At 38.5% G+C, this 69,260-nt stretch overlaps 10 protein-coding genes across 10 annotated transcripts; 7 read left to right on the top strand and 3 right to left on the bottom strand.

The window, feature by feature from the left end:
- Window positions 1–12,936: 12,936 nt before the first annotated feature.
- On the bottom strand, window positions 12,937–13,899 carry LOC112171437 (protein FAR1-RELATED SEQUENCE 5-like). Its single transcript, XM_024308621.1, has one exon. The coding sequence runs from the start codon at window positions 13,897–13,899 to the stop codon at window positions 12,937–12,939; it is 963 nt and encodes a 320-aa protein (XP_024164389.1).
- Window positions 13,900–19,951: 6,052 nt separating this feature from the next.
- LOC112172081 (probable glucan endo-1,3-beta-glucosidase A6) lies at window positions 19,952–22,641 on the top strand. Its single transcript, XM_024309256.2, has 3 exons — window positions 19,952–20,310; window positions 20,401–21,699; window positions 22,164–22,641. The coding sequence occupies exons 1-3, from the start codon at window positions 20,250–20,252 to the stop codon at window positions 22,199–22,201; spliced, it is 1,398 nt and encodes a 465-aa protein (XP_024165024.1). The 5' UTR covers window positions 19,952–20,249; the 3' UTR covers window positions 22,202–22,641.
- An 8,960-nt stretch (window positions 22,642–31,601) lies between these two features.
- On the top strand, window positions 31,602–34,407 carry LOC112173186 (probable glucan endo-1,3-beta-glucosidase A6). Its single transcript, XM_024310767.2, has 3 exons — window positions 31,602–31,859; window positions 31,983–33,281; window positions 33,854–34,407. The coding sequence occupies exons 1-3, from the start codon at window positions 31,799–31,801 to the stop codon at window positions 33,889–33,891; spliced, it is 1,398 nt and encodes a 465-aa protein (XP_024166535.1). The 5' UTR covers window positions 31,602–31,798; the 3' UTR covers window positions 33,892–34,407.
- Window positions 34,408–36,032: 1,625 nt separating this feature from the next.
- LOC112171436 lies at window positions 36,033–36,980 on the top strand. Its single transcript, XM_024308620.1, has one exon. It carries the CDS (start codon window positions 36,033–36,035, stop codon window positions 36,978–36,980), a length of 948 nt encoding a protein of 315 aa, XP_024164388.1.
- LOC112171435 lies at window positions 36,981–38,462 on the top strand. The gene is made up of 2 exons (XM_024308619.1): window positions 36,981–37,775; window positions 37,938–38,462. The coding sequence occupies exons 1-2, from the start codon at window positions 36,981–36,983 to the stop codon at window positions 38,460–38,462; spliced, it is 1,320 nt and encodes a 439-aa protein (XP_024164387.1).
- Window positions 38,463–45,277: 6,815 nt separating this feature from the next.
- LOC112172226 (peptidyl-prolyl cis-trans isomerase FKBP15-1) lies at window positions 45,278–48,403 on the top strand. Its single transcript, XM_024309489.2, has 6 exons — window positions 45,278–45,420; window positions 45,525–45,574; window positions 46,450–46,512; window positions 47,151–47,241; window positions 47,866–47,970; window positions 48,115–48,403. Exons 1-6 carry the CDS (start codon window positions 45,366–45,368, stop codon window positions 48,189–48,191), a joined length of 441 nt encoding a protein of 146 aa, XP_024165257.1. The 5' UTR covers window positions 45,278–45,365; the 3' UTR covers window positions 48,192–48,403.
- A 596-nt stretch (window positions 48,404–48,999) lies between these two features.
- On the top strand, window positions 49,000–52,800 carry LOC112172225 (peptidyl-prolyl cis-trans isomerase FKBP62). Its single transcript, XM_024309488.2, has 13 exons — window positions 49,000–49,289; window positions 49,386–49,472; window positions 50,324–50,584; window positions 50,671–50,745; window positions 50,824–50,904; window positions 50,999–51,193; window positions 51,277–51,369; window positions 51,466–51,641; window positions 51,742–51,864; window positions 51,945–52,091; window positions 52,180–52,307; window positions 52,399–52,507; window positions 52,589–52,800. The coding sequence occupies exons 1-13, from the start codon at window positions 49,106–49,108 to the stop codon at window positions 52,619–52,621; spliced, it is 1,692 nt and encodes a 563-aa protein (XP_024165256.1). The 5' UTR covers window positions 49,000–49,105; the 3' UTR covers window positions 52,622–52,800.
- Window positions 52,801–54,054: 1,254 nt separating this feature from the next.
- LOC112169728 (40S ribosomal protein S8) lies at window positions 54,055–55,731 on the top strand. Its single transcript, XM_024306783.2, has 5 exons — window positions 54,055–54,141; window positions 54,235–54,307; window positions 54,706–55,048; window positions 55,254–55,423; window positions 55,510–55,731. Exons 1-5 carry the CDS (start codon window positions 54,138–54,140, stop codon window positions 55,592–55,594), a joined length of 675 nt encoding a protein of 224 aa, XP_024162551.1. The 5' UTR covers window positions 54,055–54,137; the 3' UTR covers window positions 55,595–55,731.
- Window positions 55,732–55,884: 153 nt separating this feature from the next.
- On the bottom strand, window positions 55,885–59,676 carry LOC112169725 (probable xyloglucan glycosyltransferase 6). The gene is made up of 5 exons (XM_024306780.2): window positions 58,843–59,676; window positions 58,416–58,724; window positions 57,295–57,585; window positions 57,101–57,214; window positions 55,885–56,914 (listed from the first exon to the last, which is right to left on the bottom strand). The coding sequence occupies exons 1-5, from the start codon at window positions 59,545–59,547 to the stop codon at window positions 56,276–56,278; spliced, it is 2,058 nt and encodes a 685-aa protein (XP_024162548.1). The 5' UTR covers window positions 59,548–59,676; the 3' UTR covers window positions 55,885–56,275.
- A 4,902-nt stretch (window positions 59,677–64,578) lies between these two features.
- LOC112169727 (transcription factor bHLH62) lies at window positions 64,579–67,401 on the bottom strand. The gene is made up of 7 exons (XM_024306782.2): window positions 66,237–67,401; window positions 65,910–66,143; window positions 65,677–65,811; window positions 65,511–65,585; window positions 65,203–65,388; window positions 65,023–65,107; window positions 64,579–64,932 (listed from the first exon to the last, which is right to left on the bottom strand). Exons 1-7 carry the CDS (start codon window positions 67,131–67,133, stop codon window positions 64,895–64,897), a joined length of 1,650 nt encoding a protein of 549 aa, XP_024162550.1. The 5' UTR covers window positions 67,134–67,401; the 3' UTR covers window positions 64,579–64,894.
- Between the last annotated feature and the right edge of the window lie 1,859 nt (window positions 67,402–69,260).

The raw sequence follows: 69,260 nt of genomic DNA, 5'->3' as shown, positions 1-69,260 counted from the left end.
ATTAATATGCCTGCTTTTGACAGTTACTTTGGATAGATGTTTCATCTGACAGCCCTTAGCACGTGTCTGCCATGCATTGGGCTGGCATGTAGGCGCACGTCTTCTCAGCACGCCCGTCACTTCGCCATTATTGTGAGTAAATATCGTGTTGGTAACCGACGCGACGCTTGGTTAATCTGGATAGTGGGTGCAATCGTAGGGCACTTGTACGGCTGTGGTGTGATGTCGTTTTTTGGTTGACGACCCGGATTGGCTTAATGTTGACATAAAATAGGGGGAAACCAAGGGGTTTGACACTTTCTACACTTCAAACCTAAATCATTGTCTTCAAGCTTTGCTCTCTGAGAGTTGAGGAGTAAGTTCTGCAAGTCGAGTGAGGGTGTTGACCTTGGAAGAAAGAGGGTCCTCAAAGTGAAGACAGACATCTTCAAGCGCACAAAGTTCCCATATTTTAAGTTGGTGATCTGAGTCTAGTGTTTATTTGATTGTTTGTTGTTTCTGTCACTTGATACTTCTGCCCTTCGAAGTAACTGTTGCCATTCTACGGTGTGTCTGAGGGTCTAGAAGGGTTTGGGGATTGGTTTGGGTGTTTGTGGCAGAAGGTTGATGGTTATGGATTTGCTAGATGGTCGAATCTGGGTTTTGGGTGTATATATGTTGTTTGATTGTTTTGGTTTTTTCTGGGTTTTTTGGGTATGGTTGTTCTTGGTGTTCTTGGATGAAATCTGTCAATAGGGATAGTTTAGATCCTTTTGGAACTAACTGACTTGGGTTTTAGGGTGTTTGCGCTGGCTAGCGTCATAGAGATCTCGAGCAGTGAGGATTCCAGGTCTGAAGTGTCGCTCAGCGGTTCAGATAGGATTTTTATTGATTTGTTGCATCCGTCTGCCCCTGCAGGAACCTCACTGATGAAACCGCTAGACATCGAACCGTTACAAACCATACTGTGGGAAGTAGCTATGGTTCATGGTGGGCGTCCCGAAATTTCGACGGCGAGGGAGGAAATCGCCGCCCTTAAGCAGCGTGAGGAGAGGCTAGCTAGCAATAGTGCTACTAGCGGTTCTGCTAATGGGGAAGATGCTGGCAGGGAAGAAATAGAATCGGCCTAGGTTCTTCGCGACAGTACTCCGGTTGATGAGGCAGGGGGTCCGATGACCATATCGGCTATCAACAGGCTGAAACGGGTGTTCCGCCTACCTGGGGTGATGAAGTTGCGTCCGCAGACGAAGGATGAGAAGGCGTCATTTCTGCCGGCGGGTTACGCCACTGTTCATGAGGCCGTGGTCCGTCAGGGAGTCACATTTTCGCTGCTACCTAACCTTCAGATCTTGATTTGCGAGTTTGACCTCGCGTTTGGGCAAATTTGCCCTAACATGTGGAGATTGCTGATGGCGCTGAACTCTCTCTGGCGGCTGTCTGGTTGCGAAGGTCTGACCGTGGCGGAGGTTCTTCACTTCTACGAACTTGTATATGTGAAGCACCAGGGTTGCAGTGGAAAAGTCAACCTTACCCGTCATATGGGGGCTCCTAAGCTGATTGAGAATCTGCAGGATTCAATGTCCCCCTGGCGGTCGACCTTCTATGTTGCAACCAAGGGATAGGAGTATGACGCGGGGGTGAACGAGCAGGTGCCGACATTTAGGATTAAGTCGGAATTCCAACCTATCCGAGGTTGCCACTAGCCCTGCTGACTAACGCGCTATGACTTCTCAATTTCTTCTGTTTTTTTTTTTTAACATCACTTCTGTTTTTGTGCAGCAGGCCTGCGTTTTACGTTGACGCGCAAGGAGTAGTGCCGCATAGCAAGGATAAAAGGGTGTTGGCGGAACCGCAACCTACTTGATCTACATTTGCTGACCGGCTAGGAGCTGTTGGCCGACTTGAAGCTGACCCGTACTCCTGGTAAGTGTCGTATACGGACCTGTACTTTGACTAGATTTCCTGACGCTAACTTGGCTTCTTAGTTTGCTTATGCAGATCCCCTTCCCAACAACAAGGCAAGCCTCGAGGCGTTTGAATGCGCGGCTGTTGAGAATTCATTCTGACAACACCGCAGCTATTTTCTTCTCCAAAAATAATAGGTATTCTCAAGGTGTTAAACAAATTGATCTAGAATACCTTGCCATGAAGGAGGATGTTCAGAAACAAAGAGTCTCTATTGTTAACATAGGTACAAAACTCATGATTGCAGACCCACTTACAAAAGGGTTAGGACCAAAGGCATTCATTGAGCATGCTGAAAGAATGGGTCTTTGTCATAACCCATGACTGTTTCAAAATTTTGTCTGTAAAATGATTGTTCTATTTTTGCTACACTCTGAGCTCTATAATGAATATATTTCTGATTAATAATTTTCCTGTTTTCCATTTAATGTACATGTATGAGTCTGGATGAATGACAACAGGAACGTCTCTATAAGTTAGAGATATGATGGTTGGACCATTAAGAGACCTCTGACTTATTGTCTACTGTTTGTAGTTTACTAATGATATAGTACATGGAATGGATTACTTCAATTTGATGCATGACCGCCATGACTTACTTTAGTAGGGTGCTTGCAATGGTATGTATGATGATCACATGAAAGTAAGGATTCAATCGATTGTATTGCGCGCTTAATGTTCGTCTATTAAACCACTAATTTTCTAACGATCCAAATGGGAGAATGTAAGAATTTACTCCTTTAATTGTGGATCATATGAAGTAATTGGTGTTTATGGCGTATATTCCATATATGATTTGATAGACTAATTGATCAATAAGAGGGAATTTCCTATATCTATTTCCATGATGGATGGAAATCACTTAAGTCATTGATGGAAATTGGTCCTCTCTCACCCCATATAACCAGTGCACAATTCCATCTTATGTACACACAAAAAGTACTCAAAACATGTATGAGAGTTTGAGGTGCAAGGGCTGAGAGAAAAACCATTTCTTTTGGATTGACGACTTTGCCGAACCGCTTCGTCTTGGTATACTACATATTGCTCCAATGGAACAAGGTATGTAGTTTATGTTTTTCGCCTTACGGTCAATGTTGTGAGATCATGTGAGTTCTAGATCTTGACTTTATGTATTTAATCTCTTACACCTTGAACATCACTCAGAAGCCCTCGATCGATGTTCTGGTATTTTAACTTCTTATTATGCCTTTGTGAAGAGGTTTGAGCGAGCTTGTGCAGCAGTAGTGACATGAGTATTAGAAGTAGGACCCTAGCCTGTTCGGCATAGGCCAAAGTCTGACATCTTAGTTTAACTGCAAACCAATTTTCATCAGTTTAACTGCAAACCAATTTTCATCTACAGTTATGTTAAGAAGACTAACATTTTCTTAGATGAAAGGTGTTAGATCCTGGCTTGTGAAGAACAGGCCCTCTTTTAATCAACACTCATGTCACCACTGCTGTTAAAGGTACCTTTGGGTTCATGGATTCAGAGTCTTCAATCAGACCTAGCCTTGGACCGTAACTGAGATCATTCCCAAATGCTTCAGCAACTTTGCCAAGACAGCATTGAATTAATGCTTGTCAGACGGTCAGACCAGAGAACTATAAGAATCAGTGCCAAACTACACAAGAAGATTTAATTGCAATTTTGTATCTGCACAGTTCTGCACAATACGAGTACCTGAGAGTCATCTACAAAAAGATCTTTTCTTTCGGTCCAGCCAATCACAAATTTAAGGCCTGAGCTCCAATTTCATAAGGGTCCCTGCATTCTTTTCTACAATTTTCATGACCATAAACATCATTTCTCCATATGATTAGCTAGTATAAGCAACTTCATTTGGCAACTTAATTTGCTTATAGCTCCAGAAGCAGAAAAAGAATGATCATATATAACATTCACAGTAGACTATGAATACTAATGATATTGCATGAGTTTATGACCCACAGAAGCTCTTTCTCACTTCCAAGTATTGCAAACCGCAGATAGGTGAATGATTATTGAACTTTCAAATGTTGGAAGAAACATATAACTTTCTCTCATCTTTTATATAGTTGAACTACAATGCCCTTCACTGACCTGTATCTCGAAATCTCAAGCCGAGAAAGTAAAAAAAAAAAATTTGCTCATAAGCTTAATTTGAGCATCATGAGAAGACCAACGTCTTAACCAGTCAGTCAGATAATTAATTGGTTCCAGAAAATCTGTAACAGCACACCTTTCCCTGATGGTAAATTAACTGATGTAGTGATGATATCCATTCCATTCTTCACAATCATTCACAGGAGATACCTGAAAATCACCAATTAGCTAGACAAATATGGTCATTCCAACTTTCATAAATTCAAAAGTGCTCAACAGGAATGCAACATTACACACTAATGCAAGCTAGTTTGCAAAAACTTTACACTGTTAGCCTGTTAAGTAGGTGTTTATGTAAGTCAACTTTAAAATCAACGATCAAAATCAAATGAAAGAACAATGGAAAGACTTCCGTTGAAACTTTAAAAGGAACATACCAAATATGAGCTTCCAAAATAGTCAATCTTTATCTGTACATGGAAGCTCTGCCATCATTAATTTAGTCTGTCATTTAGCTTCCCAGCTTAATTACAGCGATATTTTTTCAGTATTAAAGGCCAACCGTTCTTTTGTTCTATTTCCTGTAGAGTTATGCTTCAAGTTTAGGACATTTGTGAAATCCAAGTCGAGATATATAATCATTTATAAGAAACATTATCAACTGATATCTTTCACTGGTTAATTTTTGTTGCTGTTTTCTTGAGCTCCTCAACAGACTTGAAGAGAGGAGTAAGGCTTATCTCCTAATCTGGGATCTCGCCTTCTAAGTCCTTCATCGGGGAATAAATTGATCCATATCATTCAGTTTGACTTTATGTTAAATTTCAAAAAAGCATGCAGTGGTTGATTGAAGATAGTGTTTCCTTACCTTTAGCTCCAAGGCGTATAATGTCACTGTAAGGCAAAAATTCTGCATCTGCTAACCAGAACTATCAAAACCCCATAAACTAGCCACTAGCCACTATTTTCAATACTAATGAAATCAATATAGACACAAACATATGTATGATGACTTGTATACTAGGCTATTATTGTTTGTGTCCTTGTTTGATTATGATTAGGAGATAGGATTGATAAACCATATCAACTCAAAACCTGCTGAGAACTGGAGTCCTTCTTGGACCAGGAGAACAATTTCCTAGCTTTGCTATCTTAGTCAGAATATAAAGGCCTTCTCGATCCAACAAACTGAAAACATATTAGAGTCAGAATGTCATTCAAAAGAGAAAAGTTAGACTTGGAAGTCTTCTCAAGAAATCATTCCCGAAATCCTTCTGTGGTTGCCTAGCAAATCTTTATTCAGATTTACAGTAGTGTGCAGGTCATGGAGATATATAATCCAATCCTATACCTTCATAAAAACCCATATCAGCCGCGCAATCCGCTCCAACAATCGAAAAGACGATGACCACCGACTCCTGATACATGCTGAACCTAACGGAGAATGTAGGAATGGTAGTGGCCTTCTCTCGTTGCACTGGGATTACCCTCCATTTTGTGAGCACACCAAGCTTATAACTCCATTTGAAGCTTCCGAACGAATACCTTTTAACGAGCGTGTCAATGTAATCGGAACTTGTAACGGGCTCGTATATATGTCTTGTTGCTGATGATTATCATAGAGAAAGCATAGTAATTTGGAACCCTTGCATTCAAAGGTTTGTGTATGTGCCTAGGCCTAGCGAAGGTGATATGGAAATGGCAAGGACAGAGAAAAGCTATGCCTTTGCATTCAAAGGTTTGTGTATGTGCCTAGGCCTAGCGAAGGTGATATGGAAATGGCAAGGACAGAGAAAAGCTATGCCTTTGGCTATGATGAAAGTACAAATGACTACAAGGTTTTGAGACTTCTTTCATCAACCCGCTCGTGTGAAACTCAGATTTGGTCCTTGTTTAAAGACATTTGGAGGAGTCTAGAGTGCTGAAGTTATACCTGCTGACTTTCGGCCTGGATTTGCTGAAACACAAACTCTTGTGAATGGTGCTTTGCATTGGATTCAATCAGGTGAAGAGTGTTTTATTCGGTCGTTTGATATCTGTAAAGAATTGTTTGGCGAGATAAAGATACCCGAAGCTTTGAGAAAAGAAGAGATTTGCCAGATTTCAACATATATGAACTCGCTTGCTCTTTTTGAGCGCTATGAAGATGATCGGCAACAATTTGACATGTGGGGGATGAAGGAATATGGCGTGATGCAATCGTGGGCTAAACTACTTTAGGAATATGAAGGATCTATTAATCCGTTAATAGTTCAGATTCGTTAATCCGTTAATTCGTTTATTTAACATATCAAACACCGATTTAGGTTGATCCAGCCGTTTTTATAATAATTAAATATTAAATTTTAACAAATTATATATAAGTTATTGACAAAAGATTACTTAACAAATACATCTGAATTAAACATATAAGGACTAAATTTTACAAATAAGGACAATTTGCTCTTCATTTGCCACATGTCATGAGTTAATTCTAATCTCTTTATAAGTATTAAATCTTACAAATAAGGACAATCTGCTCTCCGCTTGCGACATGTCATGAGTTAATTTACTTTTTTACTTTTAATTACTTCTTTTGACTTCTAATTCCTTTATATTACTTTTTTTTTTTCTGATAATAATATCTTTATATTACTTTGTTGTCAACTTGTCATGTGTCAATAAGACATTTACAATTCTAACCTTCATGCATAGATATCTAAATCTTAATTATTTTCTTTAATCCAAACTCTTTTTCGATCAAATCATGTTGCTTGCTACTACACTTGTACTCGTGTTATGCCACTGCACTCGTCATCGCCTAATCCTGCTACTGCACTAGTTCAATCCTGCTACTGCACTCGCTACACTCATACTCATCTAGTTCTGCTACTGCACTCGTCATCGCCTAATCCTGCTACTGCATTCATACTCGTCCAGTTCTGCTACTACACTCGTCATCACCTAATCCTGCTACTGCATTCGCTGCACTCATACTCGTCCAATTCTGCTACTCGTGTTCTGTTACTGCACTCGTCATCGCCTAATCCTACTACTGCACTCGTCCAATCCTGCTACTGCACTTGTCCAATCCTGCTACTGCACTCGTCATCGTCTAATCCTACTACTGCCCTCGTACTCGTGTTCTGCTACTGCACTTATGCCTAGGGTAGCCATCAGATGCTCACATATGTCATCTCTCCTCTTTTTCGTGTGTAGCAAATCTCTGAAATTATATGTTACTAGGGTGTTAGAAACTGTTCTGATGTATAACCAACAGTTAGGAACGATACTATTTCATTGCATCATGATTGCGTAATTTCAAAAACTAGTCTTTAATCAGTCACTGAAGTGAAAGCTGGGGCAATAAATCCTTACTAAGAATACAATTCTAGTTGACATAATTTGTCCCAAAATTTAACATGTGAACAAAACAAATGTCAATCCAGATCAACTACACACTAAGCAACATGCATAATCAGGAAATTTCAAGAAAGCGACAAGGAGCTGATCAAAAGTAAAACATGATTAGACAAATCTTCTGCTTATTTGCCAATCTAATTCATTGTATCATGCTAATGGGAATAAGTAACTAGCTCCAACACAATCCAGCATCTAAACTCAATGTATTAAGACTTACTAACAATCCTGAAACTACCCAACCACAAATTATACTTATACTAATGGCAAGAGTTCCTGATTATGCAAATTCATACACAAAGAACAACAAAATGAATCAAATGATAATAAACAATAACACCAAAACACTAAACTAGTAGCAAAACCAAAACAAACCAATCCTGTTTTACAGTAGCAGTATAAGCTATAGTTTTCTCATCCTTTCTACTGAAGAATCTCACAATGCAATAGTAGTATAAACTTTAGTAACTTTTTTGTTTAGACTTAACATTTTATTTCACTTTTCATAAGCAAATGTAGCAGAATCATTTCCTCCATCTTCAAAAGTTTCCTTAAAGAGCTACTTGCAACTTTAATGTGAATAAGATATCCGTCCGAATGGTCTATACTTTGCTTTTGTACAGGACTAAAATGGAGAAGTGAGATTATAGACGTAAAAAATTGTAACAAATTTGTAATTTACTATGCCGGCCTTCCTAAACAAGGAGCCAAAATGCTTCAATATAATACGGGCACTTTCTCAATTAGCACGTAGCAACGCTAGGTCTATACTCTGCCTCAAAAAGAAGAAGAAGATGGCGAAAAGAGAATTCACAGCACCACAGGCAAATTTCAAGCATTTTAATATTGCTACTTTCAAATACCCAGAGCTCAAACTACATTTTGGATTCATCTACACCAATCTTTTTTTATTTTATTGTTTCACATATTTTATTGGGAAAGGTAGTCAGTTGAGCTATTCTCACTCTTAACCCTTGGTAAACAATAAACTAATGTATGAAACTTAGCATCTAATTTCTTATGTAACCAAAGGCCAGTAATTCAACATATTTATGTTTAAACAATGACACTTGAGTAATCAATTACTCACCCACCAGTCCTCCTAATTCTGTTCACTCAAATTTCACAAAAGCTGAACAATTCCACATTTTATTTAGGGCTAATTACTGTTTAGTACCCTGTGGTTTTAGTCCAACATCAATTCAGTCCCTCGACTTTCAATTTCATCAAAAACACCCCTGCAATATCTTTTTCTCTTCCAATAGGTCCCTCTGTCAGGATTCTGTTAATTTCAGACGTTAACTACTGACGTGGCAGTCCAACTCAGCAAAAGTGGGACCCACATGAAAGTCAAATACCGAAAATGACCATGGGCAATCAGATATGGAAAAATCCAAAATAAACCCCAAATTTTGGGGTTAGGGAGATTCAAACCACCATGCATGCAAATGAATGACCCAACCACCATGCCACTTGCATGATATTGATATATGTCAAACAACATAATATATATATATATATATATATATATATATATATATATCTGTATATCCAACCAGATATGGAAAAATCCAAAATAAACCCCAAATTTTGGGGTTAGGGAGATTCAAACCCAGACCACCATGCATGCAAACGAAAACACCAACCACCATGCCACTTGCACGACAATGATATATTTCAAACAATAAAATATATATATCTGTATACCCAACCAGATATGGAAAAATCCAAAATAAACCCCAAATTATGGGGTTAGGGAGATTCAAACTCAGACCACCATGCATGCAAACGAAAACTCCAACCACCATGCCACTTGCACGACAATGATATATTTCAAACAATAAAATATATATATATATATATATATATATATCTGTATACAGAGCCAAATATGGAAAAATTTAAAATAAATCCCAAATTTTGGATTTGAGGAGATTCGAACTCACCCTACCACATGTGCAAATGAAAAACCCAACCACCAGACCATGTCCATTTTTTTGGTATGTTTCAAACAAAAATGTATATTATTTTTGAATTTTTCCATATCTTGTAGGGGTTGTGATCTATTATACTGATATATATCATTTTGTTTGGAATCAATCAATGCCGTGCAAGTGGTCTAGTGGTTGGGTTTTAAATTTGCACATGTGGTGGGGTGAGTTTGAATCTCCCTAAATGCAAAATCTGGGATTTATTTTGGATTTTTCCATATCTGGTTGGGTATACAAATATATATATTTTATTGTCTGAAATATATCATTGTAGTGCAAGTGGCATGGTGGTTGGAGTTTTCGTTTGCATGCATGGTGGTCTGGGTTCAAATCTCTCTAACCCCAAAATTTGTGGTTTATTTTGGATTTTTCCATATCTGGTTGGGTATATATATATATATTATGTTGTTTAACATATATCGATGTCGTGCAAGTGGCATGGTGGTTGGGGTATTCCTTTGCATGCATGGTGGTCTGGGTTCAAATCTCCCTAACCCCAAAATTTAGGGTTTATTTTGGATTTTTCCATATCTGGTTGGCCAGGGTCATTTTCGGTATTTGACTTTCATGTGGGTCCCACTTTTACTGAGTTAGACTGCCACGTCAACAGTTAAGGTCTGAAATTGACGGAATCCCGACGGAGGGACCTATTGGACGAGAAAATGATATTGCAGGGGTGTTTTTGATGAAATTGAAAGTTGAGGGACTGAATTGATGTTGAACTAAAACCACAGGGTACTAAACAGTAATTAGCCCTTTTATTTAACAAAAGTATGAATGGGCATCCATGGCCATGGGTGACGCCTACTATGGTGTCATCAAAGGGGACGGTGGCAGCCCTAAGCCAGCGATCACACTTAGTCCGAGAATCAATCTTTGATTCTTGCTTCGTTTTGCTCGAAAGAATGGATGTCAGTGTGAAGTCTTTAGTAGACGGATCATTATATCATGACTAGGATAACCTATCATGTCGTGACAAAGCTAATATGTGTCTAAATCCAAGAGATCTTCTCTCATAACTTTATTGAATTTAATAACTCTAATAGTGGTGACATAAAATCCACTAGAGAGACACATACGTTTCTCTAAGATAGGTCTTTATTCGCAATGATTAGAGATAGTGCAAAGGAACTCTTTTCCGTTCTCTTCATGCGTTCTGCATGGAATCCGTTGACTCAAATAGCTCAATAGGGTTCGATTTTCCCTAGGAGCATAGAGAGTTTCTATGACAGTAATCAAGGTGTCATTTGGCAAAGGGAACTTAGGCTACTCCATGTCCTTGAACTAATACTGATGGCCCAGCCATCGTAGTCACAAAGTAGTATACTCAGAATCAAAATTGAGTCATAATGAAAAGAACTCAAAATTTTATTCATAAGCCAACAGAGTACATCATTGTTTTTTAACCATTAAGAGAATCTAATCCAAGTACTAGCTAATGCAAAACAATAGTAGTCGTTTAACTTCTTTCGGTAACTCCAAAATAAATATGACCATGTGAGTAGATAAATGTCGGTGGAGCAAAGCACGCTTAAGTACCACTTATTTCAAAACCTTCCTAGACATCATACTCACTTTGGATGAGCCTAATTTGAAGAGAAACTAAACCAATGGCATTTAGTACAAAATATAAGGCAATTTCCCATTACATCTCTTGGAAAAATAAAGACTTAAACAGAATTGGTGATCTATTGATCCTAGCCAGATTTGAAGTGTTCAACCCTTCACTCTAGATCACCTTCTTGATCTTCTTGTTCCACAAAGTAAGCTTCTCTTGCTTCACAATATGCTTTGTAGGCCGTGACAATATCTTCACAAGCTCTACAAATATGTGCCCAATGACTGGATAATCCACTGATTTCTTATTAGAAGCAAGTAGAAGTTGCATTGATTTTGGAGTAGCATTTACTTTCAAATAATTTTTTTGTATGTTCTATGTCTATGGTGTGATCATCACTTCATCAGTAATTAAGTTACCGTGATTTATTTTTCTTTTATATTTTAGGGTTTTTGTCCATTTACCCTAATTCTAGAGATTTTTTCCCCACTTACTCCATTAAGTTTTTTTTAATTCCCCCTTACCCATGAAGACTCTAATAAGGTTTCCCTGATACCCAATTATATATATATATATATATATATATATATATATAGGGTGGTGCTATTCACACACCCATTCTATTTTTCTATTACTTTAATTCAATTTATTTTTACAAATTACCCTAACTACCCTCCTTTGCTTTTTTTTTTCTTTTTCTTTTTTGCAAGTCAATCATCACCAAATTCTAAAATCTAAACCCTTATTTTACTGCAGACGATTTAGAAAATTCACCAAATATTCACCAAGGGTCCAAATGACATGAAAATTTCCATATCATTTTTAAACTAATAGAACAAGAACATGTCAAAAATTCAAGATATTTGGAAATCATTAAGCAGGGTAATAGAGAGCTTGAAGTTAGCAGATCAGCAGCTTTCTCAAAAATTCAGCAAAGCTGTTTTTAACTTCAATTACCAAACAAACAAAGGACGTACATGCAGTACCAAACAAATTTCTCCAAAATTCCAGTAAAGATAAGTGACTAAAGGATTAGTGATAAAAAAAAAAAATTACATTAATAGCTTTACTCTGTAGGAGTTGCAGGACCATATGAAGGCTTGGAAGCTTTGTCTTTAAGTGGACAAGTTCGAATATTATGACCACCACCTTGACAATGACCACATTTCCGAGACTTTTCCTCCATTATCTCAAAGGCTTAAGGATCACGCTTTGTAGAGCTAGATTCCTTTTTGTTTTTTGATCCTAATGGACGACCTTTATGAGGTTGAACATTAGGCTCTAGTAATAATGGAAGAGAAGCACCAAGAAACTGAGTGAGTTTCCTCTTGGTATTGTCTTTCTGAGTAAGAGGCATTCTCTCATACTTAAACTTGAATTTAGATAAAAGAACACCTATCTCATCTCCATCATCCAAGCTCACACCATGATCAAATGATCTTGTATCAACCCTCCACTGTTCATGAATGTTGTTCAATTGCAACGCTTCAAATTTCATCTCCCTAATCATATGTACACAAGGAAGGGCCATTGTTCTGTAAAAATGACCCTTGAATTGAGATGAAAGATTGTTGGACTTTGCTAATTCATATTGCTTATGTAGCTCATCAAGTGCAAAGATAGATATATGAGTAACGAGTTCTTTGAAGAACGGAATCCCGACTTTATGTGGATGGCGAATTTTTTCACTAGAGAGTCAAGCTTTGATTTCATGAAACTGATTTTCAATGGCAAGACAAATTCTTTCCTTTACGATCACCAAGACTTCCACTTGAAACTTGAAGATATCTCTTTAGATTTGAATGTGCACCTTCACCTCTTGATGTAGCATGATTACCAAAGTGCGTAACCTGACCTGTCCTTGCAGTTACAAATTTCTCTTTTAATGGAAGCCAAGTACCTTTGATATAATTGAGAATAGCCACATTCTTATTGTACTCAGCTTCAAAATTAGTCTAAGCTTCATTAAAGGATGATTCATCATGAGAATTGATCAAAGTAGTCCACGTAGAGATGGAAGCAACCCAATCATCTTCTTCTGTAAAATAAGGCTTACAGTTTGTAACTACATTTTTCTCAATATGCCACACACATAATATGTTAGCAGTCCTTGGAAAAATAATATTTATAGCATTCATCAGTGCCAATTCTCTATCAGTAATAATCACCAAAGGATAAACCTCAACTCCAAAAATTCTGCTGGACATAGTTAGAGCATAGTCCTCTTCTTCCTCTTTTTGCATGAAGACAAAGCAAGAATAGAAAGATGTATTGAAACTTGTGACTCCTACAATGTCTAGTAATGGCATCTTGTACTTGTTAGTCTTGTATGTACAATCCATCACAAAGACATTTGTATAGCTCTTAGTCAAAGTAATTGAAAGTGGATGAGCAAACATTAAATGAGTCAACCGACCATTTTGATCATACTCAATGTTATAGATGAAACCAGCTTGACCAAGTTCTTCCAATAAAGCTTGAATAACTGTACGACCTGCTAAATTCTCCTTCATAATTCTATACTTTTCATTATAGATGTTTTTGGAAATTGTTTGCAAATCTGGATTACTCTGTCGAAGTGAAGACATTATTTGGCGTGGTGATACGCCAGCCTTACTCATTTCTTTAAGCTTCAAGATTTCCTCTCTTGAAAACCGACGACAATAGGGATGCCCAGACATATCTTTTGAAGGTTCATGGTTATGAGATAAATCTTTTATATCCACCTTCCAAAAACCTTCAGGTTTCTTTCTCCCCACAATTTCAAAAGGGCAACTTATTAGGCGAGATGTTGTCTTCCTTTTCCTCTTCTCTGGTGGAACCATCCTTGTGTCTTGATACTTACCACCTCTAACACAGCCAATGTACACACACTTATCAGGTTTTGGTCTTCTTATAACAGTTACATACCCTTCCATGAATGCAATTTTATGAACAGCAGTAAGAAGGACTTCCCGACTATCAAAATTTACTTCCACCAAAAAAAGCATTTTGTCAATTTCATTTATCTCTACTTGACCTAGATCACCAAAATAATAATCATTCATATATAATGTCAACTAGTATACTAATTTCTAGACAGCCAAACAAGAAAGCATAAGACTCATAAGAACAAGAAACAATTGTATCTAATGTATAAGAAATCTGATCCTACATTGATCAGTTCATCTCTGATCCAATGTTTCAAAGCCTTGTTAAATCATGCTAGTGCAATACAATAAAAGTTTCAATGTGTCTAACATCTCTGCCTTTAGCCTTGTTATATCATCTTTTCGCTTTTATTGCCAGCAGGAAACAATTGTTTCTTGTTCTTATACATCAATACATGTAAAACTAGCACAGTAGTATAAGCATGTTATATATGTGATAAGGTATCCAGAAAAAAAAAAAAAAATCAAAGCATCAACGACTTCAAAATTATCAATCAACTCAAGTCAAAACCATGATTAACACGCTACCCATACCAAAATCAAACTAAGACGAATAGAACACACAAATCTAAAGGTCATAGATCCACCAAATCGCTAAGAAACTGAACGTGAGCAATGGATTGAAATACACCAAATAATTTGAGTTAGAATCTTACTAGGAATGATGTATTCAAAGGGGCTTGAATGATCACTAAATTCATATTGTTCTTCCATGTCTCCATTGCAAATCAGATGTAAAATTTTCTCCAAAGATGGGTCTAAAATTTCTTGCTCTGCCATAATTGAACTTCAAAGCATCACATTAGAGAGATGGAATGACTATGCTAAAGAAGTTTTTGATGGAAAAGAAAAGAAGGAATCACAAAGAGTTTAGAAGTCTTCGTCTACAGTAAAACAAGGGTTTAGGTTTTAGAGTTTGGTGATGATTGACTTGCAAAAAAGAAAAAAAAAATAGAATAGCTGATACGCTAAAAACAAGCGCTCAACTTAACCCTGCAAAATGTAGTCGTTAGCAATATAGAGTAAGCAGGGATCGTTCAAGCCGGGGATTGAGGGTAACTTTATAATTCACACAAAATAAAACTAAACTAAACTAACTAAAGCACAAAAAAAATAACAAAACTAAGAAAAAGAAAAACGTCAAAGAGGGAAAAAGATGGCAGGACAAGATGGGGATAGAAGGGTGCGTTGCAATCCTAAGTTGAAACAGATTTTGGGTTTTTATGTTCCTACGAAAATAAAAGGAAAATAAGAAAGCAAAAACGATTTTAGAGTTTGAAAAACAGTATGGAGAAGACGTTAGAGACTCGGAAATCCACCACCAATTACTTTCGAACAATGTTAAGTTAACCTAGTTTCAATTACTAAGGTGTGAACAGAAATCAACCAAGAAACAAGTCGGAGTAGATCATGTCCCTTATTAATGTTTCCCTAATTACTTAGTCTACGTGAACGCACAATAGCTAAGCCTATCAAACATGCAATCAAGGTATAGAACGCTATCCTATCAACAACACATATAGTGTCAACATATTTGAAGCATTAAGATCTCATGGAAACGATTGATTTTAGAGTTGCAGTCTAGTGTGGAACGCCTACCTAGCATGCTCTTCTAGTTGTTTGAGACATCAGCTTTTGTCCAAAGCCTTACATACTTGTGGATTAGAAAACAAGACGATTAGGTGAAATATTTTCTAAACCTAGCTCCAATTACATGCATAAATCATATGTTCGCGACCATAAAACAAACACATGCAAAAGTTTTCAATCAATCAGAAATAAACAACCAATTCACACCAAAGATCAAGAAACTAGATTAAAACCAAACATATGTTCTACATAATTGGGGCTTCAAACCTTGCCCCTAACAAAAAGATAGTTAGTTACACATTGTTTTAAAAACCAAAATAGAACAAATAGAGAAAAAGAAGAAAAATATGGTGGCGGATGAATGAGAAAGAGAGATAGAAGAGAAGGTGAAAGGCGTGGTCATCTTCAACGTGTGCAGAAGCTCAATATATATAGGAGAAGTTCAGCCCTAGTTTCCTTCTTCAACAATGCTTTTAAAACCTTCCCTTGTTGCTTGAGGATTCCTTTAATTGGTGCACAATTAAATGATTTTCAAGCTTTGGTAATCTTGTAGAATTATTCTAGGACTCTCCTTAATATTTTAAGCAGCAATAACCTTCCAAAAATGCCCTGGAAATCCGTCCAAAGAAGAATCTCGGCCAAAATGCCCTGTTTTGACTAGGATTCAATTTCTGTCTCTGAAGCTTCCTTCTTGGACAAGGAACGACTTCATCTTGACAAGTTTCTGGATGGTTCTTTACTCCCACGTGTTCTATGACATCACATATTCTATATTGATCAACAACCTTCTGGAAAAACTCCAATAAAATTGCCGGAAAAGATCTCCCAAAAAGCTTCGTGAAAAGCTGACAGTTTCTGCCTTATCGGGAAGCCTACTTTGCACTTGATTTACTACTGCCTCGTTGATGCTTCTGACCAGTTCTTTAGCTGTAGTTGAAGTATAACATCATGTCTTCAAGGATCGCTGACCCTTTCAGCAAAGGTGCATCTGGAAGGGTGCAAGAATTTCTCCTCAACCCCGTTCCCAGAAAGCTGATTCTGAAACTGCAGTTTTCTGCTTTGCAGCAACTGTTTTGCACAATGAATGCCGTGGACTTCCCTTGTAGTTTCTGGCCAAATGGTTGATCAAAATTTGTCCTCTACATCAGTACTTCATGTTTCATGGCTTCGTTTCTTCCTTTCAGCTCTTATTTCTCTTGAATCACTCCACGAACTACCTAAAAAGAAAACAAAGTTAAAACTGACTTTTTAAAAGGAATTAACTAAGAAAAGTGTAAGGGATTTCACACTATATTCGTCGCATTTATGCTCCTATCAATAGCAAAGGAGGGTAGTTAGGGTAATTTGTAAAAATAAATTGAATTAAAGTAATAGAAAAATAGAATGGGTGTGTGAATAGAAAATATGGGGTGTGAATAGCACCACCCTATATATATATATATATATATATATATATATATATATATATATATATTGTTTTTAGTTTTTAGACTATTTTACTCTCAACCCTTTGTTACATAGAGAGAAACAGAGAGAATGGAAGAGAAAGAAACCATAGGAGACTTCGCGGAAGTTTGGTCACCGGCAGCCGGATTCCCTTCAACGATCGCTGGATTCCGGTCACCAGCCGCCACAACTGGACTTCTCTAAAAACGTCACCAGATGTCCCCAAATAGGTCGTTGGAAAGATTTATTACCCCCCGAAAGACCTCTATTGCCCCCCTAATAGAACTTTCAATCGCAGGAATGAGAACTAATCTCCCTAAATTTAGACAAATAAAATTTTGATTAAAGAAAAAAAACAAGGAGAAACATCAATTCAAAACATCTATTGTCCACCAATAGAACTTTCAGTTGCCGGAATGAGAACTAATCTTCCGAAATTTAGACAAATAAAACTTTGATTAAAGGAAAAAAAAAACGGGAAGATTACATTCAAAACATCTATTGCCCCGCAATAGACCTTTAATAGACTTCTAGTGCCCCAATAAATTTTATATTTTATTTTTTTAATTTTTTCTTTCCTTCTGAGCCATCTGCCCCCATTTCACCCAAAAAAAAAAAAACAAACGAAAGAGAGAAATTGATTTGGGCACCTAGAGAAAAGCTTTGGGCACCCAATCATCTTTCTCCTCTACCATAGCCTCGGTCGAGCACCGGACTCGTCCAGGAGGCCATCGGCTACGCCAAGGAGACGGCGAGACGTCCAGGAGGCCATCGGCATCGCGTTGTTTGGTTGTCGTTGTCAGCACTACGGCGGTTAGGCTGACGGGGCCGAGTTTGTGCGAGCTCACTGGCGAACTGCAACAAAATATGGACAAGAACTTGACCCGCCGGAGTTGGATATTGGGGCGTGGATCGACACTGGGCAGAGGTGTGGAGAGAGAGAGAGAGAGAGGGCATATGGGTAGTTTATTAATTTGACTGTGGGTAAAATTGTCTTTCTACGTTAAATTGAGTAACAGAGAATAAAAATCTGTTACTGGGGTAAGTGAGATAATTTTGTCCAATTTTAGTGTTTTGCGTCAATGACCCTATATTTTATTCCAACATCAATTCTTCTCATCTGCATTCAGTTTCAACAATTGACAATATATTCCTAGTTGGAAAGAGAAAAAAAAAAAAAAACAACTGACAATATATTTTATTTATTTATGGATAATTTACTTTGTCTTGGGTGATTTGTTTATGGAAAATTTTAGGGATTAACTTAAATTTTGTCTAAAGTGAGGTAAGTTTAGAGTTCATGAGATATAGTACATTCTGATTTAGGTTTGTTGAGCTTTAATTTACTTGAAGAGTTAAGATCTTGAGTGCTAGTAACACAACACCCATTTTAAAAACAATGAGGTAAATGCCCACTTTCTCAGATCGTAAGCAACAGGTTGTTATGGACAACACGTTCCTCGTACGCCTAAAGTCCTTATTCATGGCTTGGTTGGCCTTTTGAGTCTTTGACTCTTGTTCTAATATAATATTTTAACTTCATCATACAAGTCCAACCGGAATCCTCAGTTCTCAAATTTACACATAATTAATTTTTAGGATTAAATTATGTTTAGTTCTTGTATTATGATACTTTTTTCGTTTCAGTCCCTAACATTCTCAATTAATCTGAAAAGTCTCTAACGTCAAAATTTTTGTCTGATTGGTCCCTCCCGCATCAAATTAGGAGTTGGCCTTAGGTGAAATGTCCAATATACCCCTCTGTTATTTCTTTTTCTTTTTTAATTTCTTTTCTCCTTTTTTTTTTTTCCTTTTTAATTTTTTTTCTTTATTTCTTTTTTCTTTTTAATTTCTTTTTTGCTTTTTCTTCTTTTTTTCTTGTTCCTTTTAATTTTTTTTTCCTTTTTTTTCTTTTTCCTTTTTAATTTCTTTTTTGCTTTTTCTTCTTTTTTTCTTGTTCCTTTTTAATTTCTTTTTTTCCTTTTTTTTTCTTTTCGTTTTGCCTACTTTCTCCTTCCTCAACCCACCAATCTCATTCCGATCAAACTCCACAACCCTTCTGTTTCTCTCCCCAAATTGAAACCAAACCCAGCAAAGACCTAGCTTAGCGGTGCAAAGATAGACATCGAGCAAAAGTAAGAGGCTAGGAGCTGAATGATCACTTCTTCACCTTCTTTGAAGCCAACTCCCTCTGTTGGGATCCGCCCTCGCCTCCATCGTCGCCGACGCCATCTCCCAAACACAAGTAGATCCCAATCAGCTCGGAAATTCGCCGCTAAACCACTCCCCTCTTGTTTTCACAGCCTACTTCTCTCTCTGCCACTCAAATCTCACTTTTTCTCTCCACATCAAGCCTCAATTTAGAAACTTTTCACTGAAAACTACCATTTTTTAAGACCCTGAGGTTTTTGGGTCTTGCTCAAAATGGTGATTTGAATTTTGGGTTTGGTTGAAATGATGGTTTTTGATAGCCAAGTTGACCAAAACCAGAAGTGAAGAAGAAGAATAGTGATGGAAAAGAAAAATGACCGCCGACGTGAAGAACAGTAATTGAGGTTTCGGGCACCAATGTCAACTAAACATAATTTAATCCTAATTTTTACTCTACATTGGTGACCTAAACGTGGACGGGTGAAGTCCCTTTTTTCGGTAACAAGCAAGGGACAAGTATAAAAATCGAGAAAGTGGAAGGGGGAAGGAACACTGGGATGCTTCCTCTATGGACCAATTTGGCATTAACCATTTAGTTTCTTCCATCATAACTAGATTGACCAAGTAAATGCAAAATTGCAAATTAAGTTAGATCAACAAGAAGTGCAGGTTGTCATCAATGAAAAAGACTAAAAGTACCATTACTGGAAATTACATAAACCCCTTGAACAAGCTTGTGCGACCTACAAAATTATGGAGTTGCCAGCTGCCACCATTCAAACGGCTAGTTGCACCTTTTAAGCTATGAGTCATCACTCCAGCTTTTCTCCACCTTCCTGGAAACAGAGCATCATAAACCCTCAAATATGTCCCACACTCTAATCGAAAAAGCTTTGAACTTTTCTAACCTATATGTCAGTATGTCACTCCATCCAATGACCTGATTCTCTATCTCTTCTCCCTTTTCTATATCTTTTCACAGAGGTGGAGCAGAGCATCAGAAACCCATAAAAAAACCCACCCCAGTAAGTAAGTAGCCCAAAGATCCAATCTTTACGCTCCACAGCGTTTTGTTTCTGCTTCAAAACCCATAGACTAGATTAGAAAGCCCATATTTCTTTTGTCATAATTTCCAGTTCAGCTGAGCAACAATGCAGCTGGGTCTTGTTCCCCTGCTCATTCTCCTTTTCTGCTTCATCATCTCGATTTCCAGTAAGTCTTTGTTCCAAATCACGAAATTGGTTATACTTGTTTTCCACATTTGGGTTTATGTCCCTGACCGGGTTTTGTTTTTGTTTACAGGCGCAGAGTTCTCGGGCAAGGTGGGTGTGAACTACGGCCAGCTGGGCAACAATCTACCATCTCCATCAGAATCTGTGAAGCTCATCCAAACCCTCAAAGCTAAGCGAGTCAAAATCTACGATGCCAACCCCAAAATCCTCAAGGCTCTCCAAAACACAGACCTTCAAGTCTCGATTATGGTACCCAATGAGCTGATCAACAACATTTCCTCCAATCAAACCCTCGCGGACCAATGGGTCCGCTCCAATGTAGTCCCCTTCTACCCACATACCCTAATCCGGTACCTCCTCGTCGGAAACGAAATCCTCTCGGCGCCGGACAAGTCCATCTGGTTCAATCTGGTTCCGGCAATGCGCAAAATCAAGCATGCTCTCAAAACCCACGGAATCACCAAAGTCAAAGTCGGGACTCCGTCGGCCATGGACGTGCTCGAGTCCTCGTTCCCGCCGTCCAACGGTACGTTCCGGTCGGATATCTCCGGCTCCGTCATCAAACCCATGTTAAAGTTTCTGTTCAAAACCAAGTCCTTCTTCTTCATCGATGTCTATACTTACTTCCCCTGGTCTTCCGATCCGACCAACATCGATTTGGGCTACGCTCTACTCGAACCCACCAACGTGACGTACACCGACCCGGTTTCGGGTCTGACGTACCACAACCTCTTCGATCAGATGGTGGACGCTTTAATTTTCGCGATGAAGCGACTCGGGTACCCGGATATCCGGGTCTGGATCGCCGAAACGGGTTGGCCCAGCGGCGGAGACTACGACCAGATTGGCGCCAACATCCACAACGCCGCTATTTACAACCGCAATGTGATCAAAAAGTTCACGGCTAAACCGCCGGTCGGAACGCCGGCTCGACCGGGCGTGGTTCTCCCGAGCTTCATCTTCGCTCTTTATAACGAGAACACGAAACCGGGTCCGAGTACGGAGCGGAATTTCGGGTTGCTGTACCCGAACGGGTCGAATGTGTATCAGATTGACTTGACCGGGAGGATGCCGGAGTCCGAGTTCAAGGCGTTGCCGCCGGCGACGAATAATAAGCCGTATCCGGGGCCGATATGGTGCTTGGCTAAGAAGGGAGCCAATAAGACTGCGGTTGCAGAGGCTTTGTCGTACGCTTGCTCGCAGGGGAATAAAACTTGTGACCCGATCCAACCCGGAGGGAAGTGCTTTAAGCCCAATTCGTTGGCCCAACATGCGAGCTATGCGTTCAGTGCGTATTGGGCTCAGTTTAGGAAGGCCGGTGGAAGCTGCAACTTCGGTGGTCTAGCTGTTCAAACCATCAAAGATCCAAGTGAGTGTTTCTTAATTCTTTTTTCTTTTGGTCATTAATTAAATAAGTAGTAGCTGTAGTTATTAGTTAGATCAATATGCTTTAGTAGTTAGGCCTTATGTGCAATATAAATGGTAAAATGGAGTTGTTCCAATAGATTGTTGAATTAGTGTTGTGCATTCTAAACGTCACCTCCAAACAGGGCACCTTTTTGAGTTCTTTTTCCTTCCTACTTTTAATGTGATACTTGCATGAATGTTAATTAGTTTAAATTGCTCTGAGTGATTGTAAATGTAGTAGTATAGATCACTACCAAGTGATTTGTGATAGTAGGATTCAGTAACTAAAGGATAGTTGTAAAATGTGGCATTTATCCAAGTTGCATAATTTGGTGATACAATTAGCTTGATAATCTATATAAATAGCAGTCTGTTTATTTGTTTTTATTGCTTTCTTCTTATAAATAGTGTTTTGTCTTTCTTCAGGTTATGGATCATGCAAGTTCCCGGGTGCTAAGCTATGAGTTCGGAGGGTGTATGATGGTGGTGCATTGCCTCCCCCTTCATTCTTGATATTACAAATTTTATAGAGGGTCTCGTCTAGGCTAAAGAAAACTCTAATTTCCACCAATTCACCATTTTTATTCTCCAAGGATTGGCCGTAGGAATTAGAGCAGTTTAGACTCCTTTGAGATTAAAACGGGTTTCCAAATCCACATTTTGGTGCTATACCATCACCATTTTGTTGTCGACTGTTTTTGGCACCTCCTTTTCGTCCCTACAGTCTTTTTAACGGCTATATGCATCTGAAGCTATTATTATTAGTAATGGCTAGATATTGTCATTGTAGTTCTTTTTCCTTGTATTCTCTATTCCCAAATTATTGCAATATTTATATGGCAATTGCCAACGGGCTATTTGGAGATATATCCCTTTGTTTATAAAACTTTATGTGTTCCTTGTACTTTATGAGTGCTTGCTTGAGTGCTGTTATGTCGGTTCATTAAAGTTCCAGAAAGTGACTTGACTTGGAGACCCAATACCATTTGGAGAAAACCAAGTTGATTTAATTTGAGTAATTTCTGAGATTCCAAGCTGTGTTAAAATTAACTTGTTCTTGCTTTCTGCTTTAACTGATACAACTAGGCCTCATCATATGGCCCTTGGGCCCTAAGCCCGCCCGGCCCGGCCCTTCCATTAGGGCGGGCCGGCCTGACCCTTTTTTATTTAGGGTAGGGTATGGGTCACACAAATAAAGCCCGGCCCTACCCTACGGCCCGGCCCGATTGAGCCCGTAAGGGCTAGGCCCGGCCCGGCCCTAAAATTTATATTTTATTTTTGTTATTTTCTATTACATGTGTTATATGTATAAAACTATGGAAGTGTAGAAAATTATTTCAATCTACATATTAGGAAATGAGTCTTTTAAATTGAGCTATATTTTGAGAAGAAAAAAATAATTTTTTTTAAAGAATTAACCGTTAATTCGGCAAAAACGCCGCCGTTTTAATATAATCTTATGGGTATTTTAATATTTACCAATAATTACTGTTAACTAATTAACTGTAATAATTACGAAGCTATTATTTCAAATTGGACAATATATTCATGTAATACCAATTTTGAAATAAATCAAGTAATCAACATAACTAAAAATAATCAATTGGTCGAGTTGAAACCTTTTTACCAATGTAATGTTAACTTCTTAATGAGCAAAATGGGGGACGAAATGGAATTTTTTAAAATGAACCGCTGGATGTTGTTTGCATATGAATATATGTTAGTGGTAGAAATTTCAACAATTTCCGCATTCGGTTGGACCTCAATCTACCCGGTCAACTCAATACCCTAAATAGAACATAAAACAAATATGTTCTTAACCGGTCCTTGGCAATTCACTTTTTTCGATCTTTCAGCTCCCACACTCTCATGGGTAGGGGGTCTACTTATGGATGTCAAAATTCCACAAAGTTTGTCCGCGCATGGTGCCGCTCCCCTTAGGGAAGTTTGCTTGTGCAAAGCGTTGACCGCTCCGTTAGGTGCCTTATTCACAGCGGATCGGCCTAATTTCTTTACACAATACCTATCACTATTGTATAAACTTATAAGAATTTTCCGATTGATCGATTTTCATTTCAAAATTTTTGGATCACACATAATCCTTATATGTCTTGTAATGTAGTATAACTAGTTTATTAGGCTTGTTACCCTCCATGAGCAAAATGGGGGGCGAAATGGAATTTTTTAAAATGAACCGTTGGATGTTGTTTGCATATGAATATATGTTAGTGGTAGAAATTTCAACAATTTCCGCATTCAGTTGGACCTCAATCTACCCAGTCAACTCAATACCCTAAATAGAACATAAAACAAATATGCTCTTAACCGGTCCTTGGCAATTCACTTTTTTTATCTTTCAGCTCCCACACTCTCATGGGTAGGGGATCTACTTATGGATGTCAAAATTCCGCAACATTTGTCTGCGCATGGTGCCGCTCCCCTTAGGGAAGTTTGCTTGTGCAAACCGTTGACCGCTCCGTTAGGTGCCTTATTCACGGCGTATCGGCCTAATTTCTTTACACAATACCTATCACTATTGTATAAACATATAAGAATTTTCCGATTGATCGATTTTCATTTCAAAATTTTTGGATCGCACATAATCCTTATATGTCTTGTAATGTAGTATAACTAGTTTATTAGGCTTGTTACCCTCCATGAGCAAAATGGGGGATGAAATGGAATTTTTTAAAATGAACCGCTGGATTTTGTTTGTATATGAATATATGTTAGTGGTAGAAATTTCAACAATTTCCGCATTCGGTTGGACCTCGATCTACCCGGTCAACTCAATACCCTAAATAGAACATAAAACAAATATGCTCTTAACCGGTCCTTGGCAATTCACTTTTTTCGATCTTTCAGCTCCCACACTCTCATGGGTAGGGTGTCTACTTACGGATGTCAAAATTCCGCAACGTTTGTCCGCGCATGGTGCCGCTCCCCTTAGGGAAGTTTTCTTGTGCAAAGCGTTGACCGCTACGTTGGGCGCTTTATTCATGGCAGATCGGCCTAATTTTTTTACACAATACCTAATTATCTATCAATGTTGTATAAGCATATGAGAATTTCAGATTGGTCGATTTTCATTTCAGAATTTTTTGATCACATATAATCCTTATATGGTTATTAATGTAGTATAACTCGTTTATTAGGCTTGTTATCCTCCATGAGCAAAATGGGGGACGAAATGGAATTTTTAAAAATGCACCGTTGGATGTCATCCGTATATGAATATATGGTAGTGGTAAAAATTTCAGTGACTTCCACCTTCGGTTAGGTCTCTATCGACCCAGTCAACTCCATACCCTAAATAAAACCTCACACAAATATGCTCATAACCGAGAATTTGCAATTTTTTTTTTTGATCTATCAGCTCCCACACTCTCATGGGGAGGGGGTCTATCACCTGCTGTCAAAATACGGGGATGTTTGTCCGCAAAAGGTGCCGCTCCCCTTACGGAAGTTTGCTTATACAAAGTGTTGACCGCTCCGTTTGGTGCCTTATTTAATGCAGATCGGCATAAATTTTTTACACAATACCTACTACTGTTGTATATGCATATGAGCATTGTCATGTTATAAGTTACAAGTGTGTGTGTGTGTGTGTATCAAATATGTTCAATAAAAAACAATGAGTCTTTTATTACCAATATATACCATTAAGCCATATTTTGAGAAGAAAAAAATAATGTTTTTTTTTTGTTAAACAAAATAAGGCCCTTTTTTGGCCCATTTCGGCCCTATTTGACCCTATTTGAGGGCCGGCCCTAACGGATCGGGCTTTTCGGGCGGGTAAGGGTTAGCATATTTAAACCCTGGCCCGACCCTACCCGACCCTAAATTTTGTTGACTTTCACTAGGCCCGGCCCTGCCCGACCCTAAGCCCTAAAATATAGGGTAGGGCCGGCCCTAACCCGGCCCATGATGACCCCTAGATACAACCAAGAAAGCATGTGCATGCTTTGCTTGCTTTTTTTGGCTTTTCTTCCCAAAAAAAACATGATTTATTTTGTTCAACCTTTTCCACGGGAGGATTACTCACTGTTTTCCCAGAAATTATGAAGTCTGTAACTAACTTTCATCCTGGATATTCTCAAGGAAAAAAAATGCTTTCATTCCGGAGGACAATCTCTGCCTGTGACTAACGGCTTCTTTCATTCTGACCACCACGTGACCACTCTAGTGATACTTGAAGGCCCTGTTTGTTTCCCGGAAAGTGGGCATTGAGAAAGGAAATACTTTCCTTTCGACAGCCAAGGAAGGGAAACACTTTCCCAAAGGAAAGGAAAAAGTGGAGGAATTTGGTTCCCCCCCCCCCCCCCCCTCCGGAAACACTTTCCCAAAGGAAAGGAAAGTGATTCCTTTCCTTTCCAGTCAACCAAACATGGCCGAAGTTAAACTGCCGTGCACCGAAGACCTTCCATATTGATATTCTGAAAAGTACCTACTGATTCAGTTATGGTGTGTGTGGAGCTACTATCTGGTTGAGTTTTTGGAATTGTGGTTATTGATCAGTTATGGTGTGTGTGGAGCTACTATCTGGTTGAGTTTTTGGAATTGTGGTTATTGATAATTTGTTTAAGCCCGAAAATTTGTTAAAGCTAATTGTACCTTTTAAGCTATAAGTCATCACTCTCCAGCTTTTCTCCACCTTCTTAAAGCAACTTCAACAGTTTTCCCATATTTTGATTTTTCTTTATTTTGTAGAAAAATGAGTATCTTTTGTTTCAACAGATCCCTGTAATTATCCCCATTGTAGGGATAGTGAGGAAAGAGAAAATAAAATTTCCTAAATTTACAGTAATCTCTAAAATTTGAAGGAAAAGAGATATGGAGATTTTAGAGATTGCTGTAAAATATAAAATTTGTTAAAATTTATTCTCTAAAAAAAAAATACTGAAAAATTTTCTTCCAATTTTGACTTTTGTTTCTCGATAACACAAAAATTATAAATAAACTGATAAAGTTGTTTTTAGAAACAAAGCATAATAAACCCTAAAATCATGTCCCACACTCGAATCAGGAATCTTTCAACTTTTCTAATCTAGATGTCACTCAATTCATTCCATCCAATGACCTGATTCTTTATCTGTTGTCACTTTTCTTCATCTTGTCAAAATTAGGGGTGGGTTCGCGAAATCGAAAAAAACCGAGCCGAAGCTGAAAAAACTGAAATAAAAAAAAAAACCGAACGAAATAAAAAATCTGAACCGTTCGGTTTTCTGTTTTAGGGTGTAAAAAATCGAGTTGAACCGAACGAACCGTTCTTGTAAAAACGACATCGTTTTTGCTTTAGGTCAGATACCAAACCCTAATGTCGCCATATAAATACTTTCTCACAACATTTTTGTTCAACTTCTTCATCATACTTCGCAGGCCCAAACTCCAAAGCCTACCTCTTGATCCATCGACTCTAATTTCGCTCAAATCCCATGCTCTATCTTTGCCTCCCAAATCCCCAACCTCAAAACAAAGCTCTCGCATGAAAATGTCGTGCTCTTCAGAGAGAGTGGGATTTTTAACGATTGTTAAGATCAAGAGCACGACATTTTTATGCAGAGCCAGAGCCAGTTGTTCCCAATGGAGCAAACTTCAATTTGTTTAGGTTACTCATCCTGAAAGAGAACAAGAAAAAGGGTTAGTTTCGAAGCGTAAAAAGCTACCACGAAAACATATAAAATTCCTGAGCATAATCGCTTCCAATAAATTAAATTCCAAGAGGTATTGGATTAGATCGAAACAATGACGTAAGTGGTCGATCATAAATTTTCTACAAACTCTAACTCTAAATTTGGAGATCTCAACAAGCTCTAACCTTGGAGTGAGCACAAATCCCCACAGTTCGGCTTAATTTGGTCTCCCCTAGATGAAGAAAGGGAGGTTGCAAGTCCCCGATAAAAAGAAGAGAAATTGAATTAAAAAAACGGGAACATTTAGAAAAAAATATACCAAGAAATTTGGCAGGAAAAAGTGGTTGGAAAAAGTCGCCTGAAAATGGCCGGAAGTCGTGTGGAAAAGTGGTTGGCGGTCGTTGACCGGCGTTGACTGCTGACCGGGTTGACCAGTGAGCTGACCGAGCTGACGTGGTAGTGGGGTCTAGTGCTGACGTGGCTGCTGACGTGTCAAGGTCTGTGGCAGTGGGCCTGCTTCTAGGTTACTTCACTGGCTTGGGCCTCCTCTTCTTTCTTCTCTCTGGGCTGCTAACTTCTTCTGGGCTGCCTCCTTTTTTTTTTTTTTCTTCTCTCTGCCGGTTCAAGGTTCAGCAGCAATCAGGTGGTCGGTTCACGTACTTTTATGCCGGTTCGGGGAAAATTTTTCCTGTTCTTAGATTCTGGGATTGAGTACCTACTGTTGGTAAAATTTGGTAGTAATTGGAGGTCCGGTAGTAAAATTTGGTTTTCCTTAATCCCTTGTACTAGTATTAAATTGGTTATGTTGTGCATATATGAGAGAACTCAGATTTTTTCCAAAAGTAGTTTAATCACAATACGACAAGGTTCAAAGCTCAATATAAAGCAAGTACATGAATCATCATATATTATATTTTGAACAAGTAACAGAGTAGATCTAGTCTGAATTTGAAAAAACGATTAAATTTTGTTGCGGTTGGTTTAGGATGCTGTTGTAGCTCAATAATATATATCGGGCAAATGATCAATATGAGCTGTGCTTATTCTCCCAATCTCCTTCATCCAAGTTTAAGAAAGAAATTGATCGATGGGCTCTAAGAAGCCAATGACTTCCCAAGCTGGCCGGCCTCTCCTAAAATTCTGTTTCTTTGTTTTTTCCTAGAAGATCCGGTCTTAAAGTTTGTTTTATTTATTAGTGTTATAAAAAAAAAAAAAACAAGTTTGTTTTATTTGATTGTTGATATATCTATTGTTTGCATTTGCTGGAAATCTTTGTGATCAATATTATTATTATAAGTAACAATCTTCTCTTATCTTCCTCTTTGTAGATCAATCTAGAGTATTGCAAATTTCGTGACGTTGGAATTAGTCCTGAAATGATGGCTGTTTATGATAACATGTTTAGGGGTAGCACAGCCCTAGGTCACTTTGTCATGATTCCCTCAGCTACTATAGATATTGAAGAGGTGGTGGAGGATTCTGAGCATAATGACATTTCTGGAGATGATGAGGAGATGGACCAGCAAGGTGAACCAAGAGGGAAAAAGAGAAAAACTGTGGAGTGCCAAACTGGGCCTAATAAAGAAAAAAAAGAAAAAGGAGTTATGGGAAGGCCAAAGGGGAAGAAAGAAAAGGTGGGAGGTGCAGCTCAATTGTCTAAACAAATTGATCGTCTTGTTGAAGTAGTCGAGAGTAGGAGTACAGCTACATCTGTCCGTAATACTAGTACAGAACAAGGAACTAGTATTCAGGAGGTGATGTGAGTTGTTGCAACTTTACCAGGAGCAGAAACTGGTACCAAGCTATGGTGGTTTGCAACAGAGTTGTTCTGCTCTCAAGAGAAGCGAGAGATGCTTTCTATTATGACAGATGATGATCTCAAGCTCCAGTTTCTGATTCTTAATCAGAAAAAAGCTGAAAATTAAGTAGGCTAATCCTACTTTGTAATAAGATGTGTGTTGCTTGTTGTTTAGACCTAAGCTGAACTCCTTTCTATTTTTGTGATTTTCCAGGAACTATGATTGCATGATGTTCATTGTGTACGGTACTTTATTTTACTAAGCTGAAAGTGATATTGATGCATCTTTTAATTATTGCTTTCTGTTTGTTTCTTTGAATTCTTTGCTTCCTGCTCCATTACATGTTTATGCTTTCATTGTTACAACCATTTTATATTTTGAAATTTGATGAACAAGTATAAATTGGCAGGTTTATTTTGTGAAGTATGGAGGCTTCTGGAGATGAGGAGGAGGTAGACCAAATTATATGTGTAACTGGTCGTCTTATTCAACTCTATCTTGAAAAGTACATTCAGAAAACTCCATGTATGACAAGCTCCCAAACAGGTTATATTTGGTTAATGGAAGTGTTAGAGGGGAATGAAAGTAGGTGTTATAACCAGTTTAGGATGGATAAAAACTGCTTCTTAATGCTATTGAATGATGTTGAGAAGATGTTGAAGGGTTCAAAAAACATAAGTATCGTTGAAATGTTAGCTATGTCTCTATATATTTTGGGACAAGGTCAAACCAATAGGAATACACGAGCGTTTTCAACGTTCCGGTGAGACCGTTAGTAGATATTTTGATAAAATGCTCAAGATTTTCTATAATATGGCGAAAGTGCTCATAAAGCCAGAGGATCCCGAATTTACGAGCATCCCAAATGAAATGCTAAATGACTCAAGATACATGCCTCATTTTAAGGTATGTATAATGTTTTGATTTATATGCTTTGCTTTTTTGCTCCATTTATATAAATTGAATATGTCATCACACACACACACACATATGAATGCTTGCTATTTTGTTATGCAACATTAATTAGAATTTTTTTTTTAATACCTATTACAAATAATTTGTAGGATTGTATTGGCGCTATTGATGGTGTTCATGTTCAAGCTTTGATTTCTCCATGTGACCAAGTGCCATACATTGGATGAAAAGGAACACCCACCTAAAATATTTTGGCTATATGCAACTTCAATATGCAATTCACATTTACATGTGCAGGGTGGGAAAGCGCTGCCCATGACAGTAAAGTATTTTTATCGGCTTTCCGCAATCCTCGATCTAATTTTCCTAAACCCCCAAATGGTAATTTTTTTACCTACATTGCACAAATAATAATCCTAAATTATATCATAATCAATCATTCATTATAATTTTCCATTTCAGGAAAATATTATGTGGTGGATGCCGGATACCCACAAATGAAAGGTTTTTTAGGACCGTATAAAGGTGAGCGGTATCACCTTCCACATTTTCGTAGAGGTGATGAACCGACGGTCATAAAGAAATATTTAATCATGCACATTCTTCACTTAGGAGTGTTATTGAGGGCACTTTTGGGGTATGGAAAAAAAAAAGTGGAGTATTTTACGTGATATGCCAAGCTTTCCCTATGATAAACAAGTGAAAATAATTATTACTACAATGGCTCTTCATAACTATATAAGAAGATATGCTCAACAAGATCATGATTTTGATGAAAGTGAAGATTACTCAAGTGAAGACAACAATGAAGAGATGGAAGACAATGCATATGAAGAAGATGGTCCGAGAAAACAAGAAATGGAGATGTTAAGAAATACAATTGCACAAAGTCTAATGAATGCATCTACTTAGCATTTAGTTGCAAAGTTGTATTGACTTTAATACATTTTGTGTAATGTTTCCTGTTGACCATGGTCGGGGAATGTTTTGTGTAATATTCTCAACTCATTTGTATAATATTTAAGGGTTTAATGTAATCTTTTATTTGATCCAAGCAATATATCAGCAAACAAGTTATAAAAAACGAAAATTGTTTATATAATTTGTAGAATTAATATACATATTGAGATAAAAGTGATGAATTGATAATTTAAACTAGTGTACAAGGACAATACATGAGAAATTATTTGATTTGGTATAGTTACATAATCATAAAACAAAGTTATGTATTTTAGTAGTATCTTTTATCATCTATACCCATTTTGGTAATTATATCAAACCAAAGCATTTTTTACTTACAATTTACCAAACACTCAGAAATTGCTTTTGGTTCATACAGCACTTTTAAAAACAGTTTACCAAATACATCAGCTACTTATTCTCGCAGCAGTATCAGAAATACTTCTTCTCACAACAATATCAAAAGTGTTTCTTCTTACAGCACATCAATCTCAAACTGGCCATAGGATATTAGGATAGTAGGAACTGGGAAGAGAGAGACGAGAAGGAAAGAGAGAGGGAGAACCGGAGAAGGATAGAGAATAAAAAAAGGGATGGAATGCCGCTGTCAAATTTGACTGAGAGTCCTCATCTGTCAGATCCATGTGTATATAACATATGGATTGCAGAAGTATTTCAATTGTATTCATTGGTCCTCGCGTGGATTTGAAAGCCCCATTTCTTTCATCAAATTTTCCAGTTGAGCTGAGAAACAATGCAGCTGGGTCATGTTTCCCTGCTCCTTCTCATTCTCTGCTTCTTCATCTCCACTTCCAGTAAGCTTTTGTTCCAAATCAGGAAATTAGTTATATGTGTTTTCTACATTTGGGTTTATATATATATATATATATATATATATATATATATATATATCTGACCGGGTTTTGTTTTTGTTACAGGCGCAGAGTTCTCGGCCAAGGTTGGTGTGAACTACGGCCAGCTGGGCAACAATCTACCATCTCCGTCAGAATCTGTGAAGCTCATCCAAACCCTCAAAGCCATGCGGGTCAAAATCTACGGTGCCAACCATGACATCCTCGAGGCTCTCCGAAACACAGGCCTCCAAGTCTCGATTATGGTACCCAATGAGCTCATCAACAACATTTCCTCCAGTCAAACCCTCGCCAACCAATGGGTACACGACAATGTAGTCCCCTTCTACCCACAAACCCTAATCCGATACCTCCTCGTCGGAAACGAAATCCTCTCGTGGTCGGACAAGTCTCTGTGGTTCAATCTGGTTCCGGCAATGCGCAAAATCATGCATGCTCTCAAAATCCACGGAATCACCAAAGTCAAAGTCGGGACTCCATCGGCCATAGACGTGCTCGAGTCACAGTTCCCACCGTCCAACGGTACGTTCCGGTCGGATATCTCCGGCTCCGTCATCAAACCCATGTTAAAGTTTCTGTCCAAAACCAAGTCCTTCTTCTTCGTCGATATCTATACTTTTTTCCCTTGGGTCTCCGATCCAATCAACATCGATTTGGACTACGCTCTACTTGAATCCACCAATGTGACGTACACGGATCCGGTTTCGGGTCTGACCTACCACGACCTCTTCGACCAAAAGGTGGACGCTTTCATTTTCGCCATGAAGCGACTCGGCTACCCGGATATCCGGATCTGGATCGCCGAAACGGGTTGGCCCAGCGGCGGAGACTACGACCAGATTGGCGCCAACATCCACAACGCCGCTACTTACAACCGCAATGTGATCAAAAAGTTCACGGCCAAACCGCCGGTCGGAACGCCGGCTCGACCGGGCGTGGGGCTCCCGAGCTTCATATTCGCTTTGTTCAACGAGAACACGAAAGGGGGTCCGAGTACGGAGCGGAACTTCGGGTTGCTGTACCCGAACGGGTCGAATGTGTATCAGATTGACTTGACCGGGAGGACGCCGGAGTCCGAGTTCAAGGCGTTGCCGCCGGCGACGAATAATAAGCCGTATCCGGGGCCGATATGGTGCTTGGCTAAGAAGGGAGCCAATAAGACTGCGGTTGCAGAGGCTTTGTCGTACGCTTGCTCGCAGGGGAATAAAACTTGTGACCCCATCCAACCCGGAGGGAAGTGCTTTAAGCCCAATTCGTTGGCCCAACATGCGAGCTATGCGTTCAGTGCGTATTGGGCTCAGTTTAGGAAGGCCAGTGGTAGCTGCAACTTCGGTGGTCTAGCTGTTCAAACCATCAAGGATCCAAGTGAGTAGTAATTCGTGCTCCTTTTTTCTTTTGCTCATTAATTACATAGTTAGTAGCACAAGTTATTAGTTGGATCAATATGCTTTAGTAGTTAGGCATATTACATAATTAGTAGTACAAGTTATTAGTTAGAGCAATATGCTTTAGTAGTTAGGCCTTATTGCCTTAATAGTTGTGCAATTTAAAGGGTGAAATGGAGTAGTTCCAATAATTGTTGAATTAGCCTTGTGCATTCTATAAGGTGACCTCCAAATAGGATATCTTTTTGAGTTCTTTTTTCTTCCCGTACTTTTGTTGTTATATCAATGAGATACTTGGACGAATGTCAATCGGTAATAGTTGCTCTCGATGATTGTATATATAGTAGTATTGATCAGTAACTATTGGATAGTTAAATGTGTAGTAAGCATTTATGTAAGTTGCATAATTTGGTGATACAATTAGCTTGATAATCTATAAATAGCAGTGTGATTTCTCTAATGGTACAACTCCAATTTTCAAGACTAGAGACATACCCATATATATTGTTTTTAGTGCTTTCTTCTTATGAATAGTGTTTTGTCCTTCTTCAGGTTATGGATCATGCAAGTTCCCTGGTGCTAAGCTATGAGTTCGGAAGGTGTACAATGGCGGTGCATTGTTCTCTCTTCTTCCTCTAAAACTCATTCAATAAGCTGCCGCCATTTGTTTCTTGGACTAGTTACTTTGCCTCCCCCATCATTCCTGATATTAGAAATTCTATAGAGGGTCTCTTCTAGGCTAAAGAAAACTCTAATTTTCCATCAATTCGCCATTTTTATTCTCAAAGGGGTGGCCTTAGGTAACTAGAACAGATTGGACCCCTTTGAGATCAAAATGGGTTTTCAAATCCACAGTTTGGTGCTATTCCGTTGCCATTTTGTTGTGCACTGTTTTTGGCACCTCCTTTTAGTCCCTACACTCTTTTTTTAACGGCTATATGTGTCTGAAGCTACTATTATTAGTAATGGCTAGATATTTGTCATTGAGTTCTTTTCCCTTGTACTCTCTATTCCTACATTATTGCAATATTTATATGGCAATTGCCAACGGCTATTTGGGAGATGTCCCTTTGTTTATAACTTTATATGATTTTTACACTTTTTGCTAGCTTGCTTGCGAGCTGCTATGTCGGTTCATTAGATTTCCAGAAAGTGACTTGACTTGGAGACCCCATACCACTGGAATCACATCGTGCATACTGACACGTTCAGATTCTGTATGTAGGGGTATGCAAAAGAAACACTAATAGATTATGGGGCTAAAGGGGTTAAGTAGTCTCTTACATTTGGAGAAAACCAATAATATTACTTGTGGGAAAACTGAGATGAATTAAATACAAGCTGATGGTTTATCAACTAGTTTGAGACATCAATTCTAATCCGACTGTATTTTTCGTTAGCTTGGAAATACCACGACAAGTTCAAATACCGTCAGGTTTAATACCCCCCACACGCAGCGCAGGGGCGGATCTACATAGTAACTGGGGCGGGCTTGAGCCCGTCCGAGAATTTTGGGTCTAAAAAAAAATTAGATGTATATTTTTTTTTTTTTTAAGTTGGGTATTGTCCACGGTCCACCTCAAGCCCGTCCAGGCCGTCCTAATTCCTAAACCCACTCCCGAGTCCGAGTCTCCAATTCACTCCAATCACTCGACTTCGACTTCTCGATTCTCCAGTTCGTCTCTCACTCTCTCCGGCTCCTCCTCCTCTAAACTCCTGCAGGCTGCAGTTCTGCCATTCTTGGCTTCTCCACTTCTCTCAGAGAGGACTTCGACTTCTCGATTCTCCAGTTCGTCTCTCACTCTCTCAAGGGCGGATCTACTTCTCGAGCTCTAGTCCAGTTCATCTCCAGTTCTCCAGTTCGTCTCTCACTTCTCTCAGGGGTGGATCTACTTCTCTTACTCAGTTACTCTCCCTCTTCAATTTGGGTAAAGAATTCAATGTAAGATTTTGTTTAATTGAATCAATCCAATTTGGGGCAAGTTATAGGGTTAAGGAATAAGGATTGATGTGAAATTCATGTTCGTAGGTTGTATTGGATTGAAGATTTCGTGGATTGAACTCATTGAAGAATGAACTAATGAAGGTTGCGGTCAGCCGGTTAGATTCTCTATTTCTCTTGGTCTGGGCATTCTCTTCTTCTGCAATTTATTGTTTAATTGATGTGGGTTTGATTAATTGATTGTTTTCAAAACTTATCAAGGTCCATCAGATTGGATTTCTGCAATTCTGCAATTCTGTTGATTGATGTGTGGGTCTTCTTTGAGTTATTTCTGCAATTCTGCTGTGCAATTGTTGTGGCCTTGTGGGTTTAAATGTTTAATTGATTATTTGATTTCAATACTTATCAAGTGGATTTAATTAAAATATAAGGCAACAATTGTTGTGCTAATGAGTAATCAAGTTTGGGTTGTTTAATCAAGTTGTATAACGATGCTCACTAAGCAAGTTTGGGTTTAATTAAAGTGTTGTGCTAATCAACTTTGTGTCTTTGTACTTCAAACAAGACTCAGGAGTAAAATGTGAAACACAAAGGGATTAAGTGAATGGCAAAAGCTCTGCTTGAGTCTACTGTTTTCTGAGGTGCTTTTTTCTTTTCCTTTCTTTGTGCATCGATAAGTGCATATAAAATTGTGGCTTATATTGTGGTTTTTTTATTTTTGTTAAATTAGTTATTATGAAAAGTAGTTGATTCAAAGTTAATTTCTTAATTTATAGGTGTTAGAGTAAAATGTCAAATCATGAGCCAAAACCGAAGCGATCAAAATTCATTGACTCATGGTTTAAAAGAACAAATGTTAAGTCGTCAAGTTCAAATGTGGTTTCTGAACCTTCCATATCCTCTCCAAATATTGATGTTGAACCCCAACCTTCCATTCCTGAACCACAAAATAATATCAACGCTCTTGAACGTGATCCTGGATTACGTTGTGCCATATGGAAATATCCAGTGAATGAGCGTGATAGTATTCGAAAAGCCTATGTTTTGTTGGGTCCATTTCAACCTGAGTTAGAATTTCCATTCACTGAAGAAGGGAGTCAACAACGTAGATTTCAGTTTTTTTGGTTCAAGGACAATCCATGGCTTGAATATTCAATTGCTCTTGATAGGGCGTATTGCTTCCCTTGTTTTATATTTGATACTAAAGATTCTCACTATCCAGCATTCACCGTTGATGGGTTTAAGGCTTGGAAGAGGGTTTCTGGTGGTGATAATGTGTTGACGAAGCATGTAGGAGGCCTTAATTCTCCCCATCATGCTGCAATGCAAAAATGGGATTTATTAAGAAATCCTACCAAACAAATTGAAACAGTTTTTCAGTCAAAATCTAGTAAGGATATAGAGGACAATCGATTGAGGCTTAAGGCTTCAATAGAAAGTGTAAGATTGCTAGCTAATCAAGAAGCTCCTTTTAGAGGCCATGATGAAACTGAAAACTCATTGAATGCGGGATATTTTAGAGAAGTCATAAAATCTTTTTCAAGAATGAGTGTAGAGGTTGAGAGAGTTGTTTTGGGAAATGCTCCCGGAAATGCCAAGTACATTAGTCCATCAATTCAAAAGCAGCTTCTAAATATTCTTGGTAATAAAGTGAGGAACAAGATACGTGAAGAAGTTAGAGATTCCAAATATTGTATTCTTGTTGATGAAGCAGTAAATACATCTAGTAAGGAATAAATGGCCATTATTTTGAGGTTTTTTGATTGTCAAGGTTTTATTCGAGAACGATTTTTTAAGATTGTGAGTGTTCCTAACACTACCTCACAAACTCTTAAAGATGAGATTTCTAAAGTACTTACTATGTACAATCTTCAAGTGAGAAATATGCGCGGTCAAGGATATGATGGTGCTAGCAATATGAGAGGTATTTATAATGGGTTACAAGCATTGTTTCTTCAAGAGTGTCCTTATGCTTATTATGTGTATTGTTTTGATCACCGCTTGCAATTGACATTGAATGCTACAGCTAAAGGGGTGTATGAGATTTGGCAATTTTTTTCAACTTTAAGTTTAATTGTGAATTTTGTTGATTCTTCTGCTAAGCGTCATTCTGCATTACAAGCTGTGAGAAAGGAAGAAATTGCAGATTTGATAGCTTGTGGCCAACTTCAAACAGGTATTGGTGCTAATCAAGTTTGTAGTTTTCAACGAGCTGCTGCTACACGCTGGAGCTCACATTTTCGTTCAATTAAGAGTTTGATTGAATTGTTTAGTTCAACAAAAAAAACTCTTGATGATATAATTGAGCAAGGACCCTTGGAATTGCAAGGAGAAGCTGTGGCTGTTCTTAAAGCGATGAGGTCTTTTGATTTTGTGTTCTGCTTGCTTCTAATGCACAAATTGATGAAAATTACTGAAGTTCTTTGTCAGACATTGCAGCGAAAATCTCTTGACTTCGTACATGCTATGAAGTTTGTTGGACATACAAAATCATTTCTTCAAGAGATGAGAGAAGAAGGGTGGGATGACTTGGTAAGAAATGTTGAAACTTTTTGTGAAAAACATGATATTGATATGCCTAATATGAATGCTCGTTATAAGGATGGTACAGGTCATCGTTGCCAACAAAGAGATTTCATTACAGTTGAGCATCATTACCATGTAGATGTCTTCAATGCTTTAATTGATTTTTAGTTGAGTGAGTTGAATAGAAGATTCTCAGACCAAACATCTGAACTTCTTATATTTAGTTCAACCTTGGATCCTCGTGATAACTTCAGAAATTTTAAAATTGAAGATGCATGCAATCTTGCAAAGAAGTTTTATCCTGAAGATTTTGTTGATAATGAAATGTTTGCTCTAGAATTAGAGTGTGCATATTATGAGAAAGATATGCGTAGTGATCCAAAGTTCCAAAATTTGGAATCCATTTCTGATTTGTGCAGAATGTTGGTTCAAACAAGGAAGTTAGAATTTTTCCCTATGCTTTATAGATTGATTTGTCTAGTTTTGACTATGCCTGTTTCTACGGCGACCACTGAAAGAGCATTTTCAGCTATGAACATCATTAAGAATAGACTTAGAAACAAGATGGAAGATGAGTTTCTTGGTGATTGTATGGTCCTTCACATTGAGAAGGAATATGCTGAATCTATTGACAATGAATCGGTGATCAAAGAGTTTGAAGCTTGTGGAACTCGCAGAGTTAGATTTAGTTAGTTTAGGTTCTTGTATTGCATTGCACGTTTATTTTGTTGTTGATTTTGTTTTTTAGTTTTGTATAGATATGCATTTGAAGGGTAAGGCTCACTACGTCCCCCCCCCCCCCCCCTCACTAGGTGTACCTTTTTTTAAAATTAATAAAATTCTCTCGCACCGTCGAGATTCTCCATATATATATATATATATATATTTTTGTTTAAGAAATCCCAGCCCGTCCAATGGTTCAATCCTGGATCCACCCCTGCATGCAGGTTCAAATACCGTCAGGTTTAATACCCCCACATGCAGTTCAAATACCGTCAATGCCGAATGAAGTTAAATCTCAATCTATTCTTGATGGTCAAAGAGAGGAAGCGTTTTGACATCATCATCTAACATGGATTAGTCTTTAGGCCTAAAAAGCCTTTTGAAGATACTGTATGATCTCTATCAAAAAAAACAAAACAAAAAACACCAAGATGGGAGTTCAAAGTCAAGGCTTCCCCTATAATGAAATGAAGAGTCGGTAATGATCTTCGATCTTATAAGCCTATATTCCAATTTACTCCCTTGAGTGTCGGGTAGCACAACTATTCAATAACTCGATAAATCTCAATCCAAATACTTATAGTTTCATTTGTAATTCGTGTTAATGTTGTATTATAATTTCGTACTTTTCTCGATGTATTTTTCTGTCCTATTCAATATTTCAATTTTCTAAATTACAACCATCAATACAGACAAAAAAAAAAAGGTGCGGCTATTGTCATCCTACCATTTTCTTTAATTCACCATACTTTTTTTTTTAGTTAAATAATGGTTTCGTTCATAGTAACACAGGCCAGAATGGCACAGTACATAGTTCCCAATAGGGAGGATAGGTGTCATTACACTTGAAACAATTCCTCTCCTTTTCAGAAGCCTAGCAGAATAACATAATTCTAATCTAAAAATAATAGCAGACAAAGTTCCCGGTACCAATGCGCTCAATTGCGGTACACCAAAGAATTTTGCACCTATATGTGTAGAATCAACAATCATTCTATAGGCAAAGTACCAAAGCTATGGTCCCTAAAAAAATTAGGGAATTATTGAAAGTAAACAAAGCTACTAACATAGGATCCCGAAAAAAAGGAGAAATAATGTGGGCCAAAGGGAAATTAATTAATGGATTTGGACTAGCTAAAAACATCAATAACCCAGCCCAAAAGACCAAAACCTAAAGAGCAGCCCAAAGGGAGACGAGCCCAAACTCAAGGCCCAACATTACTGGACTGGCCCAAGCCCAGACACCATCTCTCTCTCTCACACCAGGAGATAGCATCGCCGCACGACCTCGCCGCCACAGCTCCGAGACCTGTACCACCACATCCCCATGCATGTTGCCTCAGCCTCCCCGACTCGTACCGCCACGCTGCCATGGTACAACGCCACCTCGACCCAAGCAAAACCAGTCCGCGCCACTACAAAACCACCAAAGAGGCAGCGCACCAAATCATAAGCACCACGAACCAAACGTCCTACGCGGTCCTAGAACCCCGACAAAGCATCAATACCCACCGTGATTCAGAGGCGACGCCCAGAGACCTCCGCCAAAAACCATCATACCGAAACCTCAAGCAGAAAACCCTCTCCCATGAAATCTCCTGAGCAATAGCATCAATATCCCATCCGGCAGTAGACCGCAACAAGTCGGCGAGGCTAAAGGCCAGCCAAGATGTCCGGGTGCCGTCGGACAGGCTAATCTTCACAGACACGCAAGACAACGGCCTTAGAGTTTTCTCAGCGCTAGAGAGAAAACCTAGTGACTTTTCTACACTTTTTATTCATCCTACTTGTTTATTTCATCATACATTTTAATTTCAGTATTAAATTTACTTATCTAACTAGTTTCTTTTTCAAGAAATATTTATATATGACATATCCAATTAAAAAAGAAAAGTTTAACCAAGATCTCTTATTTAATTTATACGAATAAAAGAACTAAAATATATTATATTTTCATAACAAAATCGTAATCTAATTTACTTCTATTTTTTATTTATTCGGATCCATGTTAGAATATTAGTAAATTAACGACTGTGAGCAATGATGAAGTGAATGTTTTTTTTTTTTTTTTTTGTTATAAATCTTTACTTTTGATGTTCATAAAGGGTATTGCAAAGTTAACACTAATGGTTTTGTGAATTGGGTAATGAATTAACAATAAAGAGGAAACAAAAAGACAAAAAAAGAGTATTGAATTTAGATTTTTTTTTTTTGGGAGCAAACTTCAACTTTCATTAAACAAAGATTAAGCAATATGGGTGAAATCATATTGCAGTACATCAAGAATCAAGCTAGGAGGTCACTGATGCCAAACCTCATTACAACCATCAGAATCAAAAGCAAATGCCGCAAGCCTGTGTGCAACATTGTTTCTAGTTCGCACAGCATGTTGGATACGTACTTCTGGCATGCTGGCCATAATTACAACCAGAGCTCCCAGCTCATCCAATTCATGGTCCTTATTAAGGATTAGTTGCATCGCATCTAAACAGTCACTCTCAATAGTGACATGTTGTAGATCTAGTTCCTTAACAAAGTCCAAACCTCGTCTAATAGCTAGCAGTTCTGCTTGCTTTGCAGAGCTCGTATGCTGCTCCGTGTGCTTAAATGCAACCATAAACTGCCCTTGCGAGTTCCGGAGGACACCCCCAGTTCCCAATTGCAGCACAAAGGCACCATCAACATTTAACTTGGCTCAATTCCTTACTTCTGGCTGCCAGTGTGGATGTTGTTGCTTTAAAGAAACCTGAGGATTAGCTCTAGCTTTCTGGAAATCTGCTAGCCATGCAAGCACATGAAGGCTCATGCTTTGAACTGTTTGAGAACTATTATCTCATAACAATGTTACAATTTTTCCACATTGCCCATACCATCATCATTATCTTTTCAAAGGTCTCTCTTCCAAGTCGTAAAGCACACTCAAGAAGTCATTCCTTGAAACTTGCAGAGGATAAGAGAGTATGCCTAACCTATAGAGAGGGATCAGATAGGAGTTCTACAGCTACGGGGCACTTACAGAAAAGGTGCAAGGTATCTTCCCGCCTATGCCTGCAGAGAAGATAGTGGGTCCTATGTAGCCTTTAGTACATAACCGATCCCTAGTAGGTAGGAGGTCATTTGCAGCCCTCCAAACACAAATTTGAACCATTCCCGGGACCTTTGCATTCCAAATCTGCTTCCATAAAGGTTGAAAAGGATTTCCATTCGACGAAGAAGCTAAAGTATTCCCCAGAACAGATTGTCACGCTACCCAATAAGCTGATTTCACAGAGAACCTTCCCCTCCGTTCCGGACTCCATATGAGTTTATCAGCAGCATGTTGTCTGCTCAAAGGGACGGCCAAGATCTTGTTACAGATGTCTGGGATAAAGAGAGATTGCACTACCTCAATATTCCAAGAACGCCAGTCAGAATGCATAAGTCTAGAGACAAGCTCTAGGTGAGTGTTACTAGGGCGGTGAATGAGATAAGTAGGGCAGTGTGGTATCCACTGGTGTTGCCAAATGTTTATTTGAGATCCATCACCAACCTTCCATCTAGTACCGGCTTTGAGCGTTGGCCTGCCATTTAGGATACTACTCCAAGAGAATGAAGAAGAGTCCCCCAACTCAACCTCCCAAAAGGTACCATTGGGGAAATATTGAGCTTTGTAAACCTATGCAATGAGAGAGTCTGGTTAAGTTACCAATCTCCAACCTTGCTTGGCCAACATAGCAAGGTTGTAAGCATAAATATTTTTGAAGCCCATGCCTCCCTCTTGTTTGGTGAGACAGAGCCGCTCCCGACTCCTCCAGTGGATTTTCTTTTTGTCATCAGTATCACTCCAGAAGAAGGATGCACAAAGTTGATGAACATCATCACATAGGCTCTTTGGTAATAAGTAGCAATTCATGGCATACAGGGGCATTGATTGAGCAACAGCCTTTATCATGACTTCCTTACTAGCACAACTAAGGATTTTGGATTTCCAGCCCACAAGCTTCTTTGTTATCTTCTCCTTGATGTAGAAGAATTTAGCTGTTTTGGATTTACAGACATAAAGAGGTAAACCTAAATACTTGTCATGCTCATCTCGACATTGAACCTCCAAAATAGCTGAAAGTTTGGTTTGAATATCACATGACACATTCCTGCTGAACACCACACTACTCTTCTCAAAATTTATTTTCTGTCTTGAGGCTCTAGCATAGATATCCATAATCCGTCTAACATTAGTGCATTCTCTTTCAGTGGCAGACCCAAAAAACAGACTGTCATCTGCAAAAAATAAATGATGAAGGACAGGGGCTTGTGGACACATACGTAACCCTTGTATATTGCCATCTTGCACAGCTTTAGTGATTAGAGCTGAAAGTCCCTCAGCACAAAGAATAAATAGATAGGGTGATAAAGGATCACCCTGTCTAATACCTCGTGTCGGAATGATGTCAGAAGAAACTTGCGCATTTATTAAGATAGCATACCAGACAGACATAACACAACCCATGATCATCTCTACCCATTTTATTGCAAAGCCAAGTTTCAACAACATAGCCTTCAAGAAGGTCCATTCCAAACGATCATACGCCTTGTTGATATCTAACTTCAACGAAAAGAAACCCTCTTGTTGATGTCTGAGTTTATGCATGAAGTGAGCAACCTCATTGGCAACCAAAGAATTATCAGAAATAAGGCGTCCAGGTACATAGGCACTCTGCAGAGGGGAGATAATACTTGGCAACCATACTTTAAGTCTGTTAGCCACCACCTTCGAACATATTCTGTATATCACATTACAAAGTGCAATAGGGCGAAAATGAGTAGCATCAGTTGGTTCTGGTACCTTTGGTATTAAGCAAAGATGTGTGAAGTTTGACTCCTCCCAAGCTTCACCCTTCTCCAAAAAGTTCCGAATCGCCATACATACATTCATTCCAACAATATGCCAATACTTCTGAAAAAAAAGAATGGTGACATCCCATCCGACCCTGGAATCTTTGATGGGTGCATTTGAAAGAGCGCCTTTTTTATTTCCTCATCCGTATAGGGTCGCAAAAGGGTTAAATTCATCTCATTTGTTACCTTCGGAGCAGTAGCTTCCATTATCACTTGAACGACCTCAGATACAGTTCCTTCAGTTGCAAAAACATGGTTGTAATATTCCATTAGCAGATCATGAATACGTTCAGGCTCAGCTCTCCAAACACCCTGAGCATCATTTAGGCCTTTGATCAAGTTACGACTCCTCCTATTGGTGGCCCTACAATGGAAGAAAGCAGAGTTTCTATCTCCTTCTTGCAGCCATAAAGAGCGAGATCTTTGTCTCCAATACTTTTCCTGTTGTGCCAGCATCTGGCTATACGTAACATGCAACCGTCTTTATTCCTCATACTGCTCAGGGGAGTATGGTGCTTTCATGAGATCATTTAGTTTCCCCTGCACAACACGCATTTCCACCTTCTGTTTTTCAAACTCAACCCTGTGCCATTGAAGTAGTTCCACACCCGTAGCATGAATTTTTGTACTCAACTGTTGCAAGACATTGCCTGTGAGGGGTTTCGACCAATTCTGTTGTATGATATTATGACACATCTCATTGCCATGCCACATCTCTTCAAATCGAAAACGCTGTGGAGTCCTTGTTTGTCTAGTATTGTCCAGTCTAATCTCAACCAGGAGAGGAACATGGTCTAACTCTGATGGGTTCAACGTTATCACTCTGCTAAAAGGGAAGCAAATCCGCCATAACATGTTCTGAAAACTTCAATCAAGCCTCTTTTTAGTATGCCTGTTCGACCATGTGAATCTACTAATGTCATACAAGGCACTGTTCGTCATTGTTTTCCTGAAGCGGAGCATTGGTGCCATAGCACGCAGAGGACCCCCTGACTTGTCCAAATTACTCATGATTTCATTGAAATCACCCGCCATGATCCAGGGCAAGGAACACGTTTCTACAGCCAAGGATTCAATCAGGTCCCAGGTTTGTCGTCTCTCTGTCTGGGAAGCAACCCCGTATATTCCAGTAAAACGCCAAACGACTGGCCCTCCTAACTCTGTACTGATGTCAGCGTAAATGTGATTTGGAGAGGATGAATGCAGGCTAGCGTGCAGATCTGAGTTCCATAGCAGTGCTACACCCTGAGATTGAGCCTCATAATCTGAAGAGAAGCATATGTTTCCTGCAAACCCTAGACGCCCAGTAAGGGAGTCAATGATATTTGGTTGCGCTAGGGTTTCTGCTAAAAAAATAAGACTCGGCCTCTTTGCCCTGACCAAATCCACCAAAGCATGCTGAGTTTCTCTGTTCACAATACCTCGACAGTTCCATACTAAGACGTTTAAAGGCTGCATTGAAGCAGGATAGCAGTCGCTGGAAAGCAACGTGGGCGGCGATGCACAAGGATAGCGGCGACACTTAGGGTTTTTGTGACGTTTAAAATAGTATGAATTTAGATTTTGGTGGAGAAAATGAAGATTAATGTTATCTAATGAGAATTTAAGTAGCCTTTGTATTTTTTTTAATTAATTGATTATATTTTTATTTTTCCTTACAGATCTGAATTTTAAAAAATTAGTGTACTTATTTATTAGTCATTTGTCATTTTGTATATGAATAATATAATTTTTAATAATTCAAATATTTATAGGATGAACTAATAAAATTACAAATCTTATGATGGCAATAGCCTGCATCCAAAGAAAAAACTACAACCATCACTAGGTTCCCAAAACTCAAAATAAATAGGCGACTGCCACGTAAGACTAATGAGTTATATCGACGTGTTGATGACCAATGGGAAGAAGGAAATTTAGACCCCTATGTATAATAGAGCCCCAGCAGAAGCAGAAAGGCTTGGACCAACACTCGGAGACTGACTGAGACACACAAAAATGAGGATGAAGGCCGCTACCATACTCTTGATTCTGCCTCTTCTTTCGGCCTTGGGTAGATCTCTCGCTACTTATAGATTCTTGTTGCCTATTCAGTAATTTCAAATCTATTGAACTGATGGTTTCTTGTTTATTTCGTTGTGTATTGTTGTAATCCAGCTTTTGCCGGGAAGGTCGCCGATGTCAAAACCTTGCAGATTGGTGTCAAGGTAGATTTCCTTTCTCTCTTTTAAATCCAAGTTGTAATGCGAATTGTGTTGATGGAGATTTATTGGTTTCTTTGAAAAAGTAGTTGCTAATTCGGTTATGGTGTGTCTGGAGCTACTGTTTGGTTGAGTTTTTGGAATTGTAGTAACGGTGTTGCTGCATATGGTAATTTGTTTTGGACATATAATGGACATTATTACTCCAATTGTTGTGATCGATTAGATTTAGACGTTTTTGTTTTCTGTTTGTGGATTGATTACTGTAGGCACTATAAACCCTAATTATTTGCTTGATAGGCCTTTTCAAACATAAGTTTCTCTAGAAAACGATGCTATAGAGTTCTTAGACAATATGTTCCCTGAGGAAAACTGGCACCTACTGCTAGGTGTAAGAATGTTCACTAGGTTCACCATCGGCTGCATTATCAAGTAGAATCCTTCCCTATATTAAGTAAAGTTAGTTTTGACGATCACCTTTGGCTTTGGATTGCTTGAAGCAATGGAACATTTCTGACATCTGCTTGGTTGAGTTTTAAATTTCTTAGGTATTGGATTGTTGCAGCTATTATGTTTTCTTTTTCTTTTCTTTTTTAATGAGAATTTCTTCACAATCCTGGATATCTTTCACTTCTTTTGGTGATTAACTTGCTTTTGGGTCTTCTTGTGTGTCCTGGCATTCTTCTATAAAGTGCTTTTAACATGGCTGACTCCTGAATATCAGTGAGTTATTGTTCTCTACTTCTCTGGCTGTGTGTGGAGCCTTGGACACTAAAGTTGGTGGGTTTGATGCCACAATTTTGGGACTCATCCCCACTACATCTTTGTTATTGTTCTTTTTTGTTTTTTTTTTAACATGGAAAATTATTTCTATTTTGCAGTACAAGCCAGAAACTTGTGAACTTAAGGCTCGCAAAGGTGATAAAGTCAGGGTACACTACCGGGTAAGAGTTTGGTACAGCTGCAAGCTTGTATCTGTAATTGAGTTCATTATCTTAAGATGTTATCTGCCCACAAAATTCAATTCTTCTGCTTCGATGCATAATCTTATCATAACCAAAGAAAAAAAAAAAAAAAAAAAACTTTGATCGCCATTCATTTCAAGTTCAAGCCCTGCTAATCACCGCCTTATTTGCTGCTTGACATTGGTTCTAAACTTTTTGTCTGAATGAGTAAATTTGTATCTTTTAACTTTCTAGTGGACATCATTTCCCTTTTTGAAGAATTGGAAGTCCCATGTTGAGAAATTGGAAAATTATTAGCTTGTTGCCAAGTCAAATGTTTTTTCATGATCTCTTGGATCTATTTTGCACTTATGCTGCCTACCATTGTGTTTTTCCTATTTCTGTAATTCTATGTCTTTTTACATATGTGGGAACTTATGCTCAGCTAAAATCAAATCTAATAGTACCTGCGCTGTGGTCATGTCTCCTCCCTCACTTACAGTTTTCATCTTATCAGAAGCTTTTTGAATACCTGCATTAATGTAGTTGGCTTACTATGAGTCGCATTCATTAGCTCGTCTCTCCTACTATAGTGAAGATTGATTGGGCTAAACTTATTTTGTCTTTCACACTTGCAGGGAAAACTCACAGATGGAACTGTCTTTGATTCTAGTTTTGAAAGGGGTGATCCAATCTCTTTTGATCTTGGGGTTGGTCAAGTTATAAAAGGTGAATGCTGTGATAATTCTTACTTTAGGCACCTTGTTACGAATGACAAATGATTGGAATGCAGTATAGGTTATACGGTTATACCATCATGGAAAAACATACTCTTGATGATATTCATATCTTATTGGGCTATGCTACAATCCTTTTGGATCATTCAGACCAAAAAAAGAAAAGAAAAGAAAAAAAAGAGATTATCCAGTGGTTGGGATAATTAAGTTATAAGTGTCACTGGAATGGTGGTTTCTACTGGCTTAAGAGCTTACTGGCTTTGTTTGTCAAGAATTCCATACCTGTTTCAACTAGACACTAATTCTAGTTTTGTTTTTCTAAACCTCAATGCATCTTAAGCATGATTTGACACCATTAGGTCTGCCGTTCAAGATCTACTGAGATCTTTTGGCCGAAATTGTATCTGTAAGTACTAAAAGGATTGGTGTGTGTGTGTGCGCGCGTGCATGTGAGTGAGATTATGTGGTGAGAAGTTTCTGCATTCATCTATTGTGTCAACTGTCATGCAATTAAAGTGAGGACAAGTTTGATGGGATATGCGGCATGTAATGCCATGATAGGTAAATAGCCTTAACATTTGATTTTTGGCGCATGACATAATTTCCTTCTTTGCAGGATGGGACCAAGGAATTGCGGGAATGTGCGTAGGCGAGAAGCGCAAGTTGAAAATACCTTCACATATGGGCTATGGGGATCAGGGTTCTCCACCAACTATTCCAGGTAATAATTACTTCCATTTTCTGGGATTCTCTTGTTTGGGCAAAGAGGATATATGTAAAGGAACTAAAATGGTTGGAGTACATTTAACAATAATTGATGAAAATAGTTAAGACGGCTTAAATTATGGTTGTTTGAACATTACAGGTGGTGCCACACTGATATTCGACACTGAGCTCGTTGAAATTTTGGGGAGAGATTCAAAGAACGACGGAGAGCTGTAGTGGAATGATTTCCAGCTTGAGCTTCCTTTTATGTTTTTTCATATTTAGTTTTCCTAAAGAAATTACTCGTGGTAACCAGTGGCTTGGCGAGCCAAAATATTATTTTGCTTTATAGTCATTATCAGACTACAAGGTTGAGGCTATGTTACTGTTCAGTCTGTTCTGTCACTTTTGAGTTTCGGCTCCCCTATTTCGATTTGTTCAGTTTTTCAGTCGCCTAGTTTGTTCAAGGATAATGGTCTCCTGTTACACCATCTTATTTCCAGACACCACTACTCGGCCTCAGCTACAGCTAAAAGTCTAGAATCGAATCTGTCACAGTTGAAAGCCGAGAAACATGTCATGGTAGCCTACAGGGAAAAGTAATTTCAACTTCTCGGATTCCTAAAACACAACATGCAATTACTGTGGTAAATGTCTTCAAAGATATTTCTCTGCAAAATTCCATCTCTTTACAGTTGTTATCTTGCTCTCTTATGACGCTTTCCCATTTTGGAAGAAAGAGATTGCTTCCAAATTACTGCACCTTTTTACTGCAAAAGCGTCACTGACCCTCAGACTATGACGTGACAAAGAAAACGACACGTAGTTCATAACCATACGTAATCTAAGCCGTTAATAAGCGATTCTTAAAAAAACAAAAAACAAAAAAAAAAGCCGTTAATAAAGGGAATCGTGATTAGTGATAGTGTGATACACCGTAGCAGCACCTGATCACGGTAGTGGGTCCCTCCAGAAGCATCAAAGACCCTCTGTGATTTTATCCGTTAACCTAAACCCCGTTCGGAAGGGTCCAGAACTCCTCCCTCTCCCATAAAAGGGGCCTTTGTTTCCCCTCACTCACACGCACACTCTCTTCGACTCTAAATTCGCACACAGTCTCTCTCTCTTGAATTTCACGCCGTTTACCAAAAATGGACGACGACTTCGACATGGCAGCGCCCGGCGGCGAGATGATGGACGACTTTGACCTCCCCGACGAGGGCCCCGTTCTCAAGGTCGGCGAGGAGAAGGAGATCGGAAAGCAGGGCTTGAAGAAGAAGCTCCTCAAGGAAGGTGAAGGCTGGGAAACGCCCAAGAGCGGCGACGAGGTTGAAGGTCCGGCTCCCCGAGCTCGTTTAAACTGTTGTTGAATTTGTGCTTTTTCTGGTTGTTTTTGGATTGAGATTGATTGCTATTGTGATTGAATTTCAGTACACTACACTGGGACTTTGCTGGACGGGACTCAGTTCGATTCGAGCCGCGATCGGGGGACGCCGTTCAAGTTCACTCTCGGTCAAGGTGAGAGGGATCTTTGGCCTTTCACTTGTGTTCTAATCACTTGATTAAGCTCCGAGCTGGATGCGTATTGTGTTTTTGGTTAATGAGATTAGTGATTTTCAATCAGAATTTTTATAATTCATGATCTGGAATGTTATCATGAAGAGAGCTTAAATTGGTAATTAAAACATGTGTAGTTTTTGTGCTTTTATATTTCGGCAACTTTTTATTAGTATATAAAGCAATGAGTAAATACTGGCTGTAGAAGAATAGGATTTATAGAGGCGATCTTTGGAAAGTAGAGCATTGATACATTTAGATGGAATAGAAGCTCGTGGAGCATAAATGCATCAAGCTTTCAATCCGACTCTTGACTGTTTGTTATTTTCTACTTACTTTTCTGACGTGTTTATATTAGTTACACAAGTTTGATTGATTTGGTAATATCAGTTACGAGATCTTGTTAAGAAGATCTGTACTACTAGCATTTGTGCTGAAGTTTTTGGGAAAGCCTTCTTTTGTCCTTTTGCTTTCTTTGGAAGCATTACAGCTATTTGTATGATAATTGTAGCATATAATATGGATGGTCACTTTTGAGTGTTTTGGGTAGTGCATCAGAGACCGAAGCAATATCTTAATGTGACTTAGTGTTTATGAGGAGTGGAAAGAAGAGTCTTTTGTTTTCTTCAGGGGAGGGAGAATAGTTTGTCGTATGACTGTGAGCATTTCTTTACGATCTGCATTGTCTGGGGTCGAGTTTAATGCTTCTTGTACGGGTTGATTCTGTGTGGTGGTCACTTTAGGTTCATAATCTGAACCTACTGAGGTTGAACTACATCTCACAAAGATGGGTTTATGATGTTTTGGTGTAGGACAAGTGATTAAAGGATGGGATGAAGGTATTAAAACAATGAAGAAAGGTGAGAATGCCCTTTTCACCATTCCTCCTGATATGGCTTATGGTGCGTCTGGATCTGCCCCAACCATCCCTCCAAATGCAACGTTGCAGTTCGATGTTGAATTGCTATCGTGGACCAGTGTAAACGACATAACCAAGGATGGTGGAATTATTAAGAAGGTTTTGAAAGAGGGAGAAAAATGGGAGAACCCAAAAGACCTTGATGAAGTTATAGGTAAATCTCTTTTTCATGGTTCTTGTTGGCTTCTGCAGTATGTTATGGCCTTTATTTAATGCACCCCCTGCCTGTGCTTTATGCAGTTAAATTTGAGGCCCAGCTCGAAGATAAAACACTTGTAGCAAAATCTGACACCGTGGAATTCACTGTCAAAGAGGGTATTGTTCCTTCCCAACTAGTATTCATTTTTTTATCATTTGCCTTTTGATGACCTATAATCTTGCAATTGTGAACAGGTTACTTCTGTCCTGCATTGGCAAAGGCTGTTAAAACAATGAAGAAGAGCGAAAAAGTATTGTTAACGGTGAAACCACAATGTATGTTGCCTAGAAACTCCGGCGAGAGTTAAAAAATGAGAATTGACAATTATGATATGATTTCTCATCTATTCTTACCTGCTTTATGTTCCAGATGGATTTGGGGACAAGGGTAAGCCTGCATCTGGTGATGAGGGTGCTGTTCCTCCAAATGCAACTCTTCATATTACTCTAGAGTTGGTATCGTGGAGAACAGTCTCAGAACTGACAGATGACAAGAAAGTTGTTAAGAAGATCCTAAAAGAAGGGGAAGGGTATGAGCGTCCAAATGAAGGAGCTGTTGTTACAGGTATTTACTCATTGATTTAGAGATGCCTATGTTACAATACCAGCTTAAACAATTTCTTAATCGTTTTGTTTTGTGCCTGGCAGTGAAATTGATTGGAAAGTTGCAAGATGGTAAGGAATTTTTAAAGAAAGGTCATGGTGAAGGAGAAGAACCATTTGAGTTCAAGACAGATGAGGGTAATGAGACTTAAAGAGTGCTTTTCTTTTCTTTTTTCTTTTTTCCCCGTGGTCCTTTGGTCTTTAGTTGTGCTGAGAGTTGATCTTATTGGACAGAGCAAGTCATTGAGGGGCTTGATAGAGCTGTAGTGACAATGAAGAAGGGTGAGATAGCTCATGTGATTATAGCCCCTGAGTATGGATTTGGCTCGTCAGAGTCCCAGCAGGAGTTGGCAGTGGTGCCTCCTAATTCCACCCTCTATTATGAGGTCGAGCTTGTATCTTTTGTCAAGGTGGGTGAATAGTGCAGCTTGTTGTGTGTTATGTGTCTATTCGTTTCAAGCCTTCCCAGTCTCTTTTGTTTTTATCATTTTTGTATCCTCCTTTCCCCAGGACAAGGAATCATGGGACATGAATACTCCGGAGAAAATTGAGGCTGCTGGTAAGAAGAAGGAAGAAGGGAATGCTTTCTTTAAGGCTGGTAAATATGCAAAAGCTTCCAAGAGATATGAGAAGGTACCATGGTTAACATGTTGGTTCATGAATCTGGTGACCTGACCTCTGTTCTTATGCTCACTGAACCTTTCTCCATGCAGGCTGTGAAGTACATTGAGTATGATTCGGCTTTTGCTGATGAGGAGAAAAAACAGGCTAAGGTGTTGAAGGTTGCTTGCAATCTCAATGATGCTGCTTGCAAATTGAAGCTGAAAGAGTACAAACAGGCTGAAAAGCTGTGTACCAAGGTCAGCAGTTTTTACTTGAGAAGCCTTTGTGAGGTCCTATTTTGTGCTTGGTTTTTTCCTTTACCAATGGGGATGCCTTTGTACATAGGTGTTGGAGCTTGAGGGTAAGAATGTAAAGGCCCTGTACAGAAGAGCTCAGGCATATATCCAGCTGGCTGATTTGGATTTGGCTGAGCTTGACATCAAGAAAGCTCTTGAAATAGACCCTAACAACAGGTATACGCTGCTTTGTGACTCCACTGCTCTTACAGTAATTAATTACATGTTGAAGTAAAAGTATTGATGCGTGGGTTTAACGTTGAAACAGGGATGTGAAGCTGGAGTACAAAACTTTGAAGGAGAAGATGAAAGAACTCAATAAAAAGGAGGCAAAGTTCTATGGCAACATGTTTGCTAAACTGACTAAAAATTCCAATGTAAGTATCCATTTCATTAAAGTTGGTAGTGCGTTTCATTCTCTGGGATTGATTGGTGGTTCATTTTTTTGGCTTTTGCAGAAGGATGCTGAACCAATGAGCGTAGACAGCTAGGCATACGCGGAGGGGAGGGATTGCAAAATTGCATTACCTGCTACTTCCAGTTAGTTGTAGGACTACAACTTGGTCAGGCACTAGAAGTTGCTATGGGTTAATTTTCTATTTGTTCACCTGAATGACTATTGAGATGGATTTTTATTAGTAAAACAATGGAGTTTTTTCTTTTATCTGCATGTGGCCGTTTGGTTTATATCGTTTATTTCTAACTAAGCTTGCTTCTAACTGGTGTGCTCCAAAAATTTTGCTCTGTTGGCATCTCATCCTTTACAGATCCAAATTCTAATTAGCAATTGGAGAATCTGATCGCTGGAACCTATAACACATATAAAATGAGTTGTACATGCCCAGAGGCAAGTCTGAGGCTTTGAAAATGATATATGTAGTGAAATAATGGGGTTCACTTGGGGAATTAGATGTAATTGCATTTATATTTAGGTTTTTTAGGAAAGTTTTTGGTACATTAGTATATTGACACATCAAGTAGATTACCTTCGATAATATAATAAAGGTGGGATAATATAATAAAGGTGGAATGACTCCATGCATTAGTAAAGATTGTAATTTAGCCAATTTAAAAAAAAAATGTAATTTAGCTTAATCTTCTTCTTCTTACTCTTCCTCTTCCTCTTGGTGTTTTTGCAAAGGTTGCATAATAAGATGTTTACTTCTGCACCAAGTAATGGATTCTTCTTCTTCCTCCTCTACCTCTTGGTGTTTTTGTGAGGTTGCATAATAAGATGTTTATTTTTACACCAAATAATGGATTTCCTGCCGCACCACAATTGCATACATTGGCAAAAAGAAGTTCAAATCAAATTTATTATATGTAAGCCTATTTAGATTAGTTTGCAAGCTCTTATAATAATTGAACATCAGTTTTTAACAATGAATGATACCGAGAATCTTATAACTGTATGTATGTGCAGTTATGGCCTTTCATCTAATAAAAGTTTTTGAATTCAAAAAAATATATACCGAGTGCATTTTATGTAATGGCTAATTCGAACAGTTTCTTACGGACAAGTTATTGTACTGTTTGCTCAATTGCATAATGGTATTATGCTACCGGAAAAAAAATACAAATTTGTACATGCACAAGAGTAAAATAACATTTTGGTAATTTGAAATTGTTTAGTGATTCAATTATATTAATTGAAAGACTGAGTTTTATCACGATGAATTGTTGATTGATTTGGTAAACATAAATGGCTAGTGCATGCCAAATATAATTGACATTTTCGATCGATCGCTTGTTTTCGAATGATGTTTTGAAACGTAAATGATTCCGACTATGAAAATATAAACTCAAATCGGAGATAAACGAGCAGCGGCTTTTTATGGAGTGACCATCAAAAAATTAAAAGCCAAAAATATGTTTAAATAGGTAAAATGACGTAAAGACCCTTCAACGTGGTGTAGGGTTTTTTAGGGTTTCATAGCTTTCACATTAAACTGAGAGTGAGACTGAGAGGAATTTTAGAGCGAGAAAGGGAGCGGCAGTTGAGGCAAAATGGGTATACGAACGATCCTCTTCTGCAGCTCAAAATGAATTGTTTCTGTTTGATTTCTATTTCTGGGTTTATGGATTGTCTATATTTTTATTTCAGGTATTTCCAGGGACTCTATGCACAAGAGGCGCGCCACTGGTGGCAAGAAGAAAGCTTGGAGGAAGAAGCGAAAGTAAGTCTCTCTATGCCAATCTTATAAAGTCCCATTCTTGGCTTACTTAAAGTTGTAGATTCTGTTTTCTGGGGTTTTAGAATTCTGTACTTGTATGATTTCTTGAATTTGATAGTCCTAGAATGTGCTTATATTTGTCAATTGGTAAGAGACATTTAGTTTAATGGCTCCCACTAATTTTGTGAAGTTTACATATGGGTTTCATTAGATAGTGGGATCTGATCCTTGTTTTGATGTTTAGTCATAATGTGTTGTTGGGAATCTGGCAATTTTGTTCTTCCTTTGTAAACATTTATTGAATAGAATAGCTTGTGTAGTCTTTGTGTGCAATTTACATAGTGGACTTTAGACATATAAGTTGTACTTTTGCTTATACACCCCTTTGTTTGGATTTCAAGGTATGAGCTTGGTCGTCAGCCGGCAAATACCAAGATCTCAAGCAACAAAACTGTAAGGAGAATTCGTGTTAGAGGTGGCAATGTGAAGTGGAGGGCCCTGAGATTGGATACTGGGAACTTTTCTTGGGGTAGTGAGGCTGTTACGCGCAAGACTCGTATTCTTGATGTCGTTTACAATGCCTCAAACAACGAACTTGTTAGGACACAGACTCTTGTGAAGAGTGCAATTGTTCAGGTGGATGCTGCTCCTTTTAGGCAATGGTATCTACAGCACTACAATGTTGATATCGGGAGGAAGAAAAAGACAGCTGCAAAAAAGGATGCCAATGATGCTGCTACAGAGGTGATGAGTTTATAATACCCTATCAATGCCTTGTATACAGCAGCGTCCTTTTTCTATTATTGTTTATGAAGCTGCAATGAGTTTTCGGATAGTCATTATGAAAGTGATTTTTGGGAATTTGAAAGCAGTGTACTATGTGTTCTTAGACTCTACGAGAATGAAATGGAAATGAATTGCTCTTATTTGTTGCTGGTGACTATTATAGGAGGCAGATGGCACCACAGAAGAAACCAAAAAGAGCAGCAATCTCCTGAGGAAGCTTGAGAAGCGCCAGAAAGATCGTACTCTTGATTCCCACATCGAAGAGCAGTTTAGTGGTGGTAGGTTGTTGGCTTGCATTTCTTCCCGCCCAGGCCAATGTGGAAGATCTGATGGGTAAGCATGATGACCATTGTTTCTTTAATGCTAACCTTGGAATCTTATTCAAGTTCATATATATAACTTTTGAACTTGTATAACAGGTACATTTTGGAGGGGAAAGAATTAGAGTTTTACATGAAGAAACTCCAGAGGAAGAAGGGAAAGGCAGCTGGTGCTGCTGCATAAAACCTTTGTTTTGCTACTATCTGAGATAATGTACAACAGCCAAAGTTGTTTCATTTGAGGCATCATTGATGAGTGTTTGAGATTTTGCTCTGTCCGGCTTACTTTTATATGATTCTTTACATTGGTACTACATTTCACCTTGCCATGTTTAATTGCTGTTGCTCATGATCTCATTCTTCTATTTGAAACGTCAGTGCTTTTCACATCAAATGTCATATTTGGCAAACTAACAGCAGAAGCAACCAAACTCACAAGGGCAGGAGTTTGGGAACATGAATTTCAAACTGATATAATCAAAGTGTAATTTATCATACACAAATTGTCAATAACACAAGTGTAAAGAATAAATGTGATGATGGCACAATGTTTGCCATTTAGCTCAGGCAACCAAGTGTACACTGGTAGCAAACAGATTGGACTCCCCTTTACCCTGATCAAAAAAATTGAGGTAATCTTTCTGCAATGTGGCTTGGCAACAATAATGATACATACAATATTCTATATGAACTACAGACAAATGCCAAGCACAATGGAATAGCGTCAATTGGGGAACCACCCACCAGAGCATGCGCTTAGTCGTCGAAACACCAATATGAGCCTCAAAGCTTGATCGAAGTGACTTGCACCCCATGGTACATTCCAGGAAAGAGCTCAACACTACTCGGAAACACTACTCAGACATTAACTAACCTGTTCTCCAATCAAATCGAGACCAACAACTAGAAAGGTGATCCCTTGAAATAGTAGGAAGTAAAAGTGAATTCCTTGGGCAGACAGCAAGCTTCTTGCCGAAGCTGTCAACAATATAAAGGCTATTACAAGTTCCTTCCTATATAAACGGTTTCTTCTCCTTTTGCCACTTTTCTTAGATGTCTCTAGTTTAGTCAGATCAGCAAGCCCTGATTCTGAGGCCGATCTATGAAGACCGGTAGTAGTTTCCAATAGAGGGTCAGACTCCTTTTCATAAGCAACTAAATCTGCTTCTGATGATCTTCCTAATTTCTTTGTAACTATCCACTCATATGAACTTCCAAACTGAAACAAGCCTGATATCATGGCATTGAATTTGGTGACAGACATGGTATTCTCAAAGAGAAGGTAAGGGACGATAAAGGGGAATGAACGCGGTGCGGGAAGGATATTCAAGACGGACATAATTCCAGGAACATAACAAACCACCCATGCTGGTATTTGAGCTTCTGGCAGGAACATGGTCAGTGGAAGAATGATACAAAATAGAGTGAATGAATAAAACGGCAGTATAAGCTTCCGAAGGAGGAAAAAGAGAAATATCAAATTTGCCTTCTTGGTCACACTCACCTGGAATGTCAAAACAACAAAAACTTATGTTCATGTATGTACTTAAATATGTCACAATCCTCCATCTTTATCATAATCAAAAAGGCTCACTTACTCATATTACAGACAATCAAGTCCTTTTAGAAGATTCTGTGCCTTAGATTCTCTATTATTAATAAAATAATCAGTAGAAGGGAACTACTATACCTTTGAGCGGAGTATGTCAACGAAGCACATGCGGAATAACTGCATTGGACCAGAATGCCAGCGATGTTGCTGTTTCTTGTATGCCTCATAGGACTCCGGAAGTTCACAAAGGCACTGAAAAGCCAGCAAGTCAGCCATTTTTACCAGCCTTAAAATGTGTAAGAAGAAACTTTGGCAATAGAAAACATACATACCTTGACATCATTCAAATATATGAACTTCCATCCACAAAGATGAGCACGAACTGCGACATCCATGTCCTCAACAGTAGTTCTTTCCAGCCAGCCACCACATTCCTCAAGGGCCGTAATCCTCCAGACACCAGCTGTACCGTTAAAACCAAAGAAGTTGATATACACACCATTGACTTGTTGTTCAACCTCAAAGTGGAACGATAAGTTTATATTCTGCAGTCTGGTAAGCAAGTTTTCATCCTTGTTTACAAAAGACCACCTTGTCTGGACCAATCCTAGATCATCATTCCCCTTCATGAAAAATTTAAGAACCAATGCTTAGTCCAGTAAATAAGGACTTCTCATTTCAAGAAAGAGCAGTTCAAAAAAACCTGGTCAAGAGACAAGTATAGCAGCGCACTAGTGGGAGAGATTAATATTCAAACAAACAAAAAATGTTATGATGTCCTTGTCTCGAAAACCCTTTATGTTCAACAGGTGTATATGCAATAACATGTAAGGTTAATTGGATTTAGTAATTACAAGAACTTATCACATCTATTTTCTAATGTTCTGTGTTGTCATGGCATCTAGTCTTATTTAGACACTAATTGCTGTTAAAACAAGGGAAAATTTATTTAAACCTGTCAACAATATGCTACACATATGCCAATGGCGTGAAACTTGCAGGCTACTCATCTAGGGTGACCATTAGTTAATGTGAGCTTGAGAAGATTGTAAACCCTAGGGTTATATAGGTGACATAAACCCTAAAAACATCATTAGAGAATATTGTATACCAACTAAATGCTAAATCTTTTTTTTACTTCACTTTCAAATACTCTTGTACTGAGATCTTCTATATAGATAATACTGTCCAAGGATTCAAGTTATTCTGCACAGTATTGGAATGGCAGCAGGGAAAGGTGCTGTCTAATAAGATCTAACTCTGGAACAAACTAGTAGGAAATGACTTGGTGTATCTGAGAACCGCACACATAAGCTACAAGTATTTGAGCATTGTGAATATGATCATAAAGATTAGCTTAAAATGCAAAATGAATAGTTCACTATCCAGTGTACATGTATCCAAAACATCAACTACTTAATAGCAACTCTTAACTAATAAGCTTATGTCATACCTTGAAATAAGGAATGGTCTTCTTCAAGAAGTCCGGTCCTGGCTGAAAATCAGCATCGAAGATGGCCACAAACTCATAATTCTTAACATAATCGCAGCTCATGGCAGACTTGAGATTCCCTGCCTTATACCCTGTGCGTATAAGACGATGTCTATACACTATGGGAACACCCCTTTGCTGCCACTTTTGTACTTCAGCCTTGATAAGAAGCTGAACATCTAAATCATCGGAATCATCCAAAACCTGCACAAGCATCCTCTCCCTCGGCCAGTCCTGAATACAAACCGTCGCAATGGATTGATGGTAAACCTGTCCCTCACCCAATGCAATCACATTTTCAACACTTTCATACACAGTAACAGTAAAAATTGAAGCTTTTGGTTATAACTAACTATATAAGGGGGATTAGAAACCTACATCATCTTACCTCCCTCTCATTGCACATAGGGATCTGCAACAACACCATGGGATAATCCTCCACATTCTCAGTCCCACCCTCCTCCTCACTGGACGGCGTCGTTTTGTACTCCATGGCGGCCTTGGGCTTGACTCGCCGGAACTTGATCCAGAAGCATCCGAGCACCAGAATGACGCGGTCCACCGACTGTATCAGAAACAGCACAATGCAGACGTTGGTGAAGGTCTGCAGCGGCGGCGCCAGGTAATTGACTCTGACGTGGAGCCAATTCGCATATACGATTCCGATGACCTCGGCGGACCCCACCGTCGGCGGACTGAAATGCCAGCCCTTAAAGTAGGCGACGAGCTCAACGCAGAGCAGCAAGAGCACGAAGATCAGGAACCCCTTGATGAGTCGGTAGAGCCGCGACGAGGCGGAGTCGGCCGGCGAATCGGGCGAGGCGATGCGGCGGTTGGCGGTGCGGACGAGGCCGACGAAGGAATTGGTGACGGAGGCGAAGGAGGCGGCGATTTGTTGGAGTTTTAAGAGCCAGAGCCAGGAGAGCTGGCGGGCGCTCCGGGTGCGGTCTTTGCCGACGGTCCGATCGGCGCCGGGGCTGCTGATCTCGACGGTGAGCAAGTGACTGGAGGAATCGTCGCCGTTTTCGTGGTTGGTTTGTCTCTGCTTGTTCCACCATTCTTGAAACTCTGGGTTGTTCGGCGCCGGAGACATAAATAAATATTAATAATTCTATATAATATATATATACTTTATTTCTTCTTCTTCTTCTTGTTTCTCAGATCTCTGTGTATCTAACCAGTCTGGGTTCTTTCGTGCGTGTGTGTGATGTTGCTATGTGGAGGAGAAGAGAGGCTAAATTTAGTAAAAAGAGGAGGGCTTTGTTGACATTTCACTCTCCTGTTTGTATAGTAATGTTTTGGGAAGAGTGTGTGAGCAATGCCATGTGAGACTTCTCTTCTACCCCCACACGCGCGCCAATTACGCCCACTCAAATTACTTGCTTTCCTTTTCCTTACCAAATCACACTTCTCCAGGTGGTTTTTCTTTCTTTACAACTTCCAATGGGGTAGTTTGGGACTTGGAGATATGGGCTAGGGATTGGGATTCGAGCTTTAACTTTAGTGTCGTAGAGTGAGCGGTGGTGCCGCGGTGGGTTTGAGCCGGTTCGGCTCGGTTTCGGATACACGCGTGTTCATCAACGGTGGATGGAAGCTGTTGAGCTTAATACTCGAGTTGAGAAAGAGAGCTAACCGAGAATATCTACTTCTACAATCCGTTTGGTGACATGAGTTTGTTGGTGGTAAGATAGAAAGAAGGGTGCGTATGGTGGTGATACAAGCCTTCAGAAGATTGACCGAGGGGCGTTAAAAGATAAAGTTTGAAAGTAAACGACATTCATTATTAGATTGTTAGAAAGCCGTAATAGTTGACGATAAAGAAGAGATGAAGTTTTAGAAATGATAATGAAAGATGTACTACCTTGATTTCCAAATTTTTGTAAAATTTTGTTAACAAAATGACATATTTATGTTTTATTTATTTAATTGAAAACCATTACGATTTTCATTTAAATCTAATAAGAAGAAAATAATAATTATGTATATCGCTTTTCATAGAGTGTCTAAGTGTACTAAGTGTGTACGATACCTAAATTAACTTATCTTGTTTGAAATTTTTTATTTATTATTAATTTTTTTTTTATAATAAGAATCTTGTTCAAAGTTTTAACTCATTCAATTTGGTTCATTTCTAAATTTATTGACAATTACAGTCACAGTGGACCAAATCAAATAAATCTTTTTTGATTTGATAAGTTTTCTCAATTCAAAGGCCAAAATCGACGACTATAACATAAAACAAATATTTTTAACAACTAAAACTGCCAGTTTTGAGTTATTGTTTTAGGCCATGGGACAAAGGAAAGAGTTGGCTTTTGTTAGTTGTGTTGTGCTTGTTGTTTTTCAAAAAGCAGCTGAGCTCATTTTCTGTTGTTGGTAGCAAATGTCATGTCCTAGAATCGCCTCTTGTAGATTTCAAATCATATCTTCATTTGCAATTTTTCACTTACTAATTGACAATCCCATTAATATCTTGCGGTGGTTATAAATTAGGTGCCTCCAGTTTGACCCAATAATATCCAGGTGATAGTCTTGTTTGACAATAATACCAGTCCTTCAGATCCATTTTGTTTTTAGCTGGATAAGCAACAAGAGGAACCCAATATGTTTTAAATGGTAGTCCATTAGTGACTTGATGTTAGATAAAGCTTCTGGAATTGGGCCAAATCCCCCATATTGGATCAGTGCCTCTGGTTATGCCCACTATGGGCTAAATTGGTGTGTGAAGAGAGGCTTCCATCTCAGATCAGAATGTGATCTGTTAAAATGGCACATTCTTTGCTTTAAACGTTTGATGCTTTTTCTTCACCCCAAAAGAAAAAAATGACACTTCAGTATCCATGAAAAATGCCATTTTTCCATTTGCATGTGGACCGTTTACTTCTCCATTCAAAACCTTATATACAATTATTCAATCGTAAGGTAGAATAAATGTTAAAGTTAGAACGAAAAGTTTGAAATTAATAATCTATGTAAATCATTTTCACATCAAATAAATATTCAATTGTAAAGTAGAACAACTGTTAGAGTTGAGAAAAAAATTTGAAATTGATAATCTATGCAAATCATTTTCACGTCAAATAAATGAATATGGCATAAAAAGATGTTGAACCCATTAACATCAGGTGTCCCCCTCCATTGACCACTTTCACTCCGTGACTAACTACCTTAATGTTCAATTGGGCACTATAAAACATTGCAAAAGACATGGACCAAAATTGTGACGTGACTGAAACAAGAAACAGAAAACAAAAAAGTAAATGCTTGTTTTCAAATTTTAAGAACTCTAACTAATAGTTGTGGTTTTTTTTTTTTTTGACGTTCATTGGGATGAATTTTATTTACAAATAGATGAACTTTATATACATTTGCAATGAAAGTAGTTACAAACATCTCATATTTGATCAAAAAATGGGGTCAACGTCAAGTTTATAATAAAAAGTCACATGAAATTCAGTTTGTAATTTATATTGTGTTTCTTGTTTGACATTTTGGGGATTACTCTCCACCATTATTGTAAGCAAAGGGAGAAAATCAGGTGGGATTGTGACATAAACATGAATTCATGGAAAGTAGATTTTGTGAAAGGGAAATGTCATTTTGGTTTCATTGATTTGTAATTGCAAACTGTAAGAACCTCTAGAATATCCAAACGGAGGAGGGAGACAAACACGTTTACAGTTGGAGAGCATGAAATAATGGATGGTTGGTGAAGCAAATGATGCTTGTCCATTCTCCCAAACTAAAGCAAACTCCCAATACATGACTAATGAACCAATGACCAACCAAAGCCAGGAGACCTCTCATGATCCTAAGGTGAAAGGAATTAGTGACCCAAAATGAAAATGGGTGATAGAATAGTGACCACTTGGGTAAGAGGACATGACCTACCCTAATGGTCAATTTCGCCACTATAATTGCCCTTAAACCACCACCACCATTGTCCTTGAGAAATGAGATCTCTCCAAACATTCTTACTAGCTAGATGGTAGGGCATCTCATTTATATTTTCAATTCCTTCCATTAAGGACATAGATTTCAGGATTTTGAATATGATATTTCACCCACATCCAAATCTCTTTCAACACTAGCTTAGGAGAGGCATCATGCCACAAGGAGGGGTAACAAAATAGACTGAATTCAATGGCTTATATTAATCTTATCATGCTAAATCGTTTTGTTGGAAAATAATATATTGCTTTCAAGTCCTAATATTATTGAAGTTCAACGACAATCAACAAGAATTCGTTATCATGTATGTTTTTAGTCATAAGCTGAGGCGATGAAATATATTGGTCTGAACAATTTTTTTATTACTAAATTTGAATGATTGTAACCTACATGTTGTATGATGAGATATTTCGAAAATAGAAATACCCTGAACTAATTTGCGCATCATCTTGAGCATTTATGAGACTGAAATCGACAGTAGTCAGAAACAACAATGTCTAAAACCTCAAATTGATTTGCTAGAGAAAACTTTGCCACTTCAACAACAGTTGCTCATTTGAAGTGTTATTTAGTTCCATTATAATGGATATGTTTCCGAGAATTTAATTTATCAAATTAATATCAACTATTAATTGAATTATTATTTCTTTTCACTTGGTCAGTTAGTTTTATAAGCTTCAATTATCGTGCTTTGATAATGAGGAATCCATAACCCGATCAGCCAATGGTTTTTGGAATTTTGTTAGGATCAGATCACCCAGCCAAGGAAATATCAAAGCTTTACAATTTAAGTACATAAAAGAATTAGAACTAGGTAGAACCAAAGCATAAGCTAGCCTAGGCAGTCCCTTTTTCCTCTGTGTGACTGTGTCAACTGGCTATTCTCCCCGTCACGGTAGAGAAAGACCTGCGTGGGGCACCGGCACTGCCACGTGGTGCGGTAGACTAATTATTGTCAAGCAAGGGGGTATTTTGGGTATTGTATATTTAGGGAGTAGGAGCAGTTTCGAAAAAAATGGAAAAAAATTTCTTTCTTCTGATTGGGTGACCCTAAAATCACATAGTTGGAAAACCCTTACCTAAGAATTTCTTGTCACGGTAAAGTTTTGTTTTTCTTTTCATCTTCTTCAGAGTCATCCATGTTATTCCTATCCGATTATTTGATTACCTGAACCACCCAATTAAGCATTCGAAGAAACAACCACATAAAGAAATAAAGAATTAACAAGAGGACAAACACAAAGCAAACAGAGATTAACAAACCTTCAATCATTTACACTACACGTCTCAATGCAATTGGCTTTTAAGTTTCATGGAGACAAGACTGTCAGACTCCAATTTTTCTATTATGCAATTTTTTTCTTTTTAATTTGCCTATCATTACAATTATATAATATGTTATGCAACTGTTCATATGCTCCACAACCAAAGCATCTTGCTGATGATTAAACTAATCCCTAATTCTGCAGAACAATAATAGAACTCTCCTCATTTAAATAAGTGATTAGGGCTGCAATGCATAAATCTATTGCTCAACCCCAGAATTGGATTTTTACTAACCACCTCTCAATTAATTAAAAAGATTAGCCTAATTTTCTTTAGGGTATCTTTCCAAACCTGAACTCCACTACATTACCCTTTTTCTTTAGTTTTTCTATTGCACTACAGATTTTAAAGTGGGTGAGAGTATAAAGCTCTTTGATTCATTGGGCCTAGTCAGAATCTCACCACTGCCAACCTGGGATTCTCTTTGATGTTCTTGTATAGTAGTACATAATAAAAAATCTAATCTTTGTCTAATGGGGTGGTTCTAACTTCTTAACTTATAAGTTGTAACCTGTCTTCTGCATAATTCAATTTTCTATTCTGGGACAGTAAAAAGGGTACAGAAGCTTCTGTTTTTTTGGATAACCTGTGAAAATTACAGAGCCCAGAAATATGCCAGAAATTATGGTTGACCCCAGAGATATATAAGTTATGACCAATTGTACGTCTTAATCATTCAAGTTACAGACTTTTTAGAGGGGTAAAGACCCCACTAATACAGCTGGTTACAACACAAGTAAGAATCAAATCCAGAAGATTATGCAAATTTTCACAGTGACTAAACTGATATGACTATGACCTGTGTGGAAATTTAAACAAGCTAGAAGAATAGACAAGAAAGTAGTTCTGCAATGACAAATTTCTCTTCCTCTAATTAATTAATTAGCATTGTTATCTTACAGTGGATACTTTATCACAAAGCTCTCCCCGGAAAAAAATTAGGCAACAAAAATTACATTGGCAAAAGAAGAAGAAAATGATTAAGACAGTAAAAAAAAAAAAGAATAATAATGCTTCCTCTTCAATCGGGGCTTGGTACCAAGCAAAGGATAAAAGGCTTAGTAACTGTAGCCTTGATTCAATGTTCTTCAAATTTTATATCTTGTATATACAACAACACCAGCAGCCCTTCTCTCCAGTATCAAGTACTGACATAATGGGGGTCAGCGCTCAATTTTCATGTGGGATGCTTGGTTTGAACCTGCACCAATAAACACATTCCCATTATGAATTTATGATTCACAGAATATAGGTAGGGATTTGAGGAAGCAGTAATTCTTTTTTGACTCACCATGAAATTCTGTTTCTTTATTTGGGTTTTGGCCAAAACCCATTTGCACTATGGTTTGCAGGTCATCTTCACCAAATCCTGGATACTGCAGATGAATAAAAACCACACAAAGTTAGATAATTACTCAAAACGGCAAAAAAAATAATTAAAAAAAATTAAGTATAAGAAGAGGCTAATTACCTGAGGCATAGCTTCACTAAAAGCATTGAGGGGAGGTAATTGCATCCCAAGGCTTTGGCATAATGCAGAATCTAACGGGTCCACTGTGCAATGTGCTGGACTTTGCTGGTGACCATAAATGGCTTGTGCCGAGGAATCTGATGGGAATATTGGGTGTGGCAAAGAACTAATTTGCTGTTGAAATATCTAAAACCAGCAAAAACCCAATTCAGAATAAGTTTGAAACAAAAAAGACACAGAAAAAGAATAAGAATAATAATAATACAGAGCCATTAGTTTTGTGGAGGGAATAAAACCATCAAACCTACCTCTTTTGACATTAGAGCATCCATGTTAAAATCCAGCCTGTTGGTATTCACAGAAGACAACTTCATGGAGAGAAACTGCAAAAGAGAACATGCATTGCATAAACATATTAAGGAATCTGCCATAAAAATCATTGGCTTTGACTTTTTTTTTAATCACTATTTTCACCTCAACTTGGCGCTGTAATGACTGCACGTAATTTATAATCTCGTCTAGCATGAGTGCTTTTCCGGTCACCTTGTTGCAACCCGGCACAAGATCTTGTAGAAGCTTCATCCTTTCACTGATCTTCTCTCTTCGGACCTATTCAGGAATTTTCACACACGCATTGTAAGCATAAAGCTCGAAAACTAAACAACGAAAATGGCCTGGCGTGACGGAATCGAACCAGTAATTCTTACCCTTTCAGCTAGACTATGGCTGTCAGTGGCTTGACCCCTTCTTGCTCGTACATGAATATAGTCCTTGAGCGGCTCCGGTGGCTTCGAACCAGTCTTGCCTGGTTTCTCATCGGAACTAGTACTTCCCTTTGTATCTTCCTCTGCTTTAACAGAGCCGTTTTCATTGTTCACATTGCCCTCGTTTGGCTTGCAACGCTTGGCATTCAAATCCGAAATATCACTAGCTTCAGCCACCTGTAATCGTATTTTGCCAAAACAAAATTAAATGCTGATGACTAAATCAAAATGGGAAATTGGGTAAGTTTGACATGTTGCAGCTTAATTTACCTTTACTGGGTCCTTGGCTTTTCCCTTGGAAGCTGCTTTTCTTTTCCTGGAACTCATGTCAGTGGAAGAAGAAGGTACCAGCCCTGTCTCCCCAATTGGGTTTTGTTGCTCAGATGCTACTGTGGATTTGGACTCTTCTCGAGCATTGGGCAATTGGGGAGTCCTCTGCTCCGTCTGAGATCCAAGCGCCTTAAGAGAAGGACTGCTCGAAACTCGAGGGAGTTTATTGCCATTTCCCAATATTAGTTGATTAGATCTATAAGCCACTCCAGAATTGTTGGTGTGCGTTCCAAGCTGGGTGGTTCTGCCATTAAAACTCCTGCTTCCGAAACACGAGAACTTGGCCGCCCTCTCTGCAAATCCGGGATCAGCCGAGAACTCGGCCACGCTGGAGTTCAAGGGCATCGACTTTCCCAAACTGGGTGGCTTCTCTTTCGCCAAATGATGATCCACAATCGGCAAGTTGAGCTTCGGAGGAGAATTCAGAGGAGTGCTGTAGCATGAAGTGTTGGTGCTCCCATTTCCACCGCCCATGTAAGAATTATTGTTAGCCGGAATGGTAGCCGAGATCTCGTTCGAACTGTTGCCAATGCTGCCGAGCTTCCCTATCAGTTCTCTGATGACAAAGCTCTCATTGGAGATGTTGGAGTTTGACGCCACCGGAGACGACACCATGGAACTCAGGGCAGACTCGAAGTGGACGCTCTGGGGGTCGGTTGACTTGTTGTCCCAGTTGGGATTGTAGAAGCACTCCGGCGATCGCTCCGACGAGCAATTCCGGTCGGCGGATTGAATGTCCATTGCAGTTGATAAAGAACGCCACGAGGGCATTGACTGTGCCGGTTCAAAGTGCAGCGAGGGCGGGATTCCGGCGTTGAGGAAAAAGTTGTTCTCCATCTTACTATTTTTTCTTGGTTTTTTTTTGAAATGATCTTTTCTTGGTTTTTAAGAAACAGGAGCGAAACAGAGCAAGAGATATGGTTTGAGAAAGAGAAGCAAGGGGGAAGTGAGATATGGGGGTCGGAGATATAAAATGTGGGTTCTGTTAAAGGTTTAGTATGATGATGGTGGTGTGTAAAAGCTAAGCAAAAGCAGAGGAGAAAGAGAAAGCTAGAGAGGGAAGGAGAGAGAGTGGAGAGGGGGGGAAGGAGGGTTTGGTTTGGGGGTGAAGAAGTTAAATAGAGAGGAAAGGATAAGGAAAAAGGGTTGGTTTGACTTTTTTTTTTTTTTTTTCCTGTGGGTACTGGTAATTTTGGATTTGTCCTCCTCCGCAAAAGGCGGGAAAGACGGTGTTGCCGGGCCTTGGACGTCAAAGCACCCCAAAGATGTTCAATTGTCCAACTGTTCCTCTCGAAACGATGAATGTCTACGTCCCACTGAACTAAACCCTATAACAAAGGGACGTGGAGAACTATGCCTAGTCTTGCTCACCTTCTTCTTCTTTGTTCTTTCTGAAATTTTTTAAAGGCAGCTCTTCTACTTTTGCAGTTTGCTACTACTAGTACAACTTTTTTATCGCCTCTGGTTTACGATGATACTTTAATGCTGCTCAGATTTTCCTGCTCAAATTTTTCAGTCGTACGTTACAAAGTTGGACTAAGAATAGTTCATTCATGAATTTAAGAAATTTTTGTCGTGAATGGAAAAATATAAACATTTAATTATGTGTAACGTAGCTTCAAAATAAATTTAAATAATTAAGATGAGTGGTTGAACTTTCCGTATAGATTGAATGTCTGCGTCCCACTATACTAAACCCAGAACAAAAGGACGGGGAGAACTATGCCTAGTCTTGCTCACCTTCTTCTTCTTTGTTTTTTTTTTTTGAAATTTTTTAAAGGGAGCTCTTCTACTTTTGCAGTTTGCTACTAGTACAACTTTTTTATCGCCTCAATTCCATTAATCATTTACGATGATACTTTAATGCTGCTCAAATTTTCCAGCCATACAAAGTTCGACTAAGAACAGTTCATTTATGAATTTAAGAAATTTTCATTGTGAATGGGAAAATATAAACATTTAACTATGTGTAACGCAGCTTCAGAATAAATTTAAATAATTAAGATGAATGGTTGAACTTTCCGTGAAGATTGAATGTCTGCGTCCCACTATACTAAACCCAGAACAAAAGGATGGGGAGAACTATGCCTAGTCTTGCTCACCTTCTTCTTCTTTGTTTTTTTCTGAAATTTTTTAAAGGGAGCTCTTGAAATTTTTTAAAGGGAGCTCTTCTACTTTTGCAGTTTGCTACTAGTACAACTTTTTTATCGCCTCAATTCCATTAATCATTTAAGATGACACTTTAATGCTGCTCAAATTTTCCAGCCATACAAAGTTCGACTAAGAATAGTTCATTTATGAATTTAGGAAATTTTCGTTGTGAATGGGAAAATATAAACATTTAACTATGTGTAACGTAACTTCAGAATAAATTTAAATGATTGAAATGAATGGTTGAACTTTTTGTGGAGATTAAGGTTACAGACGTCATTTACTTTTATTTAAATTTGCTTACGTTTATCTTCACACTTATGACAAAAATTAAATTTTTGTTTTCGGAGAATACACACATATCTGTACAGAAATCATGAGACCGATTTGACCCATTTGCATTACTAATCATGGTTTGGATGGTGAAAAGCTTTAGATCCAACTTTCTTAAAGCTATCAAATCCCATCTATGATTTCCTTTTAAGAAAGTTGAGTATGCATGAATTGTAGTATTAAGGCTTAATCAAGCTCTTATTAAGGGCATATACAGTCATTAAAAAAATAAGATTGAGTTCATGAACGTACCCAATTCATGTAACTATCAAATCAGATATGGGATATAGTGATATATACCCAATTGTCCATTTGGGGAAATATAAAATTGCAAAACCGAAAAATCTATGACATATATGTTGGAGTTGGACGTCCCCAATTTGACTTGCGGTTTATATTTGCCGGGGAAGGGGTTAATTTCAATGTAGATATCCTCCCAATTCCCTCACTATTAATTCTTTACCTCTTGTTTGTGTAATA

Source organism: Rosa chinensis, chromosome 6, assembly GCF_002994745.2.
Source record: "Rosa chinensis cultivar Old Blush chromosome 6, RchiOBHm-V2, whole genome shotgun sequence".
NCBI lineage: Eukaryota > Viridiplantae > Streptophyta > Magnoliopsida > Rosales > Rosaceae > Rosa > Rosa chinensis.
Note: the sequence above shows the minus strand (reverse complement) of the source record. Positions and strands in the feature narration are given on the sequence as shown.

Coding starts and splice junctions, on each gene's coding strand:
- LOC112171437 (XM_024308621.1), bottom strand. CDS start 13,899: ATGGAAGGGTATGTAACTGTTATAAGAAGACCAAAACCTGATAAGTGT.
- LOC112172081 (XM_024309256.2), top strand. CDS start 20,250: ATGCAGCTGGGTCTTGTTCCCCTGCTCATTCTCCTTTTCTGCTTCATC. Junction 20,311..20,400: donor CTTCATCATCTCGATTTCCA/GTAAGTCTTTGT, acceptor TTTTGTTTACAG/GCGCAGAGTTCTCGGGCAAG. Junction 21,700..22,163: donor TCAAACCATCAAAGATCCAA/GTGAGTGTTTCT, acceptor GTCTTTCTTCAG/GTTATGGATCATGCAAGTTC.
- LOC112173186 (XM_024310767.2), top strand. CDS start 31,799: ATGCAGCTGGGTCATGTTTCCCTGCTCCTTCTCATTCTCTGCTTCTTC. Junction 31,860..31,982: donor CTTCTTCATCTCCACTTCCA/GTAAGCTTTTGT, acceptor TTTTTGTTACAG/GCGCAGAGTTCTCGGCCAAG. Junction 33,282..33,853: donor TCAAACCATCAAGGATCCAA/GTGAGTAGTAAT, acceptor GTCCTTCTTCAG/GTTATGGATCATGCAAGTTC.
- LOC112171436 (XM_024308620.1), top strand. CDS start 36,033: ATGTCAAATCATGAGCCAAAACCGAAGCGATCAAAATTCATTGACTCA.
- LOC112171435 (XM_024308619.1), top strand. CDS start 36,981: ATGGCCATTATTTTGAGGTTTTTTGATTGTCAAGGTTTTATTCGAGAA. Junction 37,776..37,937: donor AAGAAGGGTGGGATGACTTG/GTAAGAAATGTT, acceptor ATTGATTTTTAG/TTGAGTGAGTTGAATAGAAG.
- LOC112172226 (XM_024309489.2), top strand. CDS start 45,366: ATGAGGATGAAGGCCGCTACCATACTCTTGATTCTGCCTCTTCTTTCG. Junction 45,421..45,524: donor GCCTCTTCTTTCGGCCTTGG/GTAGATCTCTCG, acceptor GTTGTAATCCAG/CTTTTGCCGGGAAGGTCGCC. Junction 47,242..47,865: donor GGTTGGTCAAGTTATAAAAG/GTGAATGCTGTG, acceptor CCTTCTTTGCAG/GATGGGACCAAGGAATTGCG.
- LOC112172225 (XM_024309488.2), top strand. CDS start 49,106: ATGGACGACGACTTCGACATGGCAGCGCCCGGCGGCGAGATGATGGAC. Junction 49,473..50,323: donor CAAGTTCACTCTCGGTCAAG/GTGAGAGGGATC, acceptor GTTTTGGTGTAG/GACAAGTGATTAAAGGATGG. Junction 51,865..51,944: donor CTTCCAAGAGATATGAGAAG/GTACCATGGTTA, acceptor TTCTCCATGCAG/GCTGTGAAGTACATTGAGTA.
- LOC112169728 (XM_024306783.2), top strand. Junction 54,308..54,705: donor GCTTGGAGGAAGAAGCGAAA/GTAAGTCTCTCT, acceptor TTGGATTTCAAG/GTATGAGCTTGGTCGTCAGC. Junction 55,049..55,253: donor CCAATGATGCTGCTACAGAG/GTGATGAGTTTA, acceptor TGACTATTATAG/GAGGCAGATGGCACCACAGA.
- LOC112169725 (XM_024306780.2), bottom strand. CDS start 59,547: ATGTCTCCGGCGCCGAACAACCCAGAGTTTCAAGAATGGTGGAACAAG. Junction 57,586..58,415: donor AGACCATTCCTTATTTCAAG/GTATGACATAAG, acceptor TTTTTCATGAAG/GGGAATGATGATCTAGGATT. Junction 56,915..57,100: donor TTGACATACTCCGCTCAAAG/GTATAGTAGTTC, acceptor TTGACATTCCAG/GTGAGTGTGACCAAGAAGGC.
- LOC112169727 (XM_024306782.2), bottom strand. CDS start 67,133: ATGGAGAACAACTTTTTCCTCAACGCCGGAATCCCGCCCTCGCTGCAC. Junction 66,144..66,236: donor AAGCCAAGGACCCAGTAAAG/GTAAATTAAGCT, acceptor ATACGATTACAG/GTGGCTGAAGCTAGTGATAT. Junction 65,586..65,676: donor CATTACAGCGCCAAGTTGAG/GTGAAAATAGTG, acceptor TCTCTTTTGCAG/TTTCTCTCCATGAAGTTGTC.